Consider the following 72,089-nt stretch of genomic DNA (forward strand, 5'->3'; position numbering starts at 1 on the left):
TGTTTCGTAAAGGCATATTTACCATAGCTACAAAATCTATATGGTATATTGCATTTCTTCACACTGACATTATAGACAACAAATAATACCTTAAAGTATTATTAACCCTAGAACACTAGCATGTTCCCATACTACAGTGTAACATAGAACACTAGCATGTTCCCATATTACAGTGTAACTAGCACTACATAAATTTTACTTACATGAAGCAATCTATTTTCAACACAACCTCTACATCATGAAAACAGTGTGATGATTCCTTTTGAAAATCAACTTTTGTATATTCCTTATATTGGGGTTTTATTTTTCATTTTTAAAAGTACAAACATGGTTTTATTAAACATATAATATTTTAAAAGAATGTCTTGATTGTCAAGCCAATATGTACATTAAGAATGAAGGTCAAAAGTTCAAACAATGAAAATTAAACAAAAAAATATTCATAACACTGTAAATAAGGAACGAATGCAATATTGTAATCCTGCAAATAAATAGTGCATGCTTCTAAACATTTTTTCAAAATCTAACTATCCAAGTCAAATTTATGAATGTCAAAATTATGTGAAAGATTTTTCTCGTTTTACTAGAGCCACGCAAAATTAACATACATTGTACAACATAACACACAAAATCAAGATGATCAGCACTTACCTTCTTCTTCTTGTTGCAATCATGTTGTCTAATGATTAATAAAGTATTCTATTCTATTCTTTATGTCTGGCAGACTGGTCGAGGCACTGCTAGGTTGAGGGACGTGTATCTGAGAGGTAGGGAAGGGAATTGAGGGAACACCACATGTAAATTTTATGTACACTAGTGTTCTAGGGTTAAACCATTCGATATATGGAAAAAAATATAAATCAGCCCTATTGTTGTATTCAAAGATAAAATGCAGGTCACCCTTTGTCACACAGGCAGAGTGGTGAGATTGTTTGCAATGGAAAGAGCCAACATGTGGTCGGAAGTTATTAAATGTTAGCAGGGTGGGTGGTTTTGGTTATTTTTGCGTGAACTTGTGCTTGTTGATATTTCATGATGTGTTTTGGAGCAGCAGTAGTCAAGTAGTTGCGAAGCACATGGCAAAGTGTCATCAGCTCACAGACCTATCACATCACACACAATACATACACAATGGTGTCTCGCATAATGAATTCAATCCATTCCAGGACAGCATGTATTAAGTGGCACACTGTGTTAAACCAGTTTACTACAGGAATAATTTTAGTCTGTTCCCAAGCCAGGTTCAAGACCTGGAAACATCATAAAAAAACTAGTAGAGGAAATACAGAACACACCACCAAGGCAAGAATGTTGAAAATGCTATGAATTTACCAAAATATAAGTTGTAGAAAATACAGTATGTACTGTAGAATAGTTCTAGCCTGTGTGCACACATTTGTTATGCGGGATGTTCACTGTGTGAGCAACCTCTGTATTTTTAACATGCATCGTAATATTCAATGAATGATAGAGAGAAAGGGAAAAAAAGTATGAATACTTCTTTAATGATATGAAGTTTCTCAATATATTTAAAGTTGGATTTTCTTCCACCATTACACTACTCCAGTGCACAAGTATACAAAAAAATATTAACGCAGGGGGATTTAATGTTACAGCAGTTGCACTAAATTGCTGTAAAAAGTAGTCAAACTACAATTAAAAAAAGCATTTTAATATTATATCATCATTGATATATGCATGATAAATAGTTAAGGCACATATTAGTGTTCCAAAATGTCTGCGAAACTTGCATGCATTTGAGAAACTTCTTTTACACGTGTGAGCACAAGCAGTTAAATAGGTGCCGCAATGCTAAAAAAAAACATACCACAGAAGCAATTTAAGAGTACCAAAATTCTTCTTGCACATGTAGCAATTAAAAATATTGATGTGGAACAATAATATTTTTATTAGGAATAATCAAGTATCATGATTTTTTTGTGTTCATACCCACACATACACTACATATTAAAACTTTTTGTTCACATATAAAAAGTTCTTCTGCATTAGATTTCTGGAGACGTTCAAAGGATGAAGTACAACAGTTGTTAACGTAAATATTGATTCAATGTTCCATATCCTCCTGAATCGAAACATGTCTGGTTACTTTTTCAGCTGGCAATCCTTCAAAATAGGAATTTAAAAAAAATCCTCAACTGTTTGAAACAGATAGTGCTCTCCAGTGGATTCATGGAAGGTGTTATTTGCTAAGAAAGAAAGAAAAATATAATAAATAACAGAGTTAGTTGGTTGGTTGGTTCATCAGATCAATTAGAATTATAAAATTCTATGACCATCAAACATGTTGAAAAACATTTTGAACTTACAGGTAAAGAAATATTTGCTGCAGAATGTATTGTCAAAATAACATCTGTAAAGTATAGAAAGTGGTTCGAATCCCAGTTAGGGCTAGTCCCAGTTAGTCCATGTGGAATTTGCAACTTTTTTTTTGTATTTATTTAACCAAAACAGTTTTCAAATTATCCTCTTCCGCTTGTATGTGCAGTGGATGTACGAGTGTTGCTCGGCAAATTAACCATGACTATTTCATTGATTTTTTTTTCTCTTGCACCCTGAGTGTTTTTAAGCTGGGTTTTCACCTGGTGGTTGCAGTGTTTGTCAGCAGCTTGTTTGGCATGTTGTTTCAATTTTGTTCCTTGAAGGTCTCATTGTCTAAAACAAAGAATAGACACATTCGGGGAAAATTTGCTTGGGAATACTTATATATCACACTCAGTGTCAGCGATTAGGGGGGGCAGTTGCCCCGCCCCTTTCCATCACTTTTGCCCCCGCACTATGCTAAACCTTATCCATACTGTCTTTGACCCCGCAGTTGCCCCCCTGGTTTTGGAACCCAATTGCCGCCACTGATCACACTGTACATATTGCTTGCATTGTAACTTCTTTCTTATAACTTACAGTTATTACAAGCAAATGAACATATTTCTTGTCATAAAGTTTGGAGACAACACACACACACACATTCTGTGTGAGACACTTACATCGCAATAAATGTGTTAATGCTTGCAACTACAAAGTTGTAAGAAGGAATGTTGAATAATACTTAAAATGCAATATTTTACATTTTTTAAGTGAACACGATTTGTGCAATACCATCCATGAGAGGGAAATTAAAGTTACTCTCTCTCTCTCTCTCTCTCTCTCTCTCTCTCTCTCTCCCTCTCTCTCTCTCTCCCTCTCTCTCTGTGTGTGTGTGTCTCTCTCTCTACGGTTGTTAAATAGAATAGGAAAAATATGTGCTTATTTATCTTGCGCTTTATGATTGGTAATGATGCATGAACATCATGTTTTGAATCTGAAAATATGGTTCCAATATGGTACTTAGGCAATTCATTCCCAACATTTTATCCAAGTAAAATTTGAAATAAAAAAATCATATTCTTGATAAACACAAAGACTTAATATTATATAGGCCTGCTGGTAGTTTCCGATTAAGGTATTTTGTCCACTGTACAACTATTCATGCATATTTATGTAATTACCTGGGGGCATCAAAAAGTTTTGCCTGTTGAGGTATAATTTGTTTAATAATGGAAAGATTGAAACATTGATCATAAATATAGTTTGCTTGTAATGTCCTCTACTCAAGAGTTACACTTACACATAGTTCCCATCTCATTCGATGCATCTGAGCAAGCGTTCTACGTGGGCCTCAAAAGAAGTTTGGAAAAATTCAACAGAACGCTCCCTGTCCCACCGTTTACCAATGTGATAACATTATGAAACTATTACATCATAAAAATATAGTCAGGAAATAGCAATGGAAATACTGTATACACCAGCAAAAAATAGGAAAAATGAAGCTCCTGGGAAAGATAGATGTGTGTAGCACCCAAATAACAAGAAACCAAATCAACAACAGAAAAGCATAAATGTTTGATGTGTGCAAAGTATTGAGCAGTTTAAATTGTTCATAAATCTTACAACTTATTTGCTTAAAAATAAATTAGATAAGTGCTGACCAATATACGTACATCCCAGTTTCTGCTGTAGCACTGCCTAATGCTCCAGGTATTGTGGCAATGCTTTAGCACCTCTGGACATGGTTCATTGCTTTGGCCAGCCAGGACTACCTGTTTTATTGGTTGTCTATAAGATATACAGAAAACAAGGAAATATTAATTTACAGATTCCACTCCAATACATTTCTGAACTTCAGTAATGATACAAATAAATTTAAAATATTTTATTTTTGGCTAAGCTCATAATTCCATTGATTCCTGTCATATTAATTCTTGAGTATTTCTCAGCAATTTAAATGAAGCTAGTATATGCTAGAATGAATGAAAGTTTTTAAGCAGGCTAATCGAGAATACACAGGAGTAGGTTAAGTGATTAGGCTTAGCCTTCCCCCTCTCCCCAAATTACATTTTATTCATGTATAAAGTATGATTTTATTATGATTTGATTCACACATTTCAAGCACAAATAATGCAGCTCCATTGTACAAGAAACATACCATTTCGGAATACATTCTAACTACCATAACTCCATAAGTTTAAAACTTCTGACATCACCTTTATGTAATATATGTGTATGTGTGTGGGGGGGGGGGGAGTACAACAAATTGTCAAACTTGACTAGCTACTTTCACAATTTAACTGCTTAACATACTAATCATAGGGATTTTTCACAGATTATATATATATATATATATATATATATATATATATATATATATATATATATTTGTACTTAACAACCAGAGCAAACAAGTGTGATTGTTCATGCGAACCATAAGTAACTACATTACTTATGAACAAAAACTGAACCTGTATCCTAGTGCCTAACCTAATCATCATTACGATTAAGAAATAAATCTTTTGTGGTGAAGACCAAAGGAAATACCACTTTCGGGCCAAAGCGTTTTTTAATTTTTTTTTTTTTTTTACAATTTACCCCTTACAATTGCATTTGTATCCGAACGTGTATATATTTTCGTAATACCAGTGACTTTCATCTATTGCCCCCCCCAAAAAAGAAGAAATTCAGAAACTGCTATTCACATAATTTTGTGCCTCTCTTGCATTTGATGCCTTTCTTTATACTCCTGGCAACCCTGCGCTACCAGGTATTATCGTTGCTTCAGCTGTGTTCATGTCGTTTACTTGTGATTTTAATTCGGTGCTAAGATCACGGACGGAAGGAAGTAGAACATCAACCATTTTTGTGGCAAAAACTTGGAATTATCCGAGTAGGCACAGGGAACATAATGGCATACTATCACAATGCACCATTTTCATGCGCACAAGATTAAAATACTTATTTTGTGGAAAATTGATCAGTGAAAGAATAAAAATGCAATAAAAATTTCAAAACTTCATTTCACGCTGTTTGACCTTTTTAACATAACAATGTGTTTAACCCTCTGAACCCTCTCAAGAAAATGAAATATTTTTTGCATGTTCCCTTGCTTTTAGCCTGCAGAAATATGTTATTGTGAAGAAAAGTACACCTGTTAATTTAACATGAAGCAGAACAGCCTGAAAGTTTCATGCAAGTGAATGTAGCACCCAACACGACATATCACAACAGCAGTTATATTATTACATTGTTACCTTAGGAGGGTTAGGTATGGGACTGATAGCAATTTTCGATGTGTTTTTTAGCTATTTGAGTGAGCACACAACCGGTTTTTACTCATAAAAACTGGCGAAACAACTTCGCCATGGAAAGTTGTTACTTACACTGACCATATTTTGGGATTAAATGTTTCAGCTACATGTGTTTTCCGCATGTTTGAACCAATTTTATATTACATAAATGGTCGAAATCTGTCGTTTAAAAGAAAACACAAAGTAATTCTCGACGGAGTACAGTGAGACAACGGACCCCATAATGTAAAAAGATGCAATATACGATAGAAACCAACACGGTACACGTTGCACTGCTACGCCAGTAATTAGCTTACAATCAAAAGGTAAATTGTTATAAAAAATATATTAACTGTTGGGAAAATGCCTGGCCCAGATCATCTAACCCGAGGATCGAACACAGGTCGAACGTATGGTAGTCAAGATGCTATATTGACTGAGCTATTGTGCCTGTGTTAACGTAAAACACGCTTGCACAACTTTTAATGTATTGTAGCTGTTTTATATTCAGCATGATCAGATATTACATATTTTCTACGTGCATAAGAATTACAAATTAAGATACGAGATAAAACCACCTCAAAATTTTGCATTGAACTTCTACGAATGTATTTATATATTTCTATGATTTACATTTCCCATTTAACATATTTAACATCAATAATGTTACACTTACCAGCAAATGTACGTATTAGTGTTTCAAATCTCCACGACTTTAAGGTATTCGAAGCGTACGGGTTCGCAGATCCGCCATGTTTACTCTTGTCACACTTGCCAGTACGAGTATCACGTTGTTTTTGTTCACGGAACAAAATATTTCTTTCGATGTAATGGACAATGTTTCAATGGACAAAACTAACGTCAAACTCATATGTTTGTTAAGAGAACTCAACCAAATGGTTTATGTGAACAGTCACTCTGTAGGTGAAACGAAACCTTGTTTGACCGTAAGAAATTTTGTGGAACCAAATATATTTTGTATCTGGAACTAATCCGTTCTCTCAGTGCACACACACACACATTCTCGTTCTTATATACACTCCCGTACAAGCAAATACATAACGTTACGCTTAAACATAGTCAAATACTGTTTAAATTAATCATAATTCACCTGAAATATTACACACAATCATTTTTGTTCCTTTGCCTTAGTTTCTTCTCTCATTCTCTGCACATTGACGGAACATAGTGGTTCTGATCCAGCTTTAAACTGTAGATCCAGTCCAAATTAGCCTTACTGTGCATAAAGTGGATTTAAAACGCCAACTCAATCAATCATTCTCTGCACCTGCTACTTTGTTTGTAACGTTACATTTTTAATTGTCATTATTTAATACTTAATTTTTAGAATTCCTTGAATATCATAATTGGGGAAGAGGCATGAATTTCAGTTGACAACTTGTTCTAAAGGTCTGCTGACGTAACAGTAAAAGAATTCGCATAAAAGTTGTATTTGTGGAGTGAAATGGAGAGCAGAGACCTCTCTCGCGATCTGGTGTTTCGGCTGTGAAAGTCGGAAAGATGTTGAAATTGGTTATAGAGATATTGTGGGTCTTTTATTTCGAGAATTTTGTACAGTAAAATTAACTTATGAAAATTACGTTTATCGTTAAAATTAATTCACTCCACCTTCGAAAAGTATGGTGTCAAGGGTTCTGAATATTTTAGACTGAAAAGGAAACGAATGCAGGCATTTTGGATTCGCTGCAGTCCTCTAGCTTGCTCGTAATTGACAACCTAATACACAATATCACAATAGCCAATAATAGGAAAGACTCGCATTTTTGACGTTCCCTTTGGCCACGTCTTGTACGTTCGCCGGCGTGAACTTCGATCACCTTTTATTTTCTTCAATTCACTAAATGTTTTTGAAAATTTCTTTAATTTCCTAGCAACGTCCGTTTCCATGGACAACAACAAGCACGGTAAGCTCTAAAGAATTATTTGTTATTATGCCTCTAAACATTTAATTAAAACAAGCACGATGTAGATATTTTCGAATTGAGTATAGCAATGTATACGTAATTGTATCTGGACTGAATCTTCTTCTGATGTAGATGTCACCCTTGTTTCAGGCACCTTTTCAAACCAGGACTTCATTCATCTGTGTGTTGTAGATCTGTGAGAAATATAATGTAGCTAGACAATTAAGAATTGAAGGAAACAATGTGTGCTGCAAAAGATGCTCGTGGAAACGGTTGCTAAGAACATGGAAAAAGGGCATTTTCACCCTTAAGGAAAGGCTTATTGAACGAATTTTTAAATTTTCTCGGCTTTTTTGGACAATTTCATGGTGCGTCGTAATCGGGCATTTTTGCCTCCGGGGCTTCCTTCATGGAGAACATTTATGTCAGTGAGTGGTGGGATTGGGGCTTTATATACATACAGGTATATTGGACTCGCGTACTTTCGACGTGGCCCTTTGCCACGTCTTGTACGCTCGCATGCGTGACCTTCGGCCACGTTGTGGACGCAATCACATTATAGATGAGGTTCCTCAATTGTCTTAATAAATTTGAAAATATCTGCATGTTGTATTGAATGAAGGGGAACAAGTGTATAAGTTTGCTAATTTGAAAAATTTAGAAAACAACTTTATGTGTGTACTCTAATATTGTACAAATATTCAACACATTATTGTCTATTTTCATAATAATAAACTGGGTAAACATTGTCCGTTTCAAAATAGTTAGATATTTCATATAAACGAACTGCATAGCGACAGTATATTGGAAAAGTAGTATTTACATGTTTTGCCATTTTCACATTTTTAAACTTAATTTTAAAATAATTGTTTTCCTTCACTTTAGTGCGCTCGCCGACGTGGTTCGCTTATTTGGAAAATTTTGAACGTAATGTTAAGTGTGTACGGGCTCAAATATGGTACAAATATTGTATATGTACAAAATATTCAAAATTGTCGATTTTCTTAATAATAAAGTGAGTAAGCAATAACCGTTTGAAGATAGTTAGTTAGATTTCTTGTATAAAGGAATTCAAAGCAAAAATAAATTGAAAAAGCAATATTTACGTCTTTTGTCATTTTCACATTTGTAAACGTAATTGAGAAATAATTGTTTTCCGCCATTCCCATCAAATTCCTACCTCCCCTCCGTAATAAATTCTGATGCTTATGTTTTGAAATTCGTAAAGTCTAGCATCATTCCCTTACAGTAGTTTTCGGGGTGAAAATATATTTTCTTTAAGCAACGTCCGTTTCCATGGACAACAACAAGCACGGCAAGCTCTAGAGAATTGTTTGTTATCATGCCTCTAAACATTTAGTTAAAACAAGCACTATGTACAATGCACTATGCATTGAGTACAACAATATATACGTAATTGTATCTGGGCTAAATCTTCTTCTTAAGTAGATGTCACCCTTGTTTCAGGCACCCTTTTCAAAACCAGGAGTTCATTCATCTGTGTGTGATCTATGAGAAATATAATGTAGCTAGACAATTGAGGGGTGAGGGAGCTATGCCACAAATCTTGAAAATTTTATTTTTTGCCATTTTCAGTCTTCTCCTACCATCTGTCAACTATCATGTGAACTACAACCATGTGGCATAGCTCCCGCTTGTTCTGCACCAGATTTTCTGAGTTCTTGAATACGTCCTCATCAGCATTTTGAGTGAGAGAAGGAGCTATGCCACTTACTGATGGTGTCTGCAATAGGAGTGGCAGAGGTTGTGTTGCAGTACCGGTGCTAGATTTAATATCAGCCCTGAAGTTAAAAGATCTCATGGCAATAATGCCTTATATTCCTCCAGTTTTTCATGGTGTTTACCAAAAACTAAAATCCACAGAAACAATGGACAGTGAAGACCCTCCACTAGACTTATGAAGTTGTCTTTATGTAGATCATATGTAACCCTGTGAACATGATTTACACTCAGGCAAAAGTATTTAAGCCCTGTTCAAAGTATTTGATGTGCTAGATTGATTTTTACACAACAATATACCACACATGTTCATAAAAAATGGTATTTATATTGAAATTCATATTTTTCCTTTTGAATAATTTACCTAACAATATGTTCAGAAAAAAATTACCCTTTGTTATACAAATTATGACTCAACGCAATGCGTTAGAAAACTCAATTTATTTCCATTTCTTGTCAAAGTGGCATAGCTCCCTCTCTCACTAGACCCCTCAATTAAGAATTGAAGGAAACAATGTGTGCTGCAAAAAATGCCCGTTGCAACGGACATGCTAAGGACATGAGAAAGGGCACTTTCACCCTTACAAAAGGGCTAATTGACCGATTTCTTAATTGTCTCGGTATTTTGGGACAATTTCATGGGGGGTCGTAATCGGGCATTTATCGCCTCCGAGGCTGCCTTCATGGAGAACATTTATGCCAGTCAGTGAGTGAGTGAGTGAGTGGTGGGATTGGGGCTATATATACAGGGTGATTGGTAATTAGATGTATTCCCTGAAAGGGGTTAAAGTAGAGACAATTTGCAATAAATTTGACCATATGATACCCCGTCCGAAAATTAGTAGTTTTCGAGATAATCGAGTTTTTATTGTTTTTTCTAAAAATGACAATTTTCCACATAAAAAGATTAATTGAGAAAAAAACTGATAATTGTAGGGAACTTATTTAAGCGTTTTCTGATAGCTAACAAACAAGTGGTTCGTTTTAAAAAAAGTTTTTTCCAAATAACAATCACATGTAAGTACCGGGTGGGTCTAAACTTACAAGTGATGATAAAAAAATGCACTCTTAGTTTACTTGGCAACGTATTAATAACAAAAATGGTATGACACGAACCGTACAAATTACTTAAATTACTTCCTTGAGTCATCAGCTATCCAACAAGGTACAAATGTTGCTAACATTTACATTTGTGTACAAGAAATAATACTTCATTCATCTTCATGTGTATGGAATCAATGAACAATACAATTAAAGAACATTACACGTCTTGCTCAAATTGGGCACCTCCGTTACGAATGCAGGCACGCAGGTTTTTACGGGTCATTTGGTCTCTTAACTCGTGATGTGATGGTGGCCTTGAGGTGTTGACCAGCTGTTAAGATCCTCTCCCTGAGCTCTTCTTGCGAGTTTACCTGTGCCTTGTCATGTGGCTCCAAATGTAAAAGTCGCAAGGCGTCAAATCGATCGGGGGATCGAGCTGGGCAGTCATCATGCTGATAAATCATGTCACGTCTTGTAGCTAGAGGAACATCCTCCAACAACATTGCCATCCCGTTCCGCAAAAAATGTTCATAAGTGATGCCATTTAAGATTTGGGGCAGGAAAAATGGCTCGATGAAATGATTGTTGATTACGCCCATCCATACTTCTGCCTGGGCGTGCGACAGTGGCTGGATGAAAATTACCAAAGAAATGGATTGGCCGAGGCGGACCGATTCCCTGGCCGGCTCGATCCCCCGATTTGGCGCCTTGCGACTTTTACATTTGGAGCCACATGACAAGGCACCGGCAAACTCGCAAGAAGAGCTCAGGGAGAGGATCTTAACAGCTGGTCAACACCTCAAGGCCACCATCACATCACGAGTTAAGAGACCAAATGACACGTAAAAACTTTTGTGCCTGCATTCGTAACGGAGGTGCCCACTTTGAGCAAGACGTGTAATGTTCTTTAATTGTATTGTTCATTGATTCCATACACATGAAGATGAATGAAGTATTATTTCTTGTACACAAATGAGTATGTTAGCAACATTTGTACCTTGTTGGATAGCTGATGACTCAAGGAAGTAATTTAAGTAATTTGTACGGTTCGTGTCATACCATTTTTGTTATTAATACGTTGCCAAGTAAACTGAGAGTGCATTTTTTTATCATCACTTGTAAGTTTAGACCCACCCGGTACTTACATGTGATTGTTATTTGGAAAAAAACTTTTTTTAAAACGAACCACTTGTTTGTTAGCTATCAGAAAACGCTTAAATAAGTTCCCTACAATTATCAGTTTTTTCTGAATTCATCTTTTTATGTGGAAAATTGTCATTTTTAGAAAAAACAATAGAAACTCGATTATCTCGAAAACTACTAATTTTCGGACGGGGTATCATATGGTCAAATTTATTGCAAATTGTCTCTACTTTAACCCCTTTCAGGGAATACATCTAATTACCAATCACCCTGTATATTGTACTCGCGTACTTTCGACGTGGCCTTAGGCCACGTCTCGTGCGCTCGCATACGTGAACTCCGGCAAAATTTTGGGTTCTTCAATGATCTTAATGCCTTTGGAATTATCGGAGTGTATGATTGGAAGAAGGGAAATGAATGAGTACTTTCGCTTATTTGAAACGTTTTGAACGTAACTTTATGTTTGTACGGACTCTAATATGGTACAAATATATAAAATATTCAGTATTGTCTATTTTCATAATAGACTGGGTAAGTAAAAAGAGTTTCAAGATACTTAGATAGATTTTTTATGTGAACGAAGTCAATAGCGACACTAAATGGGAAATGCAATATTTTATGTCTTTTGCTATTTTCACATTTTTAAATGTAATTGAAAAATAATTGTTTTTCGTCAATCCCCTGGCACACTTTCGACGTGGCTATTGACCATGTCTTGTGCGCTCACCGATGTGACCTTCGGCGACTTTTTTAGTTCCTACATGCTCCTAATGTCGTTGAAAATGTCAGCATGTATTAATGGAGTAAAGAAAATGATTGAGTACGGTCGCTTATTTGAAATTTTTAGAACGTAACGTTTTGAGTGGCTTGGCTCTAATAATTTTGCAAATATTCAAAACATTATTGTCTATTGTCATAATAATAAGGTGGGTGAATAATATCTGTTTTGAAGTAGATAGTTAGATGTTTTATACATACGAATTCAACAGCGACATAAAATGAAAAAAAGCAATATTTACTTCTTCGGTCATTTTTACTGTTTAAAAAAGCACGTGCTCTGCTGTACGTGTGCGTGGATGCTCCTTTTTTAAAGTTATCTAGCATCGTCTGTTTCCAGGTTCATGAACAACTAAAGTATTACATGTGTAAAAAATTTTAAATAGCCATGATGGAGCTACTTTTATATTGAGTAGTAAGTTGTTACTGTTTATGTAATATTTCGACTGACTCATGTAGATGTCATTCTTTTTTAAAGCATGTTTTACTACTTATACTTGATTCATTTATATTAATCCTGAGGAAAATGTAAAAATTACTCTCCTCGCAAATATAAATGTTTGGACTGTTGCCTATATGGATGTCAAACTTGTTTGAAGTCTGTTACCAGACCCTATTTTTTCGCATTTGTACCTTGGGATTTAGAACAATGTATTACAGCTTATGATTATAGTACATCATGAATAAATTGTAATGTCATTCCTGAAAAATTATTTTTTTATTAATTAAAAGTAAGCAATATGTATATTTTTGTTAATGGAGTATCCGAGTAACATACATTAACTCTCCCACTGTGAAGAATCACAAATAAGTTTTCTGTGCGCAACACCGTCTATGATTTTTTCTGAGGGTACTAGAATTCTAATATTTTTAGGTGATCTAACACGGCTCATCGCTACATACAGTTGTCCATGTGCGAAACAGTCTGAACATAGATCCACGCCTACAACATCTATGGTTTGACCTTGACTTTTGTGTATGGACATAGCGTAGCACAACTGCAGAGGAAACTGTCTCCTGTACATCTGTAGTAATCACAATCACAATACTAAACCTGAATACTATTCTTGGTAGAGTCCAGCGCAGATAATTCTGCCGTGCGATGCGCGAAACAACTAAAGAAGCAGTTGCTAATGGAGCAGATATAAAAATCGCTGTAGTGCGCCGATGCACAGCTGTTACGTACAACAATAAAATTAGAGAATTCAGGTCTATCTAACGTTGAGTTTCAAACGTCATGCATTATACCAGGACTAGGATTAATATGTACTAACAAGTGGCTTTGTATGTAGCTACATACATATGGACTAAAAATTCGCAAAATATGAACTAACACATAAGTAAAATTACCAAAAATGCTGCAAAGAAGACTTCTTCATACGATTCCTTATTTGAGTGATTTCAAACAAAATAAAAAAAATATATATATTATTTTTCATTGCATTAATGCACTGGTGGCGTTCTAACTTTTCACTCCCAAAACCCGTATACACTGGTATGGAACTGCAACGGCAGATAATAACATGCCAACGTGTTAAACCGCTACAATTGCACCATAACACTCCTCCTGAAGCAGTATTATTATTTCCTCTCTGAGATCGGCGACAGTCGGTTGCCTTTGTTGTACATTTACAAAGGATGCCGGCTTCAACAACAATAACAAGTACATATACTGCCACTAGACGATAAGCTGCGCGGCTTTTTCTTTTGTTATGAACCAGGGCCGGCGCTAGTCATTTTGCCTCCCTGGGAGGTGGCGGCAGATGCCGCTCTATTTCGACCCCCCCCCCCCCCGGTCATTACGCAGCAACGGAAAATTGAAAATCAATATATTCCTAACTAAAACATCAAAATATAAAATAAATAATGAGACTTCTTATGCTATTTCAATACTATTCAGCGCCAAAGAATATCTCGCTCGATCACAGTTTTCAATAGGCTTATTTTTTTCTTCTCTTCAAATTTTGCCGCTCTGGGCGATGGGACGGTTCGCCCTCCCCTTCCGCCGGCCCTGCTATGAACTTGGTCACCCATCAAAGCATGGCAATTTTAACACAGAAAACAATATGTATCGCATTAAGCTGCAAAAATGACAGCCTCCTCTATGCAATTTCTACAAGAACACGTGCCGGAGCCAGAGTTGAAATGATGTTGGAGCCACATAATTTATTTATTTTGAATAATTCCAAAATTATGAAATATGAACAATTTGTTGCTGCTGTTCGCTGCTCTCTTGCCAAAATGCTTTATTGGGATGCTAACACCATGACTGGCTTCCTCCTTCATGAACTCGTGCACGTTGCTTAGAATTTCCCGAGCTTGGCTATGCAAGGTTTTTGATTTCAACTTCGACAGAACTGGAGGCATTATGGAATTTAACGTTCATTAGCAAACACACACTTTTACATACACACACGCAATACACGCACACAACGTCAAACCGGTCAAATACTTAGTATAAAATAAAAATATGGTGCTTCCAATCCAACAAAACTCACCGCCACTTTACCTGCCTTTTCCCCTTCCGTGACAAAAATAGTGCTTCATTATTACAGTTGGCAACACTAGTTACTAGCTAGCCAATGAACATGCACTGCATAAAAGAAGCAAGCACTACGCCGTGCTATATTGCCACATTAGCGTCCCTACCGAACGGTGGGAACCGCGAGCTGGAGCGCTATTCAATTGTTTTCAATGATGTTTGCGCGAGTGTGTCCAGGAATGGAATGACAATGTGGCAACAATAGCTAAGGTTTTCGAGCAGGGTAGAACACATGATGCTAAGAGAGAGGGAGACGAAACGAAAATTCGTTTCTACGCAACGGCAAATTTACGTGTGTGGCACTCTATGCCGAAGTGTTTGTTAGTTGTCTCCTGGTTTTCGCACCGTGATCAGCCGAGGACTTATGCCCACAATATACACTTTGGTACCGTTCATTAGTCTATCATCGAAATTTAGGTTTCGTGTAATTAGACATAAAGCTCCCACCTTCAACCTGAGGATGTGATCTGGAACTCCTTTCACACGTGCATGGTGATGCATCTCCACGTCTACATCAAAACCATCTGCATCATCCTCATCGATGTAATCATAACTGCACATATCATGGACGTTTCCATCCAGTGAACGCATAAGTATTGTGTTTGGCATTCGAAAAATATTGAAAGAAGGTATGTCATTTTCAAATTTAATTATTTTATATTGATGTTGTTAAAGCCTTGAGTAAGATATGTCGGATTTGTATCCTCTGGAAACGGAGGTTGCTAGGGACGTATAAAAAGGGCCTCTGGCCATGTCTCGTGCGTTCGCCGACGTGGTTCGCGTATTTGGAAAGTTTTGAAAGTAACGTTATGTGTGTACGGGCAAATATTCAAAATATTGTTGTTTATTTTCTTAATAATAAGCTGCGCAAGTAATAAGCGTTTCAAGATAGTCAGTTATATGTTTTATGTAAACGAATTCAATAGCTACACTAAGTTGGAAAAGCAATATTTACGTCTTTTGTCATTTTCACATTTGTAAACATAATTGAAAGATAATTGTTTTCCTTTCGCCTCTGTAATAAATTTTGACGCTAATAATTTGAAATAGGAAAAGTCTAGTGCAGTCAACTGCAAAAATAATGGTAGGCAAATTGTCTATTACTATTTTCATTACTTTTTTATTCTACATCCTGTGTTCTTTTATGGAATGAAACTCTGTTGGTTCGAAGCAGGTATTGTTCTCTGCTTATTTACGTCATTATTTCAATTCATTGTTATCACATTGTGTAATACAGACCGAATGAAAATGATGGTGGGCAATTCGTCTACTGTTTCTTTCGCCGTTAGGTGTACATCTCAATTATCGTATGAACAAGCAGGAAATCTCTAAATAAAGAATTGTGTCTCATGCCTTTAAACATTTAATTAAAACAAGCACCATGTAACTTAGATAATACGTATTTTCGCATTGATACGTAATTCTATCTGGGCCGACACTCCTCATTATGTAGATGTCACCTTTGTTTGAGGCACCTTTTCAAAACCATGAGTTCATTTATCCGTGTGTTGTAGATCTGTGAGAAATATAATGGATCTCGACAATTAAGAATTGAAGGAAACAATGTGTGCTGCAAAAAATGCCCGTGGCAACGGTTGCTAAGGAAGTGAAAGAAAAGCCATTTTCACTCTTAAGGAAGGACCGATTGAGCTATTTTTGAATTTTCTCGGACTTTTGGGACGATTTCATTGGGGAGGGGGGTCGTAATCGGGCATTTTTTGCCTCCTGGGCTTCCTTCATGGAGAACATTTATGTCAGTGAGTCAGCGGTGGGATTGGGGCTTTATATATATTGGACAACAGACTGGACCAGTTACATTTTTATGCGTTCAGAGAGGTTCAGAAAGCTTTTGAGCCGATAGAGTGAATGCAATGCACCGAAAGCACTTCTACTGAGTTAACATGATCTGCACAGGTGAGATTTGTGGTTGAGTATCACACCCAGATTCTTAACGGTTGTGAAGAAGGGCGTTATTGTTATTGTATGTATGAAAGCTTTAGTCAAACTTTGAAGTCTTAATTTGAAAAAAAAATAATTGTAGCTTTAAATACTACAATTTAAAAAATTTTAGAACGAAAGTTTTTGAACTACTATGCTACTAAACCCTGTTTATCTCAACCCTTACCCCTAACCCTGGTGTCTGCGAGGCAGTTATCGCCACCACAAGTGCACAGAATAAAAATTGCTGTTTTTTTTGCATTCATTTAGTATAAAAACCCCTCGGTTTCTTGGGATCGAACCTACGCTACGCCAGCCTAGCAAAGGGGGCTCGCACCTATGAAATAAGAAGAAGAGTTAAACGTTCTATTTTAACACTTCGGTTGACTGGTCTGACAGGGTCGTGAGAATAATAGAAAAGGAATAAAGGAATGTTCGTATACCTCTGGTGTCTTGTAGAGATGTTCATCCTGCTGATTTAGTAGACAAAGCACGGTCGCTGAAATGAAACTTATTTCGGGAGCGCAACTCCCGCGGTAACTCCTTACGTATCGACCGATAATCAGACTATTAATTGGCAACAAGAGCTGTTCACACGATAACTCTCTGACTACAACTGGGCGTGAGAAATGTTCTCTCGAGCTATTTAAGGGAGATTCAAATTTCCGATCGTTAGAGCCGTTGGCGCGTCCGCGTCCTGTCGTTAACCGTGCTTTCTTGCATAAGGCTGACGCTGCGTATTTCAACTGATTTCCTGTTGATTCCCGTGTCAGCGGAGTTTTCAGATATACTGAAGGTCGCCGGTGTAATATGCTTTTAAGAAGCTACTTGAGCGCTTCAGCCGTATCCCTTGTCGAAATCATTAGACTATCGAGTTATGACGCCAGGGGTCCCGGGTTCGAGTCACTCCTTCGGCGTGATACGGTTTGCAGATCCGTAAAGATATATTCTCACTTCTCGAATCCTTCAAATGTAATAATAATAAACATGGCGCAACAGCCTGTGAGGGTCAGGGCCTACTTAACGACTGCTGGAGATGGGAAATCATCCAAAAAGTTACGAGGTGGCGTGTGGTCAGCATGACGAACACCTAGTCGTTCTAGGTTTCCATGACAAGGTTACGCTACTTATTCGTAGCTCCCCAATTTCCTCACAATGCTTGGTATCTACCGGTCCTATACACAGGTCGAAATCTCAGTAAAAGATGTAACTCTTGTCCCCAAGAGACTCGAACCCACGTGCTTCCCGTAGTCGGAGACCAGTGCATGACGCCTTAGACAACACGGCCACGTTGCGGGACCTTCAAATTTAATAGAAACTAGATTTTGTTGTAGTAAATTATGAGGCTCAGAAAATTCGTTTGTAACCGAACAATATTCACATGTTCGATACCCGGTAGAGAAACATTGCAGAGTGACTCGCATTCCACTTTAAACTGAGGTCCAGTCCCGATAACCTATTCGTGCATATAGTGGACTTAAAAATAAAAACTCAAGCAACACTCACTCTCCTGTATTTCCCCCGTTAATATTATTCATGAACTTCCCCAGTTTTTTTTCCACGGAAGGGGAAGCAAGGTGATTTTTCCAGGAGGTAAGCAAACGAGGTATATTTCCCCTTATAACACTGTTGCCCCCTCATTATCACTCTTCAGTCTAAAGTTATTATTTTCCTGCAAACGCATTTATTATAATTATCATATATTACCGTCACTAAAACGTCCAATTTGCGTAAAGTCGCCGATTCAAAAAAAAAATTATTTATTTATTTTTTAATGCCTTGTTTTAAATGGCGGAGTTAATTCCGTACAAAGACTTTTCTTCCACTCAACCATACACATTAAATTACACATTATTATATTATACACAAAGTACATTAAGTCATTTCACATAACTCCACACACACACATTATACTCATACACACAAGTCTTAATGCCCTGAATATAACACACAAAACACAAAATATGTAATACACCAAATACGATATTGGAATGCAATATTTAAAATTGTATAGAAGTAATTACAAAGTATTTTAAGAATTAATGCACTTGCATATGCCCTTTGGTCTGCTTCACAGGGCAAGATCTAACGAGAATTCTGACGAGAGTGGCGAACACGTCTGTTAAAGGAAGCGACGGAGCTTACTGTTCTAGTGCAACTGATTCCATAGTCTTACAGCCGATACAGAGAAAGAGTTGGAGAAGAAGTTTGATCTGTGAACGGGTATAGAGAGAACTGAGGAGCTGCGTGATTGGTGTCGCGATCGTGAAATTCGTGAAGAAATTGGAAGCGAGAAAGAAGATAGGAAGGTGACTTGAGGTTGAGAACTTTGTAAAGTAACCAGAGTGTGCAGCGTTCGTCTTTCTTGCATACGTAGCCACCCCAATTTCAGAAAATAAGGTGATAGGTGGTCCCAATATTTTAAATTAAAAATGTATCGTGCGCAGGCATTTTGAACACTCTGCAGACGTCTATCTGACTCACCTGTTAAGCCGGAATACGCTACGTCACAATAATCTAAATGGCATAAAACTAGGGACTGACATAGTTTGGCCTTGATAGAGGTGGGGAGGAACTTGCCCATGCGTCTTATAGAATACAGAGATGCGAAGGCTTTTCTACACGCCGAACTTCTGTGATGTGACCATGATAAATTTCCTACTAATACAATTCCCAGATCTTTAACAGTTTGGTTAAATGGAATGTGAGTCGAATCTACAAGAATGGAAGGCTGAACGTTAAGATCTACGTAACGTTTCAGTTTATCGGAAGCAATCAAAATTGCTTGTGTTTTATTAGGGTTAATATACATGCCATTGTCTAGCGACCAGTTAACAATCCTCTCTATATCTTCATTAACCTTGGAAATACCATCGCTTAACATTACTGGGGGTGCAGAATAGTACAACTGCAGGTCATCGGCATACAGGTGATAACGGCAGTGTTTCAAGATATTTGACAGGTCATTAATGTATAAAGAAAATAATAAAGGGCAGAGTACACTTCCTTGCGGAACGCCACAAGTGATCTCAGATAGCGCCGAGCACTTGCCTTCATAAACCACCCTTTGTTTACGTCCAGTTAAGTAGGATTTGACCCAGTCGGTTGCAGAGGTGGTGAAATTAAAAAATGATTTTAGCTTGGAAATGAGAATATCATGGTCGAGTGACTGGAAAGCTTTTGTGTAGTCCAATAAAACTAAAACTGTCGCCTGTCTGCAGTCCATAGCTTGTCTCACGTCGTCGGTTATGTGAGTCATGGCGGTGCTAGTGCCGTGATTAGGTTTAAATCCCGACTGAAACGGAGCCAGAACTTCATTTGTATGTCGGCTGATTTGGTCGTGAGCAATGTATTCTAATGCTTTTGATAGGGCGGGAAGAATACTGATAGGTCGGCAATTGTCAACGGAAGTGGTTAACTCCTTTCTTAATATTTTCATGCATACTTATACTTTATTTTGTTTTCCTCAACGTTTATGTTGTTATATTAAAATTAAAAGCTTACTTAAAGCAACCATCAACGCTTTTTATAATAATAACAACAAAAATGTATCAGGACTCGATTTGATTTGATTATTTTTATTTTTATTTTTATTTTTACCGTCGCACTTCTGCCACTTTTGACTTATCGCTACCATGAGGATTAGTGATGATGATGAAATTGATGAAAGGGCACTCGCGAAGAACATCCATGACCAGGCCGGAATTCGTACCATGGTACCCCTGGCGTGTTAACCACTGGGCCGCGGAGGTCGGCAGGACTCTTATCTTACGGAGGTGTAAAATATTCGTCTAGCGCCTTGAATGTTTAAAATAATGCTTTGTACTTTGATATTTTCTTTCCACAAAATTTCATATTTTTGGGAGAACCTTGTTCGTGGCCCGCTTGCAAAAACTTCTCTCGCAACCGCCTGGAAAGCGAGACAAGCTGTAACTCCTTAAATTGTATCAATGGGACTCTTCTGAAAAGAGCAATTGAGAGAACTCGAAGCTTGCTCCCGAATCATGGCGGTTTCGCTTTGTTGTGTTCGGATCTTCGAAGGAAGGGAATTGAAATTTGGCGTTCAACACAAAGCTCCATCATCCACTTGGAAACGTGGCCTGAATCGTAGAGGATTTTTTCCGTCTTTCTCTTCTCCTCCATTAGAGTTTCTCCCCTTGACACTTCCTACGCTTCGGAGGTGCTTTTCGAGTCGAAACGAGGCCCGGGCGAAGTACAAAGCAGTCCATCTCTTTCATCCGGACTCAATCCGCCACCTTTCGCATACAAATACTGTGCACTGAGCCAGCGCCGTCTCATAACAAGGTCTTTGCAGACTCTCTGTGTGACGTCATCTTTGGTAGGTCTTGCATCTCAAAGCGTTATGGCTCAGAGGATCTCCTGATTGATGCATTGCTAACGATGTTGCCTTGTAATTGATCGACTGATTGAATTGCAGCACTTAGGCTATTTGCACCCGTCACATTATACAGGGTCCAGCTCCTTACCGTAGCTAAAATCAGTATCTGTCTGAGGACTGAAATCTCCTTACCCATTTAAAATCTCAGGCTGTAAAGGGACGCTTAGCACTCAAAAAGAACAAAACACAGGACAACACGCAACACTACAGAGAATTACTTATTATTTATTTTGTTATAAGTAATAAATATATAAGTATTATACTGCTGAAAAACACCATACAAGCCTTATACAACACTTTATTACAGTAGATAAATGATATATACACAATATTCTCAATAAAAAATTAAAGAAGTATACTACATGATAAAATATTCTAAGACCAATTTACGTTGAAATAAAATAATTACAAATTTAAAGGTTTAAAAATCACAATACAATCACTTATGGGCATGCGAGAGTCTCCGGCCGGCTTTTCCCTCCGACTCAGTGTTGCCAACTTAGCTCTCTTGGAGCCAGATCTGGCTCTTTCGTGCACTCGTTTGCCTGCGAACTGGGGTGGCCGCCTCCGTGCCTCACTATGATACCATCACTGGTTCCGGCTCACATAGACTCACTTTTGCTATGATTATACATTTTACACGTGACGTAATATTTTTATATTGGCTGCGTCGCCCCATCCCCTCTTATATCCCACTACTTTTTTTTTTATAAGCGCCGTGTTGACGTGAAATTGGCATACTATTGTTATCAGGGAATCCTCTATTTTTGATTTCGTACGACCATGAGATGGGTGATGCCGCCGGATCTAGATGGTGAAAACTAAGAATAAATTGTCATCAATTTAGAGTTAACGGTAATAGCAGCGCCCCACTACTTTGACAACTAACATTACTCTAGGAAGCACTTCGTAAATCTAGCTCCTTCAAAGTCAGTTTTAACTCCATTCAAGGTGAAATTTAGCTCTTTTATGGGCACCAGGTTTGGCAACACTGCCTGGAGGCAAGGAGAAATGCATTGGGCATATGGTAGTATTATTTGATTTGTTTGTTTCAAACTTCCGATGGAATAGAAAATTATTTCAACGGGAAGAGGGCACTTTGAAGAAGTGATTGCCCAACAGAAAAGTCGAAATTCCCATTTGATTAGCCGTAACTTGATGTTGAAGTTGATTCTCCATAAGTAATACATGGGATTCCAAAAATTCTTATTCGTCATATTTTATGCAGGTCGTACCTAGCTTACTAATCAACTTTGAAAAACGCTTTGACCTGCCACATGTGGAGAAATTCATACTTTCTTGTATCCCCAAGTTTCTCTTCAGTAGCATTGCCCATTCCGACGACATTCAAATAAATGCACACATGGTGCGTAACTGTATCTCCTAACCTTATACTAAAACACACGCTAGTAGTAAAAATACACATTTTATTTTAATAATAAAAGGTCATTAGCCTACAACGGATTATGATCGTATTGTGATATAAGAAAATTATAATCCTATTATTGCTAAAATGCGAAATGGCAAGAATAGCAGAGCACTTAGTTCTGAGTCTCTAGAGACTAGAGTAATTGTAGATAATTAGTAGGGAATATCAAGTTTTCCAGTAACTAATTTGCAAATAAAGCTGTAATAGTTAGCATTTCTTCTACCCAAGAGGCACGAAATATTAAGTTTATTTAACAAATTATAAAAGTCGTAATAAAATCTAAAATGTCTGAATTCAAAGTACAAAATGAAATAAATCTTTTCTGCACATTTTCAAGTATGATTTTCATATTATTATTATTCCATGCAAAATTCCAAGTTATTATACTGTACTCCAAAATAGGCCTCACATACACAGCAAATAACTGAAGTAACAAGAATAGATTGTTTGAATTGACCGTTTGTTGATTAAGAAACCTCTTTTCTTTCCAGCTTTTCTTGCAATTTCATACACACGAACTTTTAAAATGAAGCCTCATATCTAATACGACACCCAAATCTTTGATATCTTTCAACACTATTTACTGCAAATGAGTCTAACTTATAATGTTTGTGCCACTGAATTTTCCTTGTGAAAGTAATAACAAAGGATTTTTTGTATTCATAACAAGTTGGCTACCCAGTTACGGACTGTATTATACTTACTGTAGGTCCAAACGCCAGAGCATCGTTGGCCTGCAACACTAAAGTTACCGGTGTGTAATACGTGAAAGTCAGGTTTGTAAGACCAAAACTCGAATATGCATCTGTTATATGGAATACAGACACAGCAAAGTACAGTGAAGCAATTGAAAGAGTCCAATCACGATTTCTAAGATTTTTAAAATACAAATTTCAGAAAGTTTACCCCACATTTGAACACTACGACAACCTAATATATGAAAGTCGGTTTACAAAGCTGTGCCATAGAAGAACGTTACAGGAAATAGTATTCTTGTGGAAGTTGTTAAATAACGAGGTAGATGCTGAACATCTACTCTGCCAGATAAATGTTCGAATCCCGTCGTCGAAAACTAGACTCAAGAACGAAGTTTTTCTTATAAAGAAGGCTAGATCGGAAATTAAAAAGAAATCTCCATTGTGGAGAATGTGCACCAGTTACAATAAATTGCTAATCAAGAATAACACCATTGACATCTTTTCTATGAACCTAAGGGACCTCAGTAAAGCCACTATTAACACAATAACCTAAGCTTAAATACATAATTTCCTAATGAAATAATATGTGATCAAGTGTGTGTGTGTATATATATATATATAGGAAATAATTTTAATGTATTTTATGTAGGTGTGTGTGTGTGTGTGTATATATATATATATATATATATATATATATTAATATATATATATTACAGAAATATATGTAATTGTATTCACTATGTATCCTTCACATGGGCTCTGTAATTAGGTATGTACCTGTTGAGTTCGATAAATAAATAAATAAATAAACAAAGAGGCTTCTGTTCAACCCATAGTGGAGACACATTGTGATTCGACTTGCAATGACCTGGACATTGCATTGTAATTCTTTGTTATTTAGTTAAAACATTGTGTTTGTTCGCTTTTTTTTAATTTGGCAAATATTTATGATTTCATAGACAACTAGTGTCAGATGGACAAATATACTAACCTTGATGTGCCATGACCTGGCAACATTTAACAAACTGATAGATTTATCAACAAGCAAGAAATACCATAGCAACAGGAGAATAGTGGTAAAAAATGTCTACAATAATGGTAATATGTGGTTTAAAGTTTACAAATTGCTGTTAAGAGCATTTATCTAAATACCGTATAAACTGTTTATAAAGGTGAAATAATATGTTTTCCACGCCTGGTGGTTATAAGAGTCTTTTGACAAGGATATGACGAGCGAAGGGTAAATTCCTGAGCTGACTGAAAGGTACGTAACAGACTCCTACTTTAAACTGAACGTTTAGTCCCAATTAGTCCATCTGTGCATAAAGTGGATTATTTAACTTTCTGGGGTAAATCACAGATTTACGCCAATCGTTGTTGAAGACACAACACACAAATCCTTTATTAATTGACAAACTTTTTAAAGATGTGATCATGCTTCAAGTTTTATACTTTATCTACAAGCAACACTGCATTCAAACTATACCAGTTTTTCACCTATTAAGCACACATTGGTGACTATAGTACAAGCTGCGATTCATGACCTATCAAAGATGACGTTGTATGCACAGGCCTTATTACATGAAGACACTGATTCAGCTCGATCGTTTACATCTTCAAATCGGCCATTGTCAGCGTCATTACCATATTTTCTTTGTTTCATTCTTTACTTAATCTAACATACTTTTTTCCTTCTTTTCTGGCGCTTTTCTATCTCTTGAGGTTAATCCTGACGGTGGGTTTATAGGTGATTAGATGAAATCGTTGAAAGGACTCTCACTAAGAACACCCATGCTCAGCCAAGGATTCGAACTCCGAACCTACCGTGGTGAGATAGTGGGTCGATCAGTCGGCTGTCGATATGGCTATTAAAAAATCGAACAGTCTTTGCAAGTTATGTATCCATATAATTCTAAACTTAGAAAGACACTTCACTACGCCTGAAGTTTTTCCACGGAGGGACGACGATTATATACAGTCAGATGCAAAACTGGGTTTCACTGTGGAACTCGTACTTCTTCCGGTGTGTGTCATTTCACAATGAAATAATATGAAAGTAATATGGAAGTGAAAGCAAGATGAAAGAAAATGCATTGACAAAGATTAGTGACAACACACATTCCTACGCAGCTTCTTCTTCTTACACTGACCCTGTAAAACAAAATACGGTCGACTTTGGCCAACGTTCCTGTTTTTGAAGGTTTTGAATTCATGAGATACACGATACTAATAATCAATCCTGATTATTTCACTTTTACACTTTATATTTCGATTTGACATTTGCGTGCGTATCTATATAAAATCCAAACAAGTGGTGAGGATAAATCGGATAAAAGGGAAAGTAGAGATATTGGAAATGAAATTTCTAATCGTATCAGTCTTTAATATAGTATATTACGTTGGTGTGGGAATTGTCCGCATCCCAAGAATAAATGTTGGGCATAAGGATTATATTTACTTTTGGTGTCGTGTAATACCTATTTTCGCTAAGTAAGCTGTTGTGCGTACGTGACCAGTTCGCAAACTATTAATATAAACTATAACCTATCTTGGAAGGGGATATTTGTGGCACCATGGATATCTTGTATTAAATTCCGCAAGCCACCTGTATATATGGCCTACCATTGTGAATTGTTCCTTGCACCAAATCTTCCAATCATTCTTGATTTTATTTTTAACTCTAGGGAATAGATCTGTGTAAGGAAGTCTGATAAAAGCTTTTTGAGATAAATCCCTTGCTCTCTTAGTGTACATATCTACCAGTATATTACTTTGGCTAATGTGACGTGCCTTGACATATGTAAACTGGGCGGTTTGTACGCCAAAAACATTTACATAGTGACATTTCGGTTTGCCATAACCATGGAAATTTCAACATACATTTTTCAATATTACGAGGAAATGGAAGGCTTGAGCCTACTGTAAACAATACCTCATCTCTTCCCGGAAGCAAGTAATGAAATGGATATCTCGTCTTCAGTTCAAAGAAACCGCCAGTTGTTTTTCACTACCAACCAGTACGGTAGCTCATAGACATCCTAGCAAATAACCACCCTTGTTGTGTATTTTACTTCTTTCAGAAGCCCTTAGGCTGCTTTTCTTTACACATTTTATTTCAACAAATATAATTTACGAACCAGTATTTTCGGCTACTGATTTCTCCATGATTCCACAATATTTTAATTTAAGAGAATATACCTTTAACACTTTAATCTCTTCTGCAACTGCTGTGTATAAAACAAACAGTTCTTGGCTGTTGGTTTTTGTAATTAAGTCTGACGCAAAAGATAAGGACGCAGTGTCAATATGCCGTTGCGTTATTTGCAGTCAGAGAAACATGTTTCAGAACTGAGTACATTGATAAAATCCCCTGCTTCATCAAATATCCAGATGCGGACGTACATTTATCAGTTGCTATGTAACTCAGAAGCAACTTTGATGAAATGGGTACTTTTCCTGTGAGTGACGTACACAGATTGGAACTACGGTATTGGAACAGTCATCAGCCGTTACCATCACTGGCGCCAACTTTTGAAAAACATTTGGTGGTCTCAAACATTTGAGTTCACGAAAAAGTCTAATGAATTCTCCCTTCCATGTGTCATGATGTTAATGCACAGCAACAATGCACATTTACATTTTTTTTTTAAAAAATATGTTATTTACTGGATTCAACAAGCAATCATCCAAGAATCATGATAACAAATATATAATAATAGTAAAAATTATAAAGAGACCAGTTATTGGGTGGGCTTGGGTTCCACGTGCTACTGGTTACCAGAATATTCAGTAACCATCAAGGGAATACGTCCTCCTCGGTGGTCTAAGGCGCCGTGCTTTGGGCTCCGACTGCAGGACAGCATGGGTTCGAGTCCGCCTGGGTTCAGTTTCTGGGTTTTCGACCTGTGTATAGGACCTGTGACAACCCACCATCGTGAGGAAATTGGGGAGCTACGAGTGAGTAGCGTAACCCGATCTGCGAAATCTCCTATAAAGGCTGAGGGTTCGACGTGCTGACCCTACGTCACCCCATTACCAGTTGAAGATCTTCACACCCCTAGGTAGGATTGTGGGACGAGACTGGTAGTCGGGAGATAGGCCAACGTCCTTCCAGGGCTGTAGAGTCACAGGTTATTTTTCCATCAAGGGAATACTTTTCTTTTCAGCTGACGCTGTTGTTACTACGTATTAGCCATTTTTTGATATTCCTTCCACACACAGGCAGACACGCATCAAAACGCGCGAAGTGTAATTTTCCGAAGTTTGACTACAATAGTTAGGCCCGGATATTTACAGGGTGATTCATAAATTCCTCCGTAGTCTCGAATGTTTATAGCACAAGTACAGCAGAAAGATGTAAAGGCCGGCGTCCGTGGAGGACTGGTTAGCACATGGCGCAACGAGGGTGCCGCGTTCGAATCATTGGGTGTGGGTATTCGTTGTAAAAGCCCTTTCGTCAATTTCTTCACATCATCACTCATCCTCATTGTTGCGATTAGGCGAAAGCGCGTAAAAACGAAAGCTACGTAACTAATTAAATCAAACCAAATCATGTAATGTGCAAAGAGTAAGCTTACCTTTATATGTATGCAAGGAAAATGTAGATGGTAACTCGGGAAAGTCACATGAATCATTTCGCATTTCCTTCCTACTTTTTCCTCCCCCTTCCCCCGCCCTCACGTCCCCTAACCACCAAGACTACGAATCTATCTTCTTTAATAGATACGGTCTCTTTGTCCTTCAACACAAGAATATAAGTCTATTAGTGGCGGAACTTTTTTCATTTTCTTGCCCGATTCGGAAATTCATTTCTGAAGGAGACCGTGACAATACCCCCCCCCGTCCCCCCGTCCCCCCGTCTCCTTAGCCCGAGAAGGAGACGGAATAAAGATCGGAGACAGATACCAAGGTTAGTGCCGATCCGGGAAAGAGACGAAGAAGAAGAACAAAGGATGAAGAGGATTTCGTCGGGAGATAAATCGATCGTCGACGATAAGACGAAATTGACTTTCAGGGTCTTAAATTCGGAGTGGTTACTGCCACATTCGGTCGCACTTTGGCTGATGGATGGGGTTGCCGCGGTCAATAAAGATCAACATAAAAGCAGAACTTGGGTTGTGTAAGCAAGTCTTCTGGTTGAACCCAGGTACATACGAGGGTTATTTTTTAAGTAAGATCCGATTTGTAAAAAAAACGAAGTAAGTAAATGTTTTTCAAGAAACCATTTGTTTTCTGAATTTACATAGTAAACTTCTCTATTTTTGTACATAATTTCCTTGCAGGTTTAAACATTTATCGTAACGAACTACTACATCTTGATACCCTCCTCATAGAACTCTGCCGCAAGGTCTGTGGTACTTTTTCGCCACCACTGAACAGAAGGGGGGAAAAAAACACTTTGTTTTCTTTCTCGAACATCATGTTTTTTCTGCAACTGATGTCGATTCTGCCAATCCATTTCTTAGGGATAAAAAAAGGTAAAGTGCTCCCCTGTGCATAGCACCACGCCATGAAGGCGTATAGGGGGTGTGGGGGTAACGCCCCACACTTTCTTGATCCGGTCGTGAGTGGGGGTGATGTGATCAGCATCACGCCCCTGACCGCCTTTACCCCCCAGGGTTTCCCCCAGGTACCCATGTTATTCGACGCTGGGTGGGCGCCGGGGCCGCTTCCATCGTTAGAAAAGTTCCCGGATTTGAACCGGCCGGGGATCGAACCCGGGACCTTTAGCATGGTAGTCAGACGCGTTACCGACTGAGCCACCGCGGCAATTTCTTAGGGATAATGAATATAATGTAAATAGGAGAATCCACTTCACAGAAGAATCCTTGCTAGATTTTTGGTGTTAAGAAATGCCTGAAGTATTTTTAACAGATACTGTTATTTTTCCAAAACACTCAAGAAATTAAGTACAACATTATTTAATACTAGATTCTGTCAATTGGAATTTATTTCACTGCAAATTTTCTTCTTTTCTACTTGTGATTGTTTTGAACATAGATACATAGGGGTGTGACTGTACAACATTGACAACTTTCACAGTGTGTAGAGTATATTAAGGTAAAAAATATATATATCGATGTTACAGCCGTTGAAAATGACATTTTCTATCCCGCATGTTTGCAACCTCATTTAATATCTTCTTGGTTGTCACTGAAATTTATTTTTGCTGTCGAACAAGATTCTAAAACCCAAATACGCCATAGAAACAATATTACAACAACAGAGAAGTTGAAAATATATGAAAATAAATGAAAGATAAAATAATAGAACGTCATTCATCTTATCTGTTCACATTTACAGGGTTCGAACTGACCTGAAAATCCTGGACACCTGGACAAGTCAGGAAAACAAGGCTAGGAGTGAGAAGGTCATTGGAAACATAGGGAAGTTTTTAAGTTCAGGGGAATTAAATGATTTTTGCTTGCTAGAATTGGTAATTGAAACACATTTCGTTTTTTCTTCCCAACAATCTTCCTATTGGAGTAATATTGCTTATTAAAACGTACATTTCTTTTATTTTTCATTCATTTACAAAAATGTTCAACAAACTTGATTCATTTGATTAACTTGCGAAGTTGAAATATAACTCTTATTTATTAGCAAGTTAAACTATTATACAGTAGTCTGGAAAGTTATGTAAAAATACCTGGAATGTTAAGAACTTTGATTTAATAACATGGGTATAAACCCTCATCTATCACCGCACTCACTGCACATACATATGTTGCTTATCGTAGGATATTTGACTTATTTGCATTAAATAAAATCGTAAATTTTGTAAGAGATATTTACATATATGTCACATTCATATATTATATGTTTACAGCATTACAGTCTCTCTAGAGAAAATTTATAAAATCCGCCTATGGGTCTACCCCCCACCTCAAAAAATCCTGGTTGTACGACCTGGAATAATCTACTAAGTTTTGTAATGACCTGTACATTACATTATAGTTGTTTTCTTCTCAGTTGGAATGTTGTGTTCGTTCGATTTTTAATTTGTAAAATATTTAAGATGTCACAGGCAACTAATATGTCAACCTAGCAACATAATTTAACGAAGTGACATATTTATGAACAAACTCTAAATAGCATTGCGGCAGTTTTCCCTGTCATAATTTTTCTCATATCAGATTTTAGTTAATTCTCTATTTTCCTCATTCAGGGCAATCACAGACATCCATGTCTTACCAGGGATTCGAACTCGGACCCTTGGCGTCGTGGCGCGCTGTGTCATCACGCCCTGGAGTACAAGAAGGCCATTTCGATCATCAACCTCGTGTTCGTGACGTAGTGACAGGCAGACCTTTGCGGGGTGTTATGATTAAATCAGTACATGGTCCTATCTTGCTGAGTCAGGCCACTGTATTCGCAACAAAAATTGCATTAGTTTGATATTCACTCGCACTGTTATTACGTGATCCAAACAAGGATTTATTATTCAATGCGAATTTAAAAATGTATTATATTTCAAGTACGATTACTTTTCACAATATGATATAGTAATAGAGAGCTGCAAGGAGAGGATTTCGCTTGGGCGCCAAATAGTTCGCACGGACGACGCTAGATAGCGTACGGAAATGAGAGCTTCTTCGCTCGAGTGAATAACTCCCGAACAGGCAAATCGAGCGGTATATATTTGAAGCCCAGTAGTACGTACACGTATAATTGTAATTTGTCAAGATAGTGAGCATACAAATATGGATCCTAAAGTCAGTGAAATTGAAACTTAAGTTGAACATCCATGTTAAAATTAGGTTTAGTTTGGTTTGATTTGAGTTTCTGTTTTAAGTCCACTTTATGCACAGTAAGGCTAATCGGGACTGGACCTACAGTTTAAAGTGGGATCCGAACCACTTGTGCCTCCACTGCGCCATGGGGGAGGCCCAATTAGGTTTAGTATATTATATCTTAAAAATACACAGTGAGTGATATGTGAAAATGGAATAGATGACTGTGGGCTGAAACTACTAAGTCAGATATGATTCTACGATTATTGTCACATTGAAATGACATTCAAACGTATACGCCCAAGTATAGCTAGCATGATCGAGGGTGGGATACTCGAAAGAGTAGAATCGAGCGAAAGTGTTCCCATGCAGGACTTGTTTCTTTTTTTGTGTGTGAGTTGGTGTTATAAGTCCACTTTTTGCACAGTAAGGCTAATCTGGACTGAACCTACAGTTTAATGTGGGATCCGAACAACTATGTGCCTACACCGGGTATCGAACCCGGGACCTCTTGATTACAAAGCAAAGACGAGACCATTTCGCCCATCCAGGATTTTACTAGTATAATGTCTAAATAGAAAATATGGATAAAACACTAAAATTGTAGGCCTATAGCTGCAATAAAACTAAAATTATATATTTCGAAAATTATATCAAAATTACACTATTAATGTATGCTTCTATTTTAATGGCATACGTCAAACGTATTCCCTAACAGCAAAAACAAATTGTTTCGCAGCCTATCGGCCTTCTCGATGGCGCAGTGGTAGCGTCGTCGCATTGTTATCAAGGGGTCCCTGGTTCGATTCCCGGTGGTGGCGCATAGTGGTTCGGATATAGAGGACTTTATATGAGACTGTCCTATTGTCAAACTGTGATGTTCAAAGCTATTTATGTTCTTTATGTTAGTAATGTTGTTTTTAACTTATGCATGTTTGTTTTTATATGTATTGTTATATTGCTCTCGTCGCGCTGTATAAAAGACTTTGTATCTAAAAGGAAAAGGAAGAAACCAAATTGTTGTAACCATAGCAACGAAAATCAATAAGTACAAGAAATGTTGATGAAAGTGGTGAGACTTCCTGCGCCTGTATTATATTTGTTTAAATATAACGATTATCGTTAATTACAGCAATTTTATTTGCATTGGTAATCGTTCTGCATGTTTAAGCGCAGCGGCGGTTATCAAAAACACCAACTCAAACTTTCGTAGCCTCCCTTTCTAATAACGATAGATATTACTATCCTAATGAGGTACTATCGTTCAGACGCTCATTGGCCATGGTATTTCTGAAGCCGTTTATGAAACGGCTAAGGAAAGGAAAGAACTTCTCCCAAGTTTCGCTGGATGTTGGGATTTTTACCGCGATTGTTGCCAATTTGTAACTTCATGGAAAACTAAGCAAGATCGCACACAGAACCCTTCCTCAGTATTTCGCAACTTGCCTTTCAGTCATTGAAAGTTATACATTACTTTAATTATTTAAAATTGAAATTGACTTGAAAATACTTTGGCGTTTCTGACAAGTTCAAATATGAATCCGATTTTTACATAGGAACTGTATTCTCCTTGCTTCCTTTCCAAAACGTCTATCACTTTGTTCATGAACAGTTCCCGAGTTTTCTTCAGGCCTCACACTAGTAACATGATTTTAATGACTCACGTGAAAACGTTATTTTGTAGGTCATTGCAGTTAATTGCTGTAATTTACAGCCTGTATATCACAGAAAACAATATTGTTTGTAATAAAATATCGCTACAATTTTACCACTGGAATTGTATGAACTTTTCACGGCCAGAGGCCCCCCCCTCACGTCTCCCCCTTCCGAGAGATCCCTCTGAGGACACCCTTGAAGCTAAGCGAAATGAACAGTGTCGTTACTGATTGATTTAGGTAATTGTACGTCGCAGTTGTCCTCATTTTCGACTATTCGGTGGAGATGAATGGTCCTACGATGAGATGGATAAACGGACAATCAGTTACAAATATGGATGACACAACACAATTTCTACAGGAGATTATCGTGGCTGCAGTTCAGGCGCCAAAGCCTCGTTAGTCTGCAAAATGCAGTACAAGGTGTACTGCGTAGGAGAGAGGTTGACATTTGGGGTGTCTTGACAAGGACCTTACACTCCGAATAATATTGTGCTACAAGCCTTCAGGAATGATTTACAGGTGGGATGTATTGCAGCAACACCTTGAAAAATGTAGGAGTAATTATTTACTGAGAAACGTCTTTCAAACTAATTTGACAGGGCGGGCTGGTTTTGAGTGGGCCATTGCCCACTAAGGCCCATTCCTGTACTTCACTATTTCTATAGTATTCACCACACAGTGCATGTATTATATAAGTCGCCCTCGTTGGCGAAGTGGATAGCATAGCGCGTTACGACACCAGAGGTGCCGGGTTCCAATCCCAGCATGGGTTTTCTTTATGAGTGCCCCTTCATCAATTTAATTATACCATCACTCATCCTCATCTTTGCGATTAGCCAATAGTGGCAGAAAACCGACGCTAAAATATATCAAATCAATTCCACAATCAAATTAGTATGTAATGTTCTTAATATTGTCACTATTTCATTTATTCGATTTTATTGCATATTAACGAACTACGGAGAAAAGCTTGGAAACTTACGTAATTTATTCATATTGAGTCACTCTGGGGAATACGCCATTTTTTTTTGATTTTTTTTTTGTGGTTTATAGCTTCGCTAAATGAAGGAGTGTCGCAATGAAAAGGATGTCAAATGAAAGCTACAGGTTTTGTTATTGTTACCTATACGTTATATTACTATAAGTCTTATAGCAAAAGAACCATAGAAAATAAACAGATGAACGTCAATTTGGGCAAATCACCCCGTGTTGAGGGTAAAATGCCCACCCATTACGGGTAAAATTCCCAATTGTTGTAATAATTGACATGACATATTTAAAGGAAAATAATACACAGCATTAACTGGAAAAATATTAACGTTTGTTTCGTAAACAGAACATCATTTGCACAGACAAGCAACATTTATTTTGAATTTACCCTAGCTTATTTTACTGTTTACATTTGTGAGAAATTGCATTGCACTTTGGACACATGGACGTGACTTTGATACATATTTCATGCATCCACAAACTACAACGAATATACTGGATCCAGTCACATTGTGGTTCTTTCTTCTCATAATAATGCCCATGGGCATATTATACTTAATGTCTGTGGGCATATCACCCCACAGCTACAAGCAGAAAATCGAATCACTGGGTTGGCAACTCTGAGCACCATGCGGCAGTTTCACTCTGCAGATATGTTTCCCTGACTCTTGATCTTTACACCAAATATAATTCAGTTTCTTTCTCTCTTGGGAATATTATTGCACGCTGTTAATACAGCAACGTTCAAAAAATTACTACCTCAAAAATTGTCTTCTTACCTCGTGAAATTAAGCCTGAATGTCTTCAGATTCTTCTCACAAGCTCCAAACCTGCTGCCTCGTCTCACCACGGAGGGCGCTTTCAAACAAGAGTCGCAGAGTTGCCATAACATTAACCTTGCGCGAGATACGAGGGGGTGGGCATTTAACACCGATGGGCATATTCCCCCGAGTGACTCCATGTCCCTTTATTCGCCACAGTAGGAGGTGTCACAGCCAGTATCGAAAGCATTTTTTTTGCACATCTGCTAAAAAAAAGTAAAGAAAGAAAAAATGATGATTGCAGCTTGAGAATTAGATTTTGCTACACATACCTTCTCAGTTGACGGCTATTGAACGAAAACCCTATGAGTATTCTCTACTCCGTCATGCAGTAAAGTGACGTATCATTCAATGATGGCCTTGCATATTTCGCACCTAAGCTTTGTTTTCTTTTGATCTCCACCAGTTTAAGTGCGTGTTAGACGGAAACACGCGACGTGTTCACGCTCGGCACCTTCACTTCACAGCATGAGTTAAACTCATTTAGCAGCCAGATTTCTGGTTGTCGGATACAAGAAATAGAGCAGTTGGCTGACTCATGACACGCGCCACACCCAAATTTACTTGGAAATAATTTCAAACCTAGCAGGCCTTAGTTGTTTCAAGTTGCAATGGTGTAGACTTCATGTGATTTGGAGCTACAAGATTGACAGACTTTAGGAAACAACAAAACTTGAAACTTTTTCACGACATACTCCATGAATCACTGATCAACGATCAGAAAAATGATGAAAAAACAAATGATTAATCTACAAATTCCTATGAGTTGCCAAAAAAAAAAATAGTAAATAAATTATATCAATTTCAAATTTATTCAAGTTTATTACTTTTCTATTCTAATTTGTTGCACGAATTGTTTCTATTGTCTTATGTATTTATTCTTATTCTACTTTCTTGTTTAATTTCTTTGAAATCTTTAAAATTGTCATTATCTTGATCTGTTCTTTTTGGGTTTATGTTCAGACCGAAACAGCCGAACCTCACGCAGTAATAAAGTCAATTTAATATATACAGGGTGGTCCAAACATATGGAGTCATTCATACCTTTTTACTGGTTAAAGGTACGTCAAAATAACCTTCACCACTGCATTTCTCGTGAAATTCTAGCCTGATTTGATATACATATCACCCCATTCCCATTTAAAATTTTGAAGTTTAATTCAAGATGGCGGGTTTCAACAAGGCTGCCGTCATCGTCATATGCCCTATAATCAATATATATATATTTGTACCTACAAACACACACTTATGCCCAAACGTTAAGCATATGACAAAATATTTTAATAATGAAGTATCAAAACTGCACAAAGCATGTTAAAAATTAATCAAAATGTTATCTGGTATACAATAGAGTAGAATATATGAAAGTAGCAATTGTATTTTTATTGTAAAGACACATGTAAAAAATAAAGTTTGAACTTCCTCAACTTAAAAAGAGCTTAATATGGGTTGTGGTTACCCCTACACACACCTTACAACGACGTGGCATGGTGTGTACAAGGTGGTTCAATAGCTCTACAGGCAGCTGGTTCCATTCCTCATGAAGAGGAGTACAGAGCTCTGGAATTGTCCTTGGTGGAGGCTTGCAGGCTGCAACTCGTCTCCCTAATGCATCCCAGACAAGGTACATAGTGTTCATCTTGGGAGACCTCGCTGGCCAGTCCATGTGTTGCATTTTTTCCACGTTCAGGAAATGTATCCGCCAGGTGGACTCGATGCGCAGGTGCATTATCGTGCATAAAGGCGAAGTCTGGTCAGGCTGCGCCTCTGAAAAGTCGCACATGATTTTGGAGTACTTCGTCTCTACTTCGGGGCAGTAACAGTATCTCCAGCGAAGACGTCCAGCTTCGTACGTCCATTGAGCATGATGTCTTCCCATACCAGTATTCCACCAACACCAAAATGATCCCTTACAAGTATGTTCCTGGGAGTAAATTATGTTCTAGGTTCTTTCCAAATGAATGTGCAACGGGAATTATTTTGAAAACTGAATCTGAACTGATCTGTGAAGAACACAAAACTCCATTAATTCAGGCTTAGGGTCTAATATCAATTTTCTCTTCCTTCCATTTTCTTCTAGTTTTCAAATTATGCTTAACATTTTGACACTAATGTAAATATACGTATATAGTCATTTTAAGTCAAACTTCTACAACTTGATAACAAAAGACATATATCATATTACTGAAGACATGCTCAAACAGTCCAACCAAGCTAGAAAAGATTCTGTCAAAAATAACTGTACAAGCTTTTTTAAAAATATATTGTAGAAGTCAAATGATGGCGATAAAATGCTAACGTGCATCCTTTATTCATATCCTCTCCCTTCCTCAACATTATGTTCTCGGTCACGTGAAACTAGAAGTAATGGAGTAATGGCCAAATTACGTCAATTAATATAAAGGAAACGCAACTAGAAAGCATACTAACTGCAGCCAAAGGTATACGTTTTATGAGTAGCATTTATCACACGCTATACGATGTATACCCACGACTGCAGACCTGGTATCCGTTTTACTTATATATGCGTAGTAGGGCTAAAAACATTCATAATCTCAACTATATGTAGAGTTGATGCAATAAGCACCACGCTCCGGTCACCTTTACTCCCCAGGGCTGCCCTCAGGTTCTTGGAGACTGGGTGAACACCAAATCCACTCCATACATGGACATAGCTAGAAAAATTCCCGCCTGTAAGCTCCCCCCGGGAATCAAAACCGCGTCTCCCTATCGCGTGGCACTGATCAATATTTTTGGATAACACGGTACAACACGAAATTTGTCCTTTGCTTAAAAATATGTTTTTCTAATTTATTTTTGCATGCAAAACACGAATCTGCAATTAATTTCTTCGTATCACGTACAGTTTTTTTGAAAAACGCCATCTTTATACATTATGTGTATTAACTACGTTTAAACAAATATAAATTTCTTTAACTGTTTTTTTCCAGCGCTTGATAAAAGTGATATCGCTATCAGTTCGCATTGTTACATAAAGAAACGTTTTGCTGGATCCTCTAGTGATAAATTTGTTACTTAACAATAACCGTACTGGCACCACTGACGAACAATGGCTGCCATCTGTTTCGTCCTATCCAACGTGAAGGTTGTGCTTTGCAATTGCAGGTGTTTGTGTAAAGTTTTAACGTTTGTGGCGGATTTCTGTTAGTGAGGTGTGTATGAAAAGGAGGCTTCGTTCAGTGGATCATAATGTCTCGTCAGTGTAAGAATAACCTTGATTCATTTTGTTATATATGTGGTGAACTGACGTTAAAAAGTCAAAGACGTAGTCTTACCCCTGTTGTCAAAAAAGCATATGAACTGTATTTTGGATGCCGAGTAGGCGATCAAGATGAGCGACGGGCATCACATATCTGCTGCAATTCTTGTTCCAGGAACTTGCGAAACTGGATGCAAGGAAAGCGAAGTGGGCTAAAATTTGCCGTACCAATGGTTTGGAGAGAGCCCAAAGACCACGTAAGTGACTGTTACTTTTGTTTGACAGATCTAATGGTCTTCTCTTCAAAATCAAAACATCACATCCGATATCCTTATTTGGAATCAGCAAGGCGCCCAGTGGCTCATAGTGCCGAAAGCTCCCGAAAATTGTACATTTGATACATCAATTGAAGAAGGAAGTTCAGGCAACGAGGATGTCGACTTCGCGCCACCAACCCTCTCAAGTGCACCACATCTCATCACGCAAGAGTTAAACGATCTGGTACGGGACTTAAATCTATCGAAAACAAAAGCAGAAATCTTGGGCTCTCGACTTCAAGAATGGAATCTATTGGATAAAAATGTCAAAATCAGCACGTTCCGAACGCGACAGAGTAACTTTTCATCTTGCTTTTCAGAGACTGGAGGAATTGCGTTTTGTAACAATATTAATGCTTTATTTCAGGAGTTGGGCCATGAACAGCAGAATGGCGATTGTTCATTGATTCGTGTAAGATAAGGCTGAAGGCAGGTTTGCTCCATATTTGTAATGCTTATTCATTAGTGCCAGTGGCGTATACTGTTCACAAAAAGGAAACATATGGGGTAATGCGTGACATATCGCAGTACATTGAATATAATACATTCAAGGGGCGAATCTGTGGAGACCTAAAAGTAATTGGAATTCTTACTGGCATGCAACAAGGGTATACCAAATTTTGTTGTTTTCTGTGTGAATGGGACAGCCGGGACCGAGTTAACCATTACATGCGGAAAATATGGCCACCACGACAGGAATATGTACCAGGAATGATGAACGTATCACATCAACAACTCGTGAACCCTAAGGATGTTTTTCTTCCCCCATTACACATCAAACAAGGTGCACTGCTTCCAAATCATGGGATGCCACATGTCCCTGAAATTACATTTTTTGGATTCTCATTTTGACTTCTTTCCACAAAATTTAGGGGCTGTTAGTGATGAACATGGGGAACGGTTCCACCAAGACATTGCAACATTTGAAAAGCGGTTCAGTGGACGATGGAACAGCAGTATGCTTCCTGAATATTGCTGGTCTATCACCAGAGACTCCTTCAGATAGATACAAGAGAAGAAAATCACAATTATCATTTCCGTAGAAGTTTGTACTTTCTTTTGGTTTGCATACGTAAAATGCCTGTCTAATGTCTGTGCAACAAAATGTCATGTGGCTGTACAATACAAATGGTATGTCTTGGGAGAAAACTGACTTCACATATCGATTTAGTACCTTTAACTTATTTAAACTCACATGTTTTCAACCAAAGGACATTTTCGTAGACATTTTTTTAGTCTTTTGTTTGTATACGTTGATTTACCTGTCTAATGTCTGTATAACAAAATGTCATGTGACTGTACAATAAAAATGGTACGTGTTAGGAGAAAACGGATTTTACATATCGATTCAGCACCTCCAATTTAGTCCAAATCACCTGTTTTCAACTAAAGGACAGAACATGACCTCAAATTTGTTGTACAGTGTAATCAGTCATAATTTCAAGAGAGACCCGGGCGCTGTGAGCCCATACCTGCCTACGCTTCTTTCTGAGTGTCCCATCATCAATATAAGTTAATCGTTCTTAATCATTCATCACGATTAGACAAGAATTACAAAAAGGAACTCCAGATTAAATACAAACGTTAAGCTTTGGGCACGGAATGGAGTATTTCAAACCATTTGCTCCAAACGTATATTTCTGTATCCACTAATGTTGAGTCAGAAATATGAACATGTTTCTTTTCGCTAATTTATACCGTAGAGAGAAGCAAACAAACAAGAAAAAGAGAGTACGACTGTTTTTCCATGTTTTAACACATAACGCGTGGGTGTATGTACACACATAATATATGATGTCTTTAACGCTTCCGCCCGCGTGTTTGCTCACGGTAAACGCACTAGTGGGCCTGCAGTCGTACTGTGCAGCATTACGCATTCCAGCATACACGCATAACATCCTAGGTCGCCTACAAAGACTACAACTCATTGCTAAATTATGATGTAATGGAATCAGGTACATGCTGAATGGGTTATTGTCGCTGATGCACTTGCATTCAAAGTACCAAATGCGAATGCATTTTTTTTCCAAATATATTCCTCGATACACATGCTTATATTAAAGCTTACTCTTGTAGGCTCTGACGTGTGGAACAGTGGTGTTGCCATAAGGTTTGTTTGGAGAGCTCAAGGATGGACAAAATATTTCCGGGTGAGTAGTCTTGATAGATAGGATTTATTATTTTTACAGTCGCCCTCCTCCTCTCTATGCTCTTTTATTTTATCTCTTTGTCTGTTTCTATTTTCAACTGTCACACTCTTTCTCTCTCACATTATCTCTCTTTCTTTTCTCCTTTTTTTAAATTTCTGACCCTCCTCGCCTTCTTTTCTTTCTCACACTATACCTATCTTCTTTCTCTTTTTATATATCTTCTTGCATTCTTTTTCTTCTCACACCATCTCCCTTTCCTTTCTCTTTATATTTATATTTCTTCTCTTTCACACTCTCCTTACATTCTTTATATTATGTTTCTATTTCTTTTCGCTTCCTTTCTTCTATCACACTATTCCCCTTTGCATTCTCTTCATCATATTTTCTACTCTTTTCTTTTCTTTCTCTCTCACACAATTCCTTTCAACTATTTCTTTATATGGACTCTCTCTCTCTCTCTCTCTCTCTCTCTCTCTCTCTCTCTCTCTCTCTCTCTCTCTCTCTCTCTTACTTCCTTCTTTTCTCTCACGCTATTCTTCTTTCCCTCTCTTTGTTTATATGCCTATCTCTTTCTTCTCTTCCTTTTTCCTTCGCTCTCCCTCCCTTTCTTTCTAGCTCACATTTTTCTATCTAATTCTCTCACTATAAGTTGAAAGTATCCGATTTCCACAGAAAAGTTTGACTTCCGCTGCTGTTAATGCCTTGATAATGTTGGCTACAATTTTAAAAAGTAATGTATGACGTGCCTGCCCGTTTTTTTTGTTTTTTTTTTTTAAAAAAAGTACAATTAAGTGTATTTGGCAGAACTTGCCAACTTCATGCTCCCTGCCATGAAGGCAAACACATTCTCGATATCAGACATGGTGCTGGCGATTTCGATGGATACGCGAAATCAAACTATCTTGTGTGGCAGTCGGACGCCCTACCTAGTTTACTGCGCGTCTCTGACTTTCAGATGTGTCTGGTATAAACGAAATGAACATGAAGAGTACTTACGGAGTGAGGCAACTGTCGTTACTCAAATGATAGTGTATCCTGATAGCTTGCATTAGTTTCCTTTCATAGAAACTACATTGTATCAAACATTACTTTCTTCCCCTACTTCTGACCTGGTCAATCTACAGTATTTGTATAAGAGCGTGTGGACTGTAGAGCGAGCTGCTGTATTTTATTTTTTAGCATCGCTTTTCTGCCACTTATTGATAATCGCGAATATGAGAATGAGTTATTGATTTGTTGTTTAAGTCCACTTTATGCACAGATAGGTTAATCGAGACTGGACCTACAGTTTAAAGTGTGATCCGAACCACTATGTGCCTCTACCGTACATCGAACCCGGAACCCCTTGATTACAAGGTGACGACATTACCACTACGCCATCGTGGAGGCCCAGAGAATGAGGTATGATGCAATTGTTGAAGGAGCACTCACCAAGAACACCCATGCCAAAGCCGGGATTCGAATCCGGGAACTCTGACGTCCTAGCGCGCTGTGTTAAACACTGCGCCAAAGAAGTCGATGAGCAACAATATTGTAAGCGTTGTAAGTGCAAGGGAATGGAGGGAGTGACCGAGGCAGGAGGCTTCGTCGGTTGCGTTCATGCTGTGAGAAATACCTCATGTTATTCGTGAGTGACAGAGGAGTGTAATCCTGCAGAAGAATCAGGAGGCGGTTCCCACGAAAAGGAAGGCGCTTTCTTAGTATGTTTTACCTCTCAATCCAAGCAGCTTCCCCACTGACTCTGCTGCCAGTAAGACCCTAAGCTGCAGTGTGCAAGGGGGATATTGAAACCGCATGGAGTGTTGCCTGCCTTCACAAGTGCACGCGAGTTGCTCAGTCATGATATATTGCTATAAAAGGTGTTCCATGGGCTTAACTCTAAAGCACCTGTGTACAACATTTGTAACTACCTAATGCGATGGTGTTTCTTTTCTTTTTGGTATGTGTAACGTCTTGGCATAGTGTATTAGTACCGTCATTCGATATCTGTGGCATTGAAATTTGGAATAGAAATAAATTCATTAAGAAACTTTCATACTTTTTTTTCATTTTTATTACACAAATAGTTTATTCCATGAAATAAACCATATAAAGAAATCAAGTTTATAACTAGAATTTTAAGGCATATTTTTTATGCTATAGGGCATATTTATAGAATTTGTAGGTCATAAGTGTATTTTATATTTTGTTATTTTCTTTTCTGTTATAAAAGTCCCAATTCTATAGCTGCGGTGGCAAAATTGTCTAGGAGTCTTATTTTAATATTAAAAAGAGATAAAAAGAGATAGAGAATGTGTGGGGCCCTACCCGCAGATATCCTCTAAATGTGCCTTCATGGCAAGGTGCTATATGCACTGGGAACTTTGCCTTTTTTACCTTACCCTAGTCATAACCCTCAGAAATTACCTAACTATCGTAAAATTCTCGCTTCTTCTGCATTGCGTTAAATAAATTCAAACTGAGAAAGAACACATATTCCAAAAGCCACACGAAAGGGCAATTGAAGAATCGTGTCCATCTAGTTCTAGTTCTTTGGTAAACCAACCTGTCTATCTCGTTGCCCTTTTGAAAGTCTCGAAAGTCGCAAAGTTCAACTCGAAGCCTGTCAACTTTGCAGAAAAGTTCTTGTCGTCAACTTCCGATCTTCTATCGATTCACTCTGGTCGAAACGGGGACGGGGGAGGGGGGATTTAGGGAAAGAGGTCATCTGCCGCAGAAGCTTCCCATCTGTTCGTCAATGTCACGTTACATTTCCTTCCCCATTCTCTGGGAGCTTGTGCAGAAAGGTGCATATGTAAGTCACGTATGCAGTGATATTAGCTGTAATCCCTCATGTGGTGACATGGAAGATTGATGGAATAAAGTATACGAGCGGTCGCCATATCTTGCACGTGAAACGTAGCAAGATGCACAACCAGTATGCACAAGTTTTGCTCGGCAAATTGACCATGACTATTTCATTAAAATATCTCTTGCATACTGTAGTGTTTTAAGACTAGATTTTTACATGCTAAAGCCATGAAAATAGTCCAGACAAGGTTACGCCGCCCACCTACAGTGTTGCCAATAACCAACAATTTCAACTGACGAAATCAACCTTATACGTACGTACAATGCGCGAAGTGTCGACTGAGTAACTTAGAAGAAGTGTGGCAACCCTGGAGGGCCAGGGGTGTGGAGGAGGCAAGGGGAAGCTCCGACCTTGACTGGACTGTTTTCGTGGAGAGAGCATTACTAGAAGTTGTCAGTAACTTCTTTGGCATTTTGTTCTAATTGTTGGAACTCTCATTCCCTTTAACAAAGAGTATTAACATAATACTTATACATCCCACTGTACATGGTGTCACGTACCCGTATCTGGCTCCTTTGGACCCCAAAGGTATCGTTATCTTTCTCTATCGGACTGGTTTTCAAAGATGAAGGTAGCACATTGTCCGTTGCGAGAAGTTATACAGGTCGGAATTTATATTTTCTTTCTCGAACAGATTCAGCCAATTGTCAATCTGTTTACTTACAGTAAAAGCCGAATCACACCTTGATTTCCAGTAGCAATGCCCTAGTTGGCGCTGGACTGGCTAACCATCTGCTAGTTTTTGCCTCAGACTTGTTACCGTACTAGTCTGTATACTTTTGATACCATAAAACATTGCGCAGAGCAGACAATCTGTAAAGATGGACGAGCTATTTGAAGAACGTTGTAGGAGAATTACTGCTGTTATTAAAAATTAAAAAATAAAAGTATGGACTAGAAATTGGCTCGGAAGAGAATATGGTAACCAATGCGTACTGAACAAGCTTTTCAATGAACTCGGGTATGCATATTCACACATGAGCTTCTCAAGATTCATTCATAAAGAAATAATTTTGTTCAACTAAATATATCAAACATTTAATACACTTGTAATAATAAGGATTTTCTTTATCGGCTAATCATATTTGTCACGTACAAATATCATCGCTTTGCATAAATACCTACAAGAAACTTTCCTTTGGCAAACTCACAGATTATCTTCACATGGCCAAACTTCGCTCTGATTGGCTGTTTCGCAGAATCCAGTCGAGGAAAGCCATGTTGGAATTCGAACATGGCCTATTCTTCAAAATCAGTCAAGCAGCCAGCCCTGCGGCCATGATTTCCTTCTGGAAATCCAGTTCCGTGAGGTTCGGTCTTCATTTTGTGTCTTTATCTACGTTTCTGTTGGTCCTCCGACGTCAGCAGCTATGCAATACGACTTTTCAACAGGAAAGCACCTTCTCGATATATAGCTTTACTTATATGCTGATTCCGAAGATTCCTAAAATTAATCAGAATTTCTAATAGCGGTGAGAATTAGTTACCCGAGTGAAAACCCAGAGTCGCCTTAATTGCTGACTGCGCTGGTAAAGTCCAAACGAAAAGTCCTGGTTGGGTTTAGGTAAAGACGTGTCCCCTTTCCAAGTTTCCGTAATAATTCTCCTGCAGGGTTGTCTTCAACCAATGAGTCCCTGCGGCGGGACGAATGGTTGGAAAACTTACGAGTAAAAACCCGGTATGTCTCCGATTGTGACGATTTCACCCTTTATATACCTGGAGACTCTTGATCCGTTGCTATGGCAATCGTCACTTATTGGAATGTTGCTACGGTAATAACATGGACATTTGCACTTTCAGTTTTCTATAATATTTGTATAAGAATCCAAACTTATTATTTAATTATTAGAATCTTTTCTGAGTATTATTTCTTTTAATTTTGACACCGTTAATATTGAAGCAAAATACACCGTGTCTATAAATATACTGTCATACTTTAAAGTGGTATTACGTCGCTTTGGATAATCGTATTTAAATGAAATTGGTGACATTTGAAAGAAAAACTCAAATATTTTTGTGCATGTCAACAATGGACACCAATATCAGCAATGGACAACAATGAACGAGATCAAACATAGAAACTGAAATAAATTCACTCCTGACAACAATGGACGATGCGGGTTCATTGTTGGATATTTAGCAGGCAGGCAGATTACATGTGAATGTTTTCCTTTAAAATAGTGTTGTTATTACAGAAGATTTAAGAACGTAGTTGGTGTGTTTTAGAATATCATTACACGCAGAGTTTGGTGAACGTGTTGGTGTGTTTTATCATTCCACGCAGAGTTTGGTGAAGGTTCAGCATGCTTATAGGCGAAGGTTTCAAAATCAGGCTCCTTCACACACGTCAATTTTGAAATGGTACCAGGGATTTTGTGGATCGTGGCTTCATATGTCATCAAACGAAAGGGCATTCAGGGAGACCATCTGTCAATGCGGGAATTGTGGAACAAGTGCGGGAGGCATTTGTTCGTAGTCCTAAGAAGTCTGTACCTAGAGATAGTCAGCAGTTGAACATCCCTAAATCCACCGTATCTAAGATCCTGCGTACCCGACTGAAGTTTCACCCCTACAAACTGCAATTATGTACAGGTTGAAACCTGATGACCCTGTAAAATGGTTAGATTTCTCTGAACATTTTATGTTACTAATGGAGGATAACGTAAATCTGTCAGGATAAATAATTTTCAGTGATGAGGCAACATTCCACATTGGTGGAAAAGTGAACAGACATAATGTAAGGATTTGGGGGAGTGAGAATCCACATGCAATTTTGGAAGTTGAAAGAGACTCCCCTAAAGTGAATGTATTTTGTGCCGTATCGAAACGTCAAGTCTATGGCCCATTTTTCTTTCGAGAGGCCGCTGTGAAAGGTCTAGCTTATCTTGACATGCTCACTGAATGGTTATTTCCACAATTGGAAGAAAATGAAGGCAATGAATTTATTTTTCAACAAGATGGAGCACCTCCTCACTTGCATTTATATGTTCGGAAACATCTGAATGAGCTGTTTCTAGGAAGATGGATTGGACGTGCCGGAAATGATGATAATGTCTTCTACAATTGGCCGCCAAGGTCACCTGATTTGTCGGTCTGTGACTTTTTTTATGGGGTTACATAAAAGATTGTGTCTATGTACCCCCATTGCCTCAAAACCTGCAAATTCGCATCACTTCTGCAATCCTGTCCATCCCTATCGATATGTTGGAGCGCGTGTGGCATGAATGGGAATATCGCCTTGATGTCTGCAGGGCCACTCGTGGGTGCTACATTCAATGTCTGAGTTGTAAAATAAAATATTTGAGTTTTTCTTTCAAATGTCACCAATTTCATTTAAATTCGATTATCTAAAGCGACGTAATACCACTTTAAAGTATGACAGTATATTTATGGACACGCTGCATATTTAATTTCCATTCTTCCATTTTTACCCAGAATGTTATCAGAGGGAAGCAACCATCGTACAGGCGAGTCCTTAATATTGATGACAGGAAAGTGGCCTTCGTAGAGAGGCACCTGTCAATGGATGGCTACTTATCTACGCAAAAATACAGCACTACCTCAACACTGAGCATGGTGACACATATCCATCGCTACTTTGTGATTTCATAAAATACCTTGGGGCAGATATTTATCGCTTGGGAGCAAGAAAGATAACAAATCTCAACGACATAAACTCCCCCGATTTTCGAAAGAGGGATGGTATCAAGAGGAGAGGAGAAGATACTTGACAGAGTTTCGTCTCGTTTCGTGTGTGAATATGACTGTCTCGTTCTTCGGTCTCGTTTCTAGCTTGAGACGTAACTTATGCTACAGTCTATAATCATATTCGGTTGTGAAAAGTCTCATCCAGTGATTCTCATTTCATGTTACTGAACTAAATTTAACTAATATAAAACAAAATATGTTAACAATATACATCCCAGAATTTCAAACTCATACTTTCAATGCATTTATTTACTATAACACGAACGTAATCAGTTTCCACTAAACATAAAATTCAGTTCCATGAATAGCACATTCTTGCTATTTAGTATGGTTTTAAGTCCACTTTATGCACAGGTAGGCCAATCGTGACTGGGCCTAGAGTTTAAAGTGGAATCCGAACCACTGTTTGCCTACATTGGGTATCGAATCAGAGACACATTGATTACAAGACGAGTCCAAAAATACTTCTAAGAACTAATCAAACATTCATTGTCATTATTAATTTGTTTTATCAGCAAGATGATAAGAGAAAAAGGCATAATGTTCACTTTTCAAATTCAGTCCATATGTCTACCTTATATTCCAGCAAAAGTTTTCCAACTGATAAATAGCATACATATAAATTACATACTAGTGGTTAGCACATCACGCTACCACGCCACGGGTCCCGGGTTCAAATCCCGACCTGGTCATGGGTGTTCTTGTGAGTGTCCTTCATCAATTTCTTAATATCATCACTCATCCTCAACTTTGCGATTAGTCAAATGTGGCAGAAGTCAAGGGAAGAAAAATAAACCAAATCAATAAATATATATAAATTAAATAATTTTAATTAATTTTTAACATTTGCTATTTAAAGTTGTAAATGCATCTGACTTATCTCAGTTTTAAATACGTATATGGCCTCTTTTTCGTCTTACAGTTTGAGAGATTTCGCACCGAAGCGACAATGAGAATTTTATCACTTGAACGCAGGCTTGTGCGGCCTATCATGCCGCTACGATGTGAAACGTTGTCGTTGATTGGCTTGTTCGAAAGTGACATGTATCGCCTGTTGCTCGTCGTTTCGGTGTGAAATCTCCTTAGTCTAGAAGTGTAAGTCTCGATATAGCTTGGAGCAAGTTTCGAAATACATGAATTAATTGGGTGTTTTAAGTCCAATTTATGAACAGCAAGGCTAATCGAGACTGGGTCTACAGTTTAGGGCCTCCCCGATGGCGCATTGATAGCGTTGTCATCTTGTAATCAAGAGGTCCGGTGTTCGATACCCAGTAGAGGCACATAGTGGTTCGGATCCCACTTTAAACTGTAGGTCCAGTCGTCCCGATTAGCCTTACTGTGCATAAACTGGACTTAAAACACCAACTCAACAACCTACAGTTTAAAGTGGGATCCGAACCACTATGTGCCTCCACTGGGAATCGAACCCGAGACCTCTTAATTACAGGGCGATGATGCTATCACTGCGCCATCGGGGAGGCCCTCGAAATACGTATATTGTACTGTATTTCTATATTTTTCATTTTATTTCCTTAGTAACATTATCCTGTTGAACGAATTTTTTTGGAGATCCCAGAGTACAAGGGGTTCCGGTTCGTTCGATCTCCGTTAGAGTCATAATTAACACAAGTACATTTTAAATTATATACCTAGTCCCAATTAGCATAATAAGAACATAAAATAAAGGACTGAAAATAAACTTTTTGACGACGATTAACCTAGTAAGGCTAGATTTAAACATGTATGGATGCAGACATACACACCCACACACGTGTGCACATGTGTATGTATATGTATATATTTATATGTATCTATATGTATGTGTTTGTAAATAAAGAGATAGAAAAGTGAAGTTTTCATTTGATTTGATTTTTGTTAATTAGCGTCGCTTTTCTTCCACTTTTGACTAATCGTGACTATGAGGATGACGAAATGATTACAAAAGATCACCCCTGCCAAGGCCAGAATTCGAGAAAAAAGGAAGGGAAAAATGACGAGGGATAAGAGACGAAACACAGAAAAAGAATTGTAGAGAAATGAAAGAGATTAATAGAAAAAAAGAAAGAGGGAGAGAGCGAAAAGAAAGAGAAGATATTGTAACAAAGAAAGAAGAAGAGAGAGAGAGAGAGGGAGAGCAATAGACACAGAAAGAAAGCTAAAACAGAGACATAAAAAAGAAAGACAACTCAGTGGCCACCGAAACACCTCAGTTGAAAACGTTTTGGTCGTGTCTTGAGACTAGCCTAAAAAATAATAAACAACATCTTCTCAGAAATTCTTTCATCTATCAAAATTGCGGTCCCTGTCTCATTTAGCTTTCTTGATTTGTCAGAACAAGTCGAGTGATCCTTCAGGAAGGAGCATCCCGTTGCGGAAGCTGGAGATTCAGGGAGAGATCGCAGTGCCTCTCTCTCCTCATCCTTGGAGAGACGCTTGCCAAGACTTTCCGTGCACTTTTCCCATTGCTATTTAAAGCGTATTGTAAAGGAAGAAGCCCATCACTTCGGCACCAATTATTTCGCGGTAACGACTTCCGCCCCTGTTATGTCATCAATGCGTAGGTCACTAGCATCTTCGTCGGCACCCACTCGCGTTGGATGTCGAGAAGGCTCAGCTGTTCATCCATAACTGCGTGGGAAGGATTCGAAGTGATCATTAATATCCTCCATGCACTTTCATTTGTTTTCGTTCCAAAACAATGGGGTTAATTTTGTTCGGTAGGCTAACTTTTGGTGATAATGCCTAGTAAGATGTTTCTCTCACTATCTTCAACTATTTCTTCTTTGTCCCTCCTGCCTCACCTTCATCTCGTTTCTACCTTCCATACCTTCCACATACTGAAGGTATCAAGTCACTCACTATAAGGAATTGTATAATTGTATTATTATTACTATTGTCTTTTGTATTTCTAGTTACACTTTTCTTTTTTGTTTGCAACTAATTCCTATGTATTTTTTCTTTCTTCATTTTTTTTGTATCTGTTTTTTTTTTACGTTTAGCTTACTGCTCCATAAGTTATATAAACTTATGGATTATCATATGTATTATTGACAAGGGTTAGGTGGCAGAGCAGCCCTTGGCTGAACCTCGGCCGCTGAATAAAGACAATTTATTATTATTATTATTATTATTAGAAATAACTACTTTTGTCCTAAGGTCAGTGCGTATAAACATTATCTAAAGCATTTTATTTCATGGCATACCTCTAGGTTTTCATAAACATGAACATGTGCTAATTATAACACTATTTTAATATTGGAATTACTAATATATATCCATTATACTCTGTTTTACATTAATATGTAATTGAATCACCTAATTTTATTATTAACTCTTTAAAATATTTACTGTATAGGTAATCATTAATTACAACACAATAAGTCACACAGTTTCTATGTATCACAGATACTCACATCATAGACAAAAACATAAACTATACGGCGTACGCTTTTAGACGGAACATGAGTTCAGCCAATACGCAGCCAGTGCTGTCGCGCTGTTGCCAAACCAACTGCTAGCGGAAGGAAAACACAGAGAATTCGCTGTGTCCAATATTCAGCTTTTTATGGGTATAATGCATGCACGTGATATTTCAGTACAATGAAATATATAGTAAATAATTCTACACAGGATTATATCATATCACAGCAGCATATAAGAGAAACTCGATACCTGAAAGAAGTTTGAAGTTATTTATTGTAGAGGAACTGCAAGGTCATCATCATCGTCACTCTCGTTTCTGTTTTCTGGCATATTTCCCAAGAGATTTGAACAGGGGTTCAACTATTTCTGTGGTATATATTTTACCCTGTTTTATAATGCGCAACACAGTATGCACACATATATCACACGCTTTAGCCGTAAGTTCTCGACTCGGAGAAAACACTGTTTCAGCACGCACGTCTTGCGAACGCCAATTCCTTGAAGTAAGAATACGCTTAAAAACTAAGATTTCTGTCTTGTGAACGTAATACGAGTATTTAACCCTTGGAGCCTGTACTACTGGTACATACTAGGTTTCGAGACCGACATGATTATTTTGATTTGATTTGCTTTATTTTACTTTGCTTTTCTGCCACTTTTGGTTAATTCCGAAGAAGGAAAGAATGAGTGATGATATAATGAAATTGATGAAGGGACGTTCATAAACATCTATGTCCAGGCCAGGATTCGAACCCGGGACTCCTGGCGTCGTAAAACGATATGCTAACCACTCCACAATGGCGCCGGTGCGACATTATTAATAATAGTCACGCAACACACACACTATTGCACAACTATCGAGCATAAGGGCTGTATTGCACAACGCGCTACAACGCCAGGAGTTGCGGATTCGAATCCCGGCCCGGGCATTGGTGTTTGTAAGTGTCCCTTCATCAATTTCATCGCCGGCCCCAGTGGCGAAGTGGTTAGCACATCGCGCTACGACGCCAGGGGTCCCGGGTTCGAATCCAGACTTGGGCATGGATATTTGTGAGTGTCCATTCATCAATTTCATCATATCATCATTCATCCCCATCTTCGTAAATTAGCCAAAAGTGGCAAAAAAACGAAGTAAAATAAATCAATCAATAAGGGCTGTATTGAATCCTCTCACAATTGTTCTTCGTGCCGTACGAGTAAAATTATCTTACACCGCCCTTGTTATGAAAACGCTGAACTCAAAACTGTCCCAAACTCGCAATGTTTGTGAACACACAAGACAATGAAAGGTCATTGTGCATATTCAACCGAATTTGACACCCATAGCTTTACCAAGACACAACAACTCATCGGGGTCAACACGGTGGCAACGAAGAAAAACACACTGAAGGCAAACGAAAGCGTCATTGTGTGTGTGTGTGTTGAGATGTGTTGTTTCCCGTGTTTCTTCGAGAAACGATAACTCCGGCTGTAGGCGACGGAAATTCATGGGGCTTGGACAGTCAGGTTCAAAATGTTGTGCCCCATCTTATGATGAACCTTAAAGTGGCGAGTTTTCTGAAAACTTCTTGCCCGCAAGAAAAATACAGAACACGGCGTTTAACTCGCGCGCCGCAGTTTCCTAACTATACAACGTTGCACTCCTGCCATTGGCTGGTCGCCACGCACACCCTCTGCGTGGCTCCGCCCGATATCGCTTCTAAAACCGTGCGTCGTATAATCAGAGTATACATATGCTTACTAGCATATATAGTTTCATAATTTACACTTTAGGATTTTATACATGGTCTATTTATGCATAATTATGTTTATATCTATTTTTACATGCCTTGAATTTAATGTGTAACAAATACTGATTTACACTTATATACAATAACTTATTTAAATAAATAACCATAAATTTAGAACATCTAATAGCACTTATTTCCAAAAATATAATACTCATATAGTTGAAGACTAAAATTGGTAAACGCTGTAAGAGCACAATAGCTAATTCAAACACCGTTTTCTACGTTAAACTGTGAAATGTTCCATGCTTTATAATGTGATAAACGTGAAATGTGGCTGCTATCCCTCTAAGTAGTTCAAAGGGCGTGTAAAGAGGTCATTAGTGTGCACGTTCTGATGTGCGGAACGATGCTATTTCCCAACACTTTCGCTTTTGGCACTTACATCGTTTATCACTTTTAGTCCTCAGTTCACAACTAGCTATAACTATATCTTCTCAAATGTGTTTAAAAAATACCACTAAAATCCAAAATAGGTTAAACTTCAACGTTCTTTAACCACAATAATCAACATATCACGTCAAGTTAAACATAAAAGGCCTGTTCTTGTTCCCAGAACCTGCCCTAGGAATACAAACGTATATTTTCATGCATGACAATATGAAATTATACCGTAACATTGTATATTTAACTGCATGAAATAAAAAAGCACATATGAAAACGGGGATGCCACCAAATATTCGAGGAAACTGATGCCCTGATTTATTTAAAGCTACAAGGACAAAAGAGCACATGACCCAAAAGTTTGCTGGCGAAGACGGGCTTCTTTGGGGGTTGCCCTGTTTTTCCTTCCATAACTATCTGTTTCTTTCTTTCTTCTCAATTTTCTCCTTGTCTTCCCTTCTATCTCTTTCTCTATCTAACTTTCTCGTTCGGTTTCCTTGCTTTTCTATTTATTACTTTCGTGTATCTTGCTTCACCTTTTCCCATCTTTTCATTCTTCATTACTATCTCTTTTTTCTTTCCAGTTTTCTCTTCCTCTATCTACTTACCTCTTTATTGTCCTCTCTTTATGTATTTCTATCTCTTTGATTTTGTTTTTGTCTTTCGTTCTTCCCATCTCGTCTTTTCCCTCTCTGTGTGTGATTGTTATTGTAATATACATATCTTTCTTTCCCATGTAGGTCTCTTACTTGAGCTAAGATTATTTCAAGGTGGGATCTTGTACCACCAGGTGGCAATGCCGCTGTTTGAAAATTAAATATATATATGAAAAAATAATATAATAAATTCTGACAGAACGTGCAGAAGAAATATCTTTAGGGATCAATGGTTCAAAGCAGGTCATCTTAACTTGGTTATGAAATTATTAAGGGTTTATTTATAACAAAATATGCATGGATAATGTCTTAAAGCCTAAAAATGCACTAAAAGTGCAAATGAAAAGTTAATGGAAAATGCAAATCTACTGCTCTCTCACAGAATACAGATAATATTAAAGTTATTGATATTTCATACATATAATAGGTGTGCTAAAAATTCAAATATATATTAGTAAAAATCACAGTAATACATGTTATTGTATACAATTAAGCAGGTGCATACTCATCTGGTGGGTAAGGGTGGGCTCTAGTCCAGAGCGAAATGGCCTTAGGCACCTCCCTCCTGCCCATCCGAAAGAGCTATATAAGAAATTGTGAGGTTCACTTGCATAGGGTGAGGCATTTAACGTTTCCCATTTTCAAAATACCTTGACTGATTCATTGTACAAAGAAATTACATGAAATGAACAATGTTAGGCACGTTCAGACGTTATTTTGAGGAACATTACGTCCTTGAGATGCTCTCCATTAGCGTCAGTGCATTGTTGCAATCTTCCTTGTTCACTTGTTGTTGTCGTAACATCAGCAATTTCCTCACGAATAGCATTTTTGAGGCTGTTGAAATCAGGGAGGGTACGAGAGTAGACCTTAGCCTTCAGGTACCCCACAAAAATAAGTCTAGTGCAGTGAGGTCCAATAATATAAATGGAATGAGGAATTTCTTATCCATAGTCTGGAGAACTTTATTTGTGACTTTCAGCAAAGCCGTAGTTAGCAGTGCTGTGTGCCGGCCGAAATCCTGACTGTGAGGGTGGAAGAATATTGTTTTGGGCAACAAAGCTAAATGTCTGTTTACAGATTATTTTTTAGAGAAGTTTTGAACACACAGGCAGAACACTAATAGTCGAAGGTCGTTTACCTTAGTTGCTCGAGTTGTCTTTGGGAGTGGTGTTATCAAAGCTGCTTTCCATTACCTGGAATATACGGATTTCTCGAGTGAAAAGTAAAGTATATGTGTGTTGACGGTCGCCCCAGCACCATTATCTTCCTAGAAAAAATAGGGGCCGATAATTCTCTCCGCTGTAATGTCATACCAGACTAGGACCTTAGGACTATGCAGTGGCCGCTCGAAGATTTTGCAAGGATTTGAATCAGCTCAATATCGAAAGTTCCGCTTAACTGCTCTTAAATGCCACATTCTCGTATCTTCCTGATCTCAACAGCCTAAAAAATGCGATTCGAAATATTCAATAAATATGGTCTGAACTGTAAATCCAAGACTACAGCGTGCCTAGCAATGTTCATATCACGTAATTTCCTTGTACAATAAATCAGTTAAGGTATTTTGAAAATGAGAAACGTTAAATGCCACACTTTGCACTACAGAATGTATGCGCGTGCACGATAAAGAGAGATAGGGAAATAACATTTATGAGAATGAGGGAAGGAGATAGACAGAGCAAGTGATAGAAGGAGATGAACTGGTCGCACGAACAACGTTGTAACCCATGTTTTTTTTTCCAAAGTGTTGTGAAGACGGAACAACATTATATTAGGCATTGTGGATGCGATACTGATATTAGTTTTAGCTTTGCTACACAAACGAGAGCACTTTCTGTGCCATTCAACGTTCTGTGTCTGTGTAAGCGGGCACTATGCAAATCTGAGAGTGCTGATTAGTGACAAGTTAAAAATAGGATGTTAGAGCTGTACCTGTGTTAATTCACTATATTTTGATTTCAACTTACTTTTTGTGTTTTTTGTAATCTTAAATAAAACAAATATACCTTTAGAAGTTCTCCTTTAGCCTGTTTGCCGTATCAAGAATACTGTTCTAACTTGTAACCAACACTCTGACAGCTAGATACAACGTTGTTCTCTCTGTAAATCAAACATTATCACCCCAATATAAAGGAAAATTGATTTGGTCAGCGCACTATGGTATCAATAACAGAGAATTAGCTGAAAATAGTATTACATATGTATTTGAGAATTTCTTTTGTCTCCTGAAAAATTTTGTTTTCGTTGAGTGAAACGTTGTTCGTGCGACCTATTCACATGTAGAGAAGGGCGGAGTGGAAAATAGAAAGAGGGACGGAAGGAGATGTAAAGATATAAGAACGAAAGACATTTGTGATAATCATAAAAAAAAAAGATTGATTTACTTGGTGTTTAAGTCCACTTTATGCACAGAAAGGCTAAACGGGACTGGACCTAGAGTTTAAAGTGGGATCCGAGTCACTATGTGCCTCCACCGGGAATCGAACCCGGACGCCTTGATTACAATGCGACGACGCTACCACTGCGTCATTGGGAAGGCATCATAAAAAGATAGAAAAGAGAGAGAGAGAGAGAGAGAGAGAGAGAGAAAGGCAGGGAGAGAAAATGAAAAACAAACAGTGAGAAAGAAGAGAGAGAGAAGGATAGAGAAGAAGATAAATACAAAGAAGGAGAGTTAGAAGAAAAGAAGGAGAGAGAGAGAGAGAGAGAGAGAGAGAGAGAGAGAGAGGTCCAAAGAAAAGGGAAGGGGAAAGAGAATGTTCACTGAAGCAGAGTTCGTCTCAAACATATTCTTTAGCCCTTGATTCCACCCAATACTTTAGAGATGCCTCTGCAACCAAGGGTTTCTTCCACGTCTGTAACAGTCAATTTCGTATATATTAGTCGGCAGGCACAGAAAGGTCTCTCAAACTAATAGGAACGTATATCAGAGCGAATATCATGTTGGAAACCTTGCAATAGTTCCTTTAGTCCGACTGAATGAGTGAGTTAATAAATTATTCCGTTCGCGTTAAATCCGTTTCGCGCTAAATCTTCTCGCTCTTTTTCCGTTCGCGCTTACTCCGTTTCACTCTAATTCTTTTCGAACTTAATCCGTTTCGCTTTTATTCCTTTCCTGCTTATTTCTGTGTTCAATTTTGGATTAGAAATTCGTTCTTTTTGCTGTAATTCCTTTCGCGATTATTCCACCGCCCCTACAAACTTAGCAGCCGGCAGGATAACCACTTCCCTACATCCGTCGACAATGACAACTCTAGAGGGCAGGAGGTGCAAGTGCTGGTCCTTCGAACATACAAGAAACATTTTGCAAATGAGCTTTTATTGCATGTATACAGTGTAGTAGAGATAGTATTTAAACGTAAATTATATGCAATTGGTCGTTTCTGATATTCCTCTTTGTCCCTTCTCGCTTCTTTGTTCTCCTTTTCTGGCGGTCTTGCTGATCACCAATCTAGTATCGTATTTGAACTCATAGTTAGCTAATCTCTAAACGTGACCATAATCTGTCTCGTCTTATCTCTGGGGCAAGGCCGTGCATAGCGATGCAGTACACGAAGGCTTGTAACTGCAGTCGCTTTATCCCCTCCACGCAATCACATTCCCTCTCACGTGTTCATTGGTGGAACCATCTCGCGCCACTACTTGCGCAGAGACATGTTTTCGTTCGCTTGCTCCAGAGATACCGGGACAGGGTATATCAGAAACGACCACGAAAAGCCTTTTCTACAATTGTGAGATGCAAGTCGTATCGTCCTGTTGGACACATTCCTCTTTCATGGGTGTCTGTAAGGGAGGGGGTCGAACCAACACGCCAATCCCCCACCCCCTCAGGAAATTAGCATCGTTCGTTACAAAAAAGAAGTTACAAAAACTTAGGAAGGTATATTTGTGGTTAGTATTAGAACAGGATAACTAAAGAAAAAAATGCAGTGGATAGAAAAAATAAAATGAACAAATCAGCTCATGTTTTTATATCCAAAGAATAAATGTTTTCAAAATTCCAGAAAGGAGATTTTCCATTAATCTGGGAAGTTATTCATAAAATTTCCACTAACGTTTCTTGAACGAGGTGTGTAAATATGTATTTTAGTACACTGACTACATGAAACGTACAAAAATAATGAAAAGAAATGTTGTGCTAGATATTCACACTTTTGGTGGATCTAGTAGAAAATTCTCCCCAAGGATAAAATAATAATAGTAGTAATAATAAATTTGGAATAAAATGCTTTATTTGTATTACTTTGTAATAGGTATTATTGTATAATAATAATTATTATTGTCATAATAATAATAATAATACTTATTATTTTTATCATTTCTATTCAAGTTTTATCGGAGTAACGACATTTCCGACACCGTCATTTGCGACACTAAGGCATAAACTGTTTTTTCCCCGTCATAAGCGACACTGCTTGGATTTTCCCCTACGATTTCTAATTTGTTTACCAGAATTAGCGACATTTGCGTACGTGCAGCAGCAATAGCGTCTCTGAAGAAAGTATTTCCAGAGGCTCAGATCAGTGGTTGTAATTTATCACTTTAACCAATGTTTGTGGCGAAAAGTGCAGGAGTTGGGACTGACAAACGATTACAAAACAGATCCAGACGTGCGGCTGTGTATAGGAATGTGTTCAGCTCTGGCTTACCTCCCTGTGGCTGACGTCGATGATGGATGGCTGTGTGTGATGGAAGATGCTCCAAACCACGACATATTGAGAAAAAAATTGGATTATTTCGTTGAACAGTGGATGAAAAACTATGTTTTCGACATTTCCATGTGGAACTGCTCCCAACAGCGGCACAGTACTAACAATGCAGTTGAGGGATGGAACCATACAGTTAATGTATTGACGGAAGAGTCAAGTCCTAACGTGTACCAATTAGTGAAGACTTTAAGAATAGAAGCTGTGTACTTATGTGAGAGGAGGGCCTTTAATATTAAAGGGAAACGTAGACGACGTCAGTACAATACATTAGATGAGAGAATACAAAGAGCGTTTGCAGACTATGAAATGCATAGAGATCTTAAGCGCTTGTTGAGGAGAATGGCGTACGTTCAGAAATTAGAATGAAAATACTAAGATGTTGGTTCAACTACAAGAGAAACGACACATTCTACATTTCTACATTGACAAGGGATTGCAGTCTGCTCCTATACTGACAAGAGATCTAAACAATCCGTCATTGACAAAGGATAAATACATCCAGCTTTTAAACACCCAGCTTCCGTGATGTCAGTGTGAAGGAAAACTAATAAAGGTTTTCAAAAACACAGCAGCTTCCATGATGCTGCCAGTCCTAAGCCTGGATAAAGTTTGACGGGAAGGTATTTACACTTTGTGTCGCAGATGACGGTGTCGCAACTGTCATGGAATATATTTTCCATACAGTGTCGCATATGACGGCAGAAATGCTAGCGTCGCATACGACGGTGTCGCAAAAGTCGTGGATTCAGTTTTATCAACAACCGGCCCCGCTCCCTATAAACATTTCTGGCGACGCCCGTGTCATCTTCCCATATTGAGCGAAGGTGTCTGGGTTGGTTATTGAGAGCGTTAGTAGCCAGTTTGAAAATGTAAGGGTAGGCTGCGGGGAAACTAGGAGGGGGTGTAGCAATGCTTTAGGATAAAAGAGGCTAAAGCGACCATTTCTGTATAAATATTACAAAAATTGACACATGGTGTAATTTGATTTATATGGGTGCATTCACGGTTAAAAAAAATTAAAATGAAACCAAGGAACTCATTAAAATGACGATAAATAATTTTATGTCTTTGCAGAAATGTCTATAATTTTTTTCTAACGACAGAACAGTGCATTAGAACATTTCGGTAAAATAATTCCAGTTTCATTCAAATGTATAGCTATTAGGTGTACTTTCAATTACTTACTCTGTTGAAAATACTACGTTACTTTTCACTATTTATTAATAACATATTAAACTCGAAATTTTCAATTTGTCCCAGATTTGAAATTAGTTTTAAAAAAAATGGCGATAAGAAAACTTTATGTGCGGCTGTGTTCCCCTAGCCCCTCTTCGGCTACGAAACTGTTAAGGTTTAATAAATAGTGACGTCAACTAATTTCCAATCTGGGAACGTCTTATTTTTGACCAAAAGAAGTAACAATCCTGGCAAATTTTGTAAATATGCACTTTATACTGATCCATCAGCATATTTGTATCACTGGGCTGAGAGAGATGGCGCTAGTGTCGAGTATTTAAGTCACGGTGTTTCTTGTAGTTTATGTTTTCTAAGAGTACAGATATCTTGGCACCATAATACGCAAATTAAATCAAGGACTTTACTGCCAGAACTGAAGAGGTTTGCAAAATAAATGTGCTTCTATTTATTTACATTTTTGTCGTAACCCACAGGTAAACAATCTTTCATTTTAGAACATGTTCTTTCAAATCAATTTTTTAAGTAAAAATTTCTAGCTAGACGGATTTATCAGGAATTGAAATAAATGTAACTCAAGACCATTTCTCCTGTTATTGCACAAACGAAAATATTTATCATGGCGCAGTCAATCAAGTAGAACCGCATTTCTGCAGGCCTGTTTCTACGGAACACTGATTTCTCAAAATTTGTTTCCATGACTTGCCTTGCTATTGTATATTAGGGTTTGGAATTGGACAGGGGGAAATATGAGGATGGTAATGCGAAATATCCACTCCGAGCAGAACGAAATCCTCCTCCAGGACGAAATAACAGATGCAAGACAAAAGTACAGAGTGAGCCAAAAAGAAGGAACATATTTCAAAATGTTATTTCAAAATGTTATTTCAAACACAAAACACGACAGAAACATAATCCGCGCATCATAGGATAGATTAAAGAAAGTTTAAAGTTTTGTTGTAGGACAATTGGTTATTTTCGTGCACTAACAATGACCCTTTTCTCTTGTTGTAGGTAAATGACTACGCCACAGAAAAAGTCGTTTTGTGTGCAACAATTTGCGAAGATTCAACAAACAGCCGCTTCGTCATAACCATAAGAAATTCGTCGAAGATGGTTGCATATGCAAAGGTAAAAGCACTGGTCGCCCACGGACGTCCGATGAAAATGTCGAGCGTATTCGGAGCCCTAGAAAATCTGGGCATTCCTCAAAAAATGCCTACTACTCTTCAAGATCTGAAACAGTTCTAGGCTTGCCTGTGTTGTGGATATTCAGTCGTACAAGTTGTAGTAAATGCAGGCATTGCATTCTGGCGACCGTGACAGAAGGTTCGAATTTTGCGTTGCACTTGCACAATGGATTCACACTTCGCAAAATGAGCGCACAAAATGTTATTGTTGTTAATGTACGAACGAAACCAATTCCACTGCAACAAATCTATGAGCCTTAATCTATCCAATGATGTGCATATTATGTTTCTTTCGTGTATTGTTACTTTGAAATAACATTTTGAAATCTACTACTTCTTTTTGAATAACCCGACATATTAGGGAAGTTATCTAAACTAGAGTTGACGAGCTGTATCTTTGCGGGTGAACCCTGCCCAAGCCTGGCTGCGCAGTAGCAAGGGGGATGAGCTGCCGGCTGCGCGTCATTACCCTTGCGTTCTGTTCTTGCTGTCGACCACCCAAAGGGCGAGTAGGTGGCAACTACATAAACGTCTCTCTCTCACTCTCTGCGCGGAGTAGCCAAGGTCACCCGCAAAAATACAGCTCGTCAACTCTAACTACGAAGAAGGAATGGCGAGAGAAAAGAGAGAGCAAATAAGTAATTTGGGAACTTTCTTCCATTAATATTGTACAGGGTGCCACAATTAAAGTTGTCCTCCTCAGAGCCCTCTGGAGTCTGTTCGAAGCTACGAATTGAGCTGAAACTTGGTATAGAGGCTATTAGCGATTAAAATTACCACCTGAGCGCTAGTGTCGCTTTCAATATGGCCGCTCTATGTTGGTAGGATATGTTGGTAGTAGGTAGTTATGGAAGAAACGTTGAAATTAAGCAATATTTTTAAATATTGCGAAAACGATGTGAATACCAGAAACTTTAACGATGGTGAAGCTGTTCTGAGAACGAAGCATTTAATTATGATAGGCAAAAATTACACTGAAACAGACGAAACTAATATATAAGCACTGCTCCTTCAAAGCAATGCTGTATCATCTACACGTAGGCTCTCGAAAATGATTTGAAAATACAGCAATTGACCTGTATTTTAAAAGATGGGGCAGGAGAAAATTGCGAACATATCGTTGCAGTTCTTCCTCCAAAGAGGCAGGCTGCTTTAATAATAGTAATAGAATGCACAATTTCATGACTGGACTTGCAGACTATCTTCAATGAAAAATGACATCGTACTGAATAAAACATCAATATTAGAACATGTCCATTTTCTATTTCTGGTTTCATTTAAGATACTAATTCACTATCAAACTCTTTTGATTTTCACATTTAATACTTGCACCTGTTCCAAATTTCATACATAATACATTGCTTATCTGGATGCATTGGGCAAGACACTTCATGAATTTTCGAAAAAAAAAATCATTTAAAAAGTAAAATTTAAAACTTTTTTTTTCATGGTAACATATAATCATGTTTTGAAAAATAAAGTGAGCAAACTCGTGTACTATTATTCGTAATTTCCTTGCCGCATTTCAATGTTTTTCCCCTTGCCAGTCTTCCGTCAATCAATTCTGTTTTTCCTGATTTATTTAAAAATTTCATTATTTCACGGGTGGAAACACTTGAAAACCTTTTACTTGTCATGAGACCCATAAAACGATTTAATTCCAGGAACTGGACAGTAAACTTAAATTTTTCGCACATTACCCATGCTTTGAACGACTTCAACACAACAAAGTCTCCTTCAGAGAGTGGTTTCTGAAAATCTCACCAGATGGTATATCGGACAATTTTAATCGCGAATGCTGATGGAAGAAATAGTTCAAATTTTCACCACTAGGTTGAAAGGTGCCGCTGAAGTAACAAAAACCAGTAATATAAGTTTATGGCTAAGAGTAGTGTTCAATATGCGCCGTGTCAACGTGAATGGTCCTTTGGAAGCGTAAGGCAGTTTGATCAATGGTATATTGAAGAGATTTCCGGGATGTTGCTCACTGTGCATCACATTTCAAACTGGTGGTGAAAATTGGAACTATTTTTCCCGTCAGCATTCATTTTTGACATGGTCTCCATAGCATCATACCAACTTTCAGGGCAATTCGTTGCTTCGAGCCAGAGGGCTCTAAGTACGGCAACTTTAATTGTAGCCGCCCGGCACAAAGAGCTGAAACAAGATAAGCTGGAGAGCAGGATATGGAGCAGCGAAACTTGAAACTGACTTGGGGAACAGAACTTTAACCTTAGGTTCAAGGAGGTTAGGAAAATTACCCTTAACTAATAAATTTTAGTAAATCTAAATATTTTAGGGCGAGTGCCCCTTTTCCCTCCAAGTTACGCCTATGATAGTAAGGCTTTAACAAGATCTGACATCAGCAACTAATGATCAATTAAAGTAAATATCAAAAGTATAAAGAAAGTTGGGAAGATTTGATTTCTTTTATTTAGTGTCGATTTTCTGCTAGTTTTGACTAATCGCGACGATGAGGATGAGTGATGATGAAATTGACGAAGAACAATACATGCACAGGCCTGGATTCGAACCCGGTACCCCTTGCGCCTTAGCGCGTTGTGCTAACCACTGCGCCACGGTGGTCTGACAAAGCTAGGGAATAACTGACAGTAAACGAGCTACATTAGGGTAAAACAAAGAATTGTTTATATTATTGTATAGAGTGATGCTCTCTCCAATAACATTTAAATTTTGCATGGTTTCCTATGGAAAATGGAATGGACGAAGCCTACATCTATCGCTACGTCTATGAATTGTACCCAGTGGCGTGGATTAGTTACCCCCGCCCCACCTTTTTGGTACTTTTCCCTCGTACTATGATAAACCGTATCTACCAAGGAAAAGTAAACTGTCCTTGCCCTCTCCTCAGTTTTGGCACATTGCCCCCCAGTTTTGTTACCAAATCGCCGCCACTGATTGTACTCGTGACCTTGATACGCACCTGTTTGGCTCAGTGTATAGTTTTCGCGTGATTTACAAATATGTACTAAGTTTAACAAAGTAGTTTGTTAGTGAGAACTGGCGAACGAGTTCATTAATATAATGCCAATGATCATTTCGCAATACGTATGGCGAAAATAGTGTACCGTAGAAGTACTGTATTCACAAGGTGAAAATGGAGACAATGAGAAGTGTTTTGATCTATAATTAATATTATAATGATATTTTATGAATTTAGTGACATTATTAATTATAATAGCAGTTTGAGTAAGGAAATATAGCAAAATACATTAGACTACGAAAACGCATAACATTTATAAGTAATAAACAGTGGAGCAACTATTCGTCACACAATAAAGCTTTTCCTATACGTTTGTTTCAACTACGTCACAAACTGTTGCATTGTGGGTTCGAGCAGCCATGATTGAGGCCAGTTCTTGTAAGCATACGGATTCAAGGGGCGGGCGGGAGATTCTAACACAGACATTCGTGATTTAAAACTAACGTGCAGTTGGTGCAGTTGTAACGAAAGCTACGTGGTCAATATTTCCTTTCAAATGACAAATAAAATTCGCCGCAAACACGGCTGCTGTGCGCATTCTGACGTCACACGAAACCCACATATAATGAACACAAACCTATTATTTTAAAATAATCTATATGATATTTCACTTTGATCACTAGAGTATCAATATCGTGGGTAATAATACTAAATGTATTCAGTTGTTTATGATATCTATGAAGTACTGCTCATGCTATATAATTTCATGAAAATAGACTGCAATTGTAATTATACTTATCTTTTCCACAATCCTATCTCAAATACACACTACCTTCATTTGATTATGGTGCCGCTCGAACGCGTACCCATGTAGCGGCTGCAACCACGCCACTTGCCGGAGAAGTCGGATGTGAGAAACCCCTCAAGTAGTGCAGGTGTCCGGGTTCACAAACCTCATTTGGGGCTCGAATCATCATGTGGGGCTCGTCGTAGCCTTTTATGATGCATATTTTGAGGGCAGAGTTGGCAACACTGTGGGCCCACTGTAGCCTTTTATGAGGGGGTCCATTGCCCTGTTTACATCTGGCAACACTGCCGTATGACAGAGTTGGCAACACTGTGGGCCCACTGTAGCCTTTTATGAGGGGTTTATTGCCCCCCTGTTTACATCTGGCAACACTGCCGTATGACAGTGTTGTTAACTGGGTTTTTCACTGTAAATTTTCATTAAAGGACCTGAGGGGCCCATGTACCTTTTATGTTTGGCAACACTGTTGGGGGCCTAGAGTTGGCGACCTGTGGGCCCACTGTAGCTTTTTATGAGGGGTCCATTGCCCTCTGTTTACATCTGGCAACACTGCCGTATGACAGTGTTGTTAACCGGGTTTTTCACTGTAAATTTTCATTAAAGGGCCTGATGGGCCCATGTACCTTTTATGTCTGGCAACACTGTTGGGGGCACAGAGTTGGCAACACTGTGGGCCCACTGTAGCCTTTTATGAGGGGGACCTATTGTCCCCTTTTATATTTGGCAACTCTATTGTTTTTTTTTTTTGAGGGGGTTTTGCCAACCCATCCGAAGATTCCACTATATCTTTCACTGGCTAAGCTAACCTACAAATAGGAATTGGCAACACTGACGAGGCTCGAATTATTATTTGAGGCTCGAAATTATTATTTGAAGCTTTTCACGGTGTATGTTAACCTCACAAGCAGTGTTGCCAACTCGGGGGCGAGGCATAGCCTTTTATGGTGTATGTTAACCCCACCAGCAGTGTTTCCAACTCGTCGTAGCTTTTCACGGTATATAATTTTTTTTAGCTTTTTGTGTGTGTGAGTGTACGTGTGCCCGAACAAAACGTAGCTTTTCACGATGTGTTTTTGATAATGTATGTTAACCTCACTGGCAGTATTGCCAACTCGCTCTACAAAACACTAAACTTGCTGAAATTGGCTTGCTCGAGACGAATCGCTAAATATAAAATAAAATAACAATGCCTATGAACCTGTTTGGCTTCAGGAAGCAGGCTATGGAGGTATCCGCCCAAAGCGCACCATCGCCACCTGCAAGCTGGGACCTGTTACCCTCCCTATTATCTAAACTCAACGGTTTGTTGATTACACTGGGGAACAAAAAAAAGATTTTATTTTGCGGCATAAAGTTTAATAACAGTTTCAGCACACAAAACAGCTATTATTGCGAATTGTATGATTGGTTCAGTTGAATTGACTCCAGTTATAAAAATAAACACACCATGGAAAATATAGGAGGTACAATTACTCTACGCTTTTCTCGGTAATATGAAAATTTGATAATGGACTGAAATTCCCATAATAAACTTATTTATTTATTTGTAAATTGTTGCTAGGCAGCTTATGAAGCATCGCTAGGCAATATATCGGACACTCAACAAACCTTAAGGAAGAATACCAAAACATAAAAATGGTTTTAGAAAATAATTGACTATGCTGAACATAAGTGGCTCGTGTGTGTGGATTTGAAGATGGTGATTTTTTTTACTAGGAGAGCAAAGTGGGCCCACAAAGTATCCCTATTTCCTATGTTTGTGGGATAGTCGTGCTAGAGAAAAGCATTGGACGATAAAAGTTTGGCCCCCACGGGAAAATATTAGTGGGAAAAGCTAATATCATTCATGAACCGCTGATAGATAGGGACAAAATCATCCTTCCGCCAATGCATATTAAACTTGGGTTGATAAAACAGTTTGTCAAGGCCTTAGCTACAAGTGGTGATTGTTTCAATTATATATGCCACACTTTTCCAGGACTAAGTATTGAAAAATTGAAGGCAGGAATCTTCGACGGACCACCACAAATTTGTACACTCATAAATGATGCCACTTTTACAACTTACATGTCTTACATCGAATCTGAGGCCTGACTGAGCTTTGTGTCCGTCGTCAAAAACTTTTTGGGGAATCACAGAGCAGAAAAGTACCCCGATATATTTGGAAATATGTTGAAAAATTTTTAGAAATTGGGAGCTAATATGAGTGTGAAGATACATTTTCTACACAGCCACATTGACAGATTCCCTGAGAACCTTGGTGATTTTAGTGAAGAACGGGGAGAAAGGTTCCATCAGGATATAAGGATAATGGAAGAAAGGTACCAGGGACGGTGGGATCGCCACGTGATGGCCGACTACTGTTGGAGTTTACAGAGGGATTGTCCTCAAAAGCAATACAGCAGGAAATCGTATAGAAAACGTTTCACATAGTTTGTTACTTCATTGTGTACATATTTTCTTAATTATTTTGATCATAGGCCTATATAAATTTATTTTTATAATAATGATTGTAATCACAAAAAGAAATATTAAATTGTTGTTGGAAGTTCATTTACATGTATGTCTTATGTTTCCGCCATTTTGGTTTAGTTGCATTTATTTCATAAATTAGAGCCAATTCAGGAAATATATTATTATATCATTATTCAGCAGCATGAAATTGTCCTAAATTAGCTCTCAAACACTGTGCCGCAATTTCACTGTTCCCCAGTGTTATACACTTGAATAGCATCCTGACCCAGTACGACGAGGATGTGGGCAAGACTTTCTACATATTCAACAACAACTTGAATTATTACCAATTCCCCATCTCCGGCAAACTGCAGTTTGACATGAATCCCGAGAATAAAGGAGAGGCCAAAATTTCCTCCGGCAAGAACATCTATCGCATCAAACACGATAGGATGAACAGTACCACCACGTACGATGTATCTGCTGGCGATCGCCTGTACATAGAGCTCTTGGACGACTACGACAAACTCATCCCTCTTTTCATAGAAATGAAAATTAGCTATCCTATAATAAATAACAATGCCTAACGATATTTTTGGCCATACGAAACGCGACGACCATGGCGACGAGCTTCTCATGCTCGACGTCAGGGTCAAGAAGCTGCGAAGCGATCTGCAGGCCCTCCAGTCCACGCTCAACTCCAGCCTCCAGTCCGAGATAGCCAGCTTGCAGTCTCAGTGCTTGGACCCTGTACTCAAGATTGATGCAGAGCTAAAATCGCTGCTGCAAAAATACACCGACCTCGCGTCGATAGACAATCTCGACAAGCTGGCACTGAGTGTGGGCAATCTGCAGAACAAACTTCTGAAGCTGCAACAAACGCAAACCTCAGACGTTGAACAGCTGAAACAACGCTTGCAGGATCAAACAAGCAACATCCAGACCGAACTGCAAACTATCATCCAAAGCATTAAAACACAAGACGACTACGATCGCGTGAATGCTAGTATTGCTAAATTGCGCGAACAGTTTCAATCTTTCGAAATCCCTACGTTGGAAAGCATCAAGGCTGAGCTGATGCTTTGCATGCGGCCATCAACGAAGTAAAAACTAAACTCCAAACGCTGGAGGATTTTATCAACAATCTACCGTCGTCCAGCGAACTGAACGCCATTGCCCGTAGCGTGGCCAACATCAAACTCCAACTTGAGACCTACGAGGATTTCGGGAAGCTGCAAGGCACCATAACCCATATTGAGGATGCTCTTGCTGTTATTAGAAATGATCTGGCGAACGTTCACGATGAGCTGGAAACCAAACTGCCGGGCATCAGGGATACACTGGCCAACGTCCAACAGCAAATCGCCAAACTGGAAAATCTGAATGCAGAATCCGAGTTGTCTCATTTCCATCACTTGATCGACGACATACAGACTAAGTTGGAAACCCTGCAGCAATCTACCCCCACCCAGGATGACATAACACAACTGCAAGAAGGCATACGTGCTGCTGCCGATGCCTCCGAGTTGGACGCGGTGAAAAAGCTTTGGAATCGCTCCAAAACACGGTGGCCACCCTGCCTACCTCTCAGGAACTGAAAAGCGTGAAGAGAACTCTCAACCGAATACTCAAATCCGACGACATCAAAAACATCCAATCCGAAATTGAATCGATACGGGGGTCTGTCGCGACTTTACCTACCAACCAGAACATCACCGAGCTGCATGAATTGTTTGCGGAAATTAGAACCCAGGTCCATGACCTTGTAATACAGAGCTCCAAGTTGACGCTTGTAGAAAGCCTGCAGCAGATTATTGCCAGCGTGAAAGAGCAAATTGGGAGTATCGAGGCAAGTCAGGAATCGACTATAGCTAATTTCAGCACCCAACTACATGACTTAAATGAAAAATTCAAGAGCCTTATTGTCGATGTAAAGATCAAACCAAACTACGACACTGTTGTTCATGCTATCGAGGAACACCTGGAATCGGTGAATGGCAGATTGGAGGATGTGGAGACTGAGGTTCGAACCAACGTAAAAACTCTAAATGCCAGCATCGACAATCTCAAGTCTACGATTGTCATCGAACTGTACAGCATACCAAACAGAGAGTTCTCCTCCCCTTTCAATCCAGGTTACAAACTCTACATGTTGACTCCTGCAAAAGCCTATCATCAATTTTTCCTCGCTGGCACACTTCAGTTCGTCAAGGTTTCCTACTGGTCTTTGCCTCACGCAACCCACTACCCAATCATGACCGTGACGAACATTGGCGATGAGCCTAAAATAAGAGGAGTTGAGCTGGTCGATTTCACACACCCCGAAAGTCGCGAGACTGCCTATGCCGAAGATGCCACTCAAATTATCGACATAGAAATGGGTGACAAGCTGTATATAGAAAACCCAGCATTGTCTGCAGCCAGAAATCCCATCCAGGTTATATTCTTATTTTCGCGCCATGTCTAGGCAGGGTATCGTGAACGAGCTGCATAAACCTGCACGACGAAACTACAAACGACTGGCGGTGGTGACCAAAGGCGTGGATGACCTTTGGCAGGCTGACCTTGTGGAAATGAGTAGCGGCAACCTAAAAAATTTACATAAAATCAACAAAGGATACAAGTATCTTCTTACTGTTATAGATACATTTTCAAAATTTGCGTGGGCTTTGCCCCTCAAGGCTAAAACAGGTGTGTGCGTAATGGAAGCATTCAAAACTATTTTCAATGAAAGTGGCAGGCGACCTCGATTTCTTCAAACGGATAACGGAAAGGAATTTTACAACTCGATATTTCAACAGTTTGTTCAGAAGCAAAATATTCAACATTACTCGACTTTCAGTCACATCAAAGCCAGCATAGTGGAACGTTTTAACCGTACTCTCAAAACACGCATGTGGAAACGATTCACGCTTCAAGGTAACCACAAGTGGGTCAATGTGCTTCCGGAACTCGTAAACGACTATAATCACAGTTTGCATAGCACGATACGCATGAAGCCTGCCGATGTCAGCAAGTCTGATGAGGCACAATTGATCTCTACTGTTTATTGCCCCAAGTACCGGCCCACTAACAAAAAACCGAAATTCAAAATTGGAGACCAAGTAAGAATTAGTAAATTTAAGCGCATGTTTGAAAAAGGCTTTACCAAAAACTGGAGTACGGAACTTTTCACTGTTGCTCGATTGTTACCCGGTAACCGTCACACGTATATAATAAAAGATAATCGCGACGAAATTTTGAAAGGGCGATTCTACGAGGAGGAACTCTCTAAAACAAAATACCCCAATACGTATCTTATCGAAAAAGTATTACGTAGAAAAGGTGACAAACTGTTGGTGAAATGGTTGGGACTCGAGGAAAAAAGTTGGATCGACGCAAACGAGGTGATTGTGTAACGGGTGCTTGGGATGTGGTGAGGCGACTGCCAGATTTTCCCCGGAGCGTCAGGCTAGGAAAAACGGCGAACTGTTGCCGGACAACATTCGCTGCCTTATTGTCGGACCTTCAGGGTGTGGGAAAACAACTTTACTTATTGATAATTTTCTTCTTGCTCCCGACTGGTTAGATTGGAAGAACAGGTACTTGTATGTTTTTTCCAGAAGTTTGGAGCAAGCAAAATATCAACAGCTGACAAAACTGTACGAAGGGCTGAGCATAGCTACTTTTGCCTCCGAAGTAATGCCACTAGATTGCTGCCATGAAAATTCGGTGGTGGTCTTCGACGATGTCATCCTGGAGAACCATAACGAAATTCGCAATTTTTTTACACAGGGGCGGCACAGAGGCATGGACTGCTTCTACCTTGCTCAGACTTTTTCTAAAATTCCCAAGCAGCTTCTCCGAGACAACGCTAATTTTATTTGCTTGTTTCGTCAAGACCACACCAATTTAAAACATGCTTACGATGATTATGTAGGCGGGGACATGAACTACAATCAGTTTTCCAAATTTTGCTCTTCATGCTGGAATCAAGATGATTTCGGATTCGCCACGATAGACATGACGAGGAAACCCAATGACGGAAAATACAGAAACAAAATAAACAACTTTCTAAACGTTGCGACGTTACAAGAAACGTCTTGACGTATTATAAATAACAAATAATGAAACGCAAACTCGCAGACGACAACTTGAAGCTGCGCGACTACCTGGCCAAACGCTTCAGGGGTTGGAAATCAGAGAATCGCGGAATTTACGAAGAGAAAAAGCGACAGGACCAACCTATTATTGATGCTATAAGTGGACTAGGTAAAGACATCAAAGATGTTACCGAGCAAAATAAAGATTTAATCAACGAGCTCGTGCCACTTGCTGCTCGAAATTATGCTGTGCCTACACCGATATCCAGTATTCACACTACCCCGTTCGAACTTGGAGCTGCACCTCTGAGACGTCAGGTTCTAGGCAGTACCTCTTCGGACAAGGTAGTTGAATTAGGTCCGTTGGCGAGAGATTACCTGAGCACCGGGAAATTTGAAAAGGACGAGGTGTTTGGATTGTACCCCTTTGTGGAACCTAACGAGGGTGTGGTTTGGAAAATTGGAAAGTCAAAAGTTACGTTCGAAGGTGACGACGTGAAAATTAATTTGGGTGAGAAGAACAGCTGGACTAGGTATCCTGGCACTGTGGGCCTGTGGGAACTTATCACCAAAAAGCAACCTAAAGATTACACAGACGAGGATTACCAAAGTTACACAGAAATTTTAATCATGACGGATGCCCTGTACCAAAACAACGATGCAACACAGAATCGCGTAAAATCAAGCAGTGGAGAAAAATGCAGGAACCTCATCAAGCCAATATGGAACCAGCTCAAGACTGGCAGCGGTGTCAAACTCTACAATACCCTACCTAAAGAGTTTGTTTGGGTAGACGACGTAAGGAAGCTTGTAGATCGATTGCTGGTTATCGCAGGCGAAGAAAATGCAGGCAATCGCAACTTCCACAACGAGAAGGTGGGCATCATGGACATGATTAGCACCAAGCTTAGCAACTTCATTGTCAACGACAACAAAGGTATAGGTTACCTTATCAAAATCATCAACACCCTGCCTCCCAAATTCTGGAATGTGGCCGAGGGTCGAGGTCTCGTGAACGACATCATCAACAAGCTACCCTTCGAGATGCACCTGCCAGGTTACCAGTACTGCGGACCGGGTACCAAACTGGAACGGCGACTGGAGAGAGGAGACAAGGGGGTAAATCTGCTGGATGCTGCATGCAAGGATCACGACATTGCTTACAACACATATACGAATTTAGATGCGCGTCACGATGCTGATAGAAAATTGGAGCATGCCGCGTTCGGGAGACCCGTCAGCTGAGACGCCTCGCTGGGTGAACGGGTTGCAGCATTGGGCACGACCATTGCCATGAATACAAAACGAAAATTGGGGTGGGGGCTGTAATTAAATAACATACAGTAAAAAATGTCTACGCATATAACAGACTTACCAACAGAAGTGTTATACAAAATATTTACATTTACTTTCGACGATAGTCACGAGGATGTTAAAAAGCTTATTGATTTAGTTAAAATAACACCACAATTTCGCTTGCCCTGTGAAATGCTACTTCTGGATCATCTGAGAAAAATAAGCGGTGTAAAATATTCTTCTTCTCCCTATGCTTTTTTTTCGGGCTGCTGATGAAAAATTGGCTGATAAGATGGACGAACTTCACGAGTGGAGACAGGGGAGGAGACGATATACAGACGACTGGTATGCTTCAAATGCTGAAACCAGCAGGATCATCGATCACTTGATCGCATTAGGCAATGCCGAAATTTTTTTCTATAAATAACATACTGTAAAAATCTACGAGACCAAAAAAAATA

This window comes from Lepisma saccharinum, chromosome 4 (assembly GCF_977018435.1).
Source record: "Lepisma saccharinum chromosome 4, izLepSacc3.1, whole genome shotgun sequence".
Classification (NCBI taxonomy): Eukaryota; Metazoa; Arthropoda; class Insecta; order Zygentoma; family Lepismatidae; genus Lepisma; species Lepisma saccharinum.